The following is a 72,089-nucleotide window of genomic DNA, read 5'->3' as shown; positions in this document are numbered from 1 at the left end:
GACCTGCAAGGATGCATGGTCCAGGGGTTGGAGCAGAAGCTCTGGACTCAGGAGACCCTCCTCTACAACAGATATTTTATGCAACCTTGGGCAGATTACTTGGTCTTTCTATACCTCAGTTCCCCCTGTGTAAAATGGGGGGAGCACCCTGCTTCACAGAGGTGTGGGGAGGGTAATGGTGGCCACACCAGTACCTAAGATATATGGAAAATAGAGTGCCTGCTAGCTGAGCACAACCAGAGTACAAGTGCACGCCTCCTCTCCTTCCTGCCCCAGACACACACCTCCCTCATCCCCGTGCCCACAGGGGAATTCTCCACCCAGGAATGGCACAAAGAGGTTGGGGTAGGCCAGAGAACCTGCCTCACAATGTAATGAAGGTGCTGCTGGTTCATGAGTAGGCAGCCAATCCCTAGACTGAGCTGAAGGGGAAGGCTAAGCCATAGGTGATTCTGGGAAGAAGAGAGGTAGGGAGCCTGTTTTGCCTTCGGCTAACAGAGGGTTCCCTGGTGCTTAGAGAATTGGTAAAGAGAGTGCTGTGCTGGGGGAGAAGGGATCAGGCTGAGCTCTGTATGTGAGGCAGAGAGGCAGCCTGAAGCTGGCTACGGCGGGAAGGCCAGGTAACAGGCTGCCTGAGAGCTGGGCCAGCACAGTTGAGAGCCCAGCAGCAGTGCAGGGAGAGGTGTGAAAGGAGAGAAGCAGCTGCAAGTGGATGGAGCCTGGGAGTGGGGGCCACTCAGCAAACCTGAGAGTATGAGGTCAGCTGTACATTTAATGCTATTTTACACATTAACATACAGCAGCAGCATTTGAAACATAGACTGCTTGAACTGGGACCGCTGCATTGCGCACTCACCCCTCTGGTGAGGTTTGCCTCAGAGCTTAATTTGTAATGTAAGAGGTGCCAGTGCTCAATTTTTTTACTTTTATAACTGACACGGCAAGCCCTGAGGTGACACAGCAGCCTTTGCAAGCCCTGGCACAAATTAAGCACTGGCTTACCCACTCCCTGAATGCATAGCTGCATCTCAGTTAATGCTGCACCCAGAGACATTAAATCTCCCACTTTCCCTGGGATGCTCTTGCTTTTGGGATGAAACTCCTGCCCCCCACCTCCATCCCCCACCTGCTCCTAGCCTTTATGGGCCCAGCTCAGGTTCTCCTCACAGAGTTTGAGTCCTTTAATTCCTCTGCCTGCAGCATCCATTTGCTGCCTCATTGTATCTTCCCACCGGAGGAAGTGATACCAATTGAAGTATTAACACCTGAGGGAATACACTGTAATTTACTGCTCAGGAAAACACCTGCTTTTCAGCAAGGAAACTGTGAAACAGAGATTTACAGTCCCACTCTTCAAGTGTTGTTGGAGACGCTGGGTTTTCAGTAGGCCACATAGCACCCTTTGTACTAATACGTTATGCGAGCCTGCCATCTGCTGGTGAATACCAGGGAAAAAGCTACTCTGTTAAGTTCATCAAAATGGACAAGTTTAGCCTTTTTGTACATTCTAGTTTGAATATATCAGCGGTAATGGGGCAGATCCTCAGTCTCTCTTAGGCTGCCTTAAAGCAGTCTTAAGCCAATTTGGCTGACAAGGTACGAGTTCCCCCTTTCTGACTAGGATACTAAAGAAGAGAGTTTAATGGATGTGAGAGGGGTCAGACTGAAAATATTCGTTTCAGGTACAGCCAAACCATGGGAAAGGTAGAGCACAGGCTGCGGCTATGCAAACCTTTCCCATCAGTGTACCTCAGGTCTGACCCAGAGGGTCCAGCTCTCAGAGGGGAGAGTATTGTTCACTCTCCATGAACTATTCAGTCCTTGACCTCCCAACAACCTGGTTAGTTCCAGTTAGTTGGCAGTTTCTGGGATATGAACATTTGTCCATGTCAAGGATTTTTTCTCCCAGTTTGAACTTTAGAGTACAAATGTGGGGGACCTGCATGGACCCTTCTAAGCTTAATTACTAGCTTAGATCTGATAACGCTGCCACCAGCCAGAAATTCCAGTGTCTGGCACACTCCCTGTCCCCCCCAAAACCTTTCCTGGGGAACACAAATCCAACCCCCTTGGATCTTATAACAAGGAGAAATTAACTATCCCCCCTACTTTCCTCCCAGACCTTCCCCTCCCTGGGTTGCCTTGAGAGGCTTCACACAGATCCAAACTCCTTGGATCTTAAAACAAAGAGGGATTAACCTTCCCCCTCCATTTCCCCCCACCAATCCCTGGTGAGTTCAGACCCAATCCCCTTGGGTCTTAAAACAAGGAAAAAATCAATCAGGTTCTTAAAAAGAAAGCTTTTAATTAAAGAAAGAAAAAGTAAACATTATCTCTGTAAAATCAGGATGGAAAATGCTTTACAGGGTATTCAGATTCATATAGATTAGAGGGACTTCCCAGCCCAGCCTTAGATTCAAAGTTACAGCAAACAGAGGTAAAAATCCTTCCAGCAAAAGGAAAAGCATTCACAAGTTGAAAGAAAACAAACATAAGACTAATCTGCCTTGCCTGGCTATATTTACAATTTTGAAACATGAAAGACTGATTCAGAAAGATTTGGAGAGCCTGGTTGTAGTCTGGTCCCTCTTTGTCCCAAGAGCGAACAACGAACAAAACAAACAACACAAACAAAGACTTCCCTCCACCAAGATTTGAAAGTATCTTGTCTCCCCATTGGTCCTCTGGTCAGGTGTCAGCCAGCTTCACTGAGCTTCTTAACCCTTTACAGGTAAAAGAGACATTAACCCTTAACTATCTGTTTATGACAGTCCATTAAGAACTGGAGTGATTTCACAAAATGCCACCGCATTTTTAGACCTCCATAGCCGAGGTTAGTTTTTTTTGTTAATCAGTAAAAAAATACAACCAAAAGCAAACCAACTGCGCCCCCGCAAACATGACCTATTTTAAATACAACATTGTTTATTACATAAAACTACACACTTACTTATTTGAACGGAATTACACAAATAAGTGTCATATACAACAAATGACTTTTGAATGGAATCATACTAACATTCATATGACATATAATTGTAGTCTTTTACACTGAACTATATTTAAAAATTAGAGCCAGTTGGGGACTTTGTTACCTATTAAAAATTTCAATGAAAATGACTATATTTTTGTATTAAAAAAAAAAGGCTAGGGTGTCATCAGAAAAAAAAAACCCACAAAAATCCCCAAAACATTTTGGCAAGCAAAACCTGGGAGAACAAATATTGTTTAGCCAAAAAACCTGAAATGCTTCAATTACATTAGAAGTATTCCCATGAACATTTCCATTTTGTCAAAAAGGCATTTTTCCTCAAACATTTTGATGGAAATTTTTCAGCCAACTCTAGTAAAATGTGTCGTTATCTGGATGTTATTTTGAATTAAATTATACTAGCTTTTTACTTTGTCTGTCCTAAGAATATTTTCTGCTACATTAGTTCTTGCTTCACTGGCATGGGTCAAATAAATAATAATTGCACAATCACTGAGATTTCCAAAGCTGCTTAGGACACTTAGATACTTATCTTCCATCTAATTTAAATGAAAGATGCATATAAAAGGGGTTTTGGAAGAAGACTGAACAGGGGAGGGACTGGGAAGAAGTTTCTAGATTGAAAGCTAAGGAAACCCCAGAAGGGGGAAGTTTATGTAGACTAAGCCCTGAGACAGACAGGGCTTGGGCTGGCACCTGGAGGGTTTCTTCGAGTATCCTGAAGAGAGGAAGAGCATGAGAAATGGGCCTGCGAGGATGGAGAAGTGGGAGGAGGATATTTTGCTGGCAGAGCAAAGGACTGCTTCAGCGGTCTGAGACACCAGGGCCGGAGCTCACAGAAGAGGGATAGCATGATCTCGTCTAGTTTAGTGGGTATTGCTGTACCCCACAGAAGGCAGAAGATCCTCAAGGGAGGACTGAACTGGAAAAGCCTGTGTGAAGGTTTATGGACTTCCATTTTTTTTGGACATTTGTTAGCCTAGAAAGATTGGAACTTTTAGTTTGGTTGGAGGGTTCTTTTCCACTCCATCACTGTGATACATTCTTGCTTCAGTTTCCCTCCTTAGTGGGTTCTTTAGCCCTGTGGAATCCATTAACAATTTTCAACTGGAATGTCCACTCCACACACGTGAGCCTGCGTGTACACGTACACACACACACACACACACACACACACCAAGGCAGGGCTGTAGCCACTAACCCAGGGTAGCTCTTATTCCAAAAGGATGGGGCAAAAAGGTCTGACTGCTCCACAGTAGCAAAAAGACAGCGTTGCCAGCACTCACTGTTAAAATGTTCATTTTTCTTTCTGTGTCAGTTGCCCAGTAAGAAGGATTCAAGTTCCTTCTTCCCACGTGACTCTGACCCTTTTAGATCAGAGGAAAAATCTGACCATATAAAAGTCTTAGTACAAAAATGGACTTTATACAAAATAGACATTTGAGGAGCCTCTGAACACAAAGCCTTTAATAAGCTGGTTGAACCAGGAGAACACTATAATGTCTATTCTGGAACTGTCCTAGGAAACTTAACAGGTGAAACTAAGCTCTGTGAAATTACTCTAAAGGTCTATGGAGCTTAAGAAATTATATCTTTTCTATAGCTATTTGAACCCTCTATGGAGCTCTGCAGCAGCGATAAAATTCTCTATTACATTCTATAGGATGGTGCCAAACCTGTGGAAAACTTACCATTTTGTATTAAATTTGATAGGACAGTTCCATAAGAGTATCTGTACAGTGCATAAGGGCGAAAAGGTCACTGCTTCCTTCCTTCTTGGACCCCAATAAAAATAAATGTGGTCCTCAGAGTCCAATGTCCCTCATCTGTATTCATCGAGAGCTGTCCAATTATTTTCAGTTGTCAGTTTAAGTGCGACCTTTGTAATTTGCACTGAGTCAGAGCTGTATTGAAAGAGACTTTTTGCAAATACGCAAGTGAACAAGCAAAACAAAGGCAGTGAGGATAATATATCCCCAAATGTGCTTTGATTCACCTTGATAATTTTAAGAGATAATATGGTGGTATGTTTTCTGTAGGTATATTTTAAAACAGTAATGAAGCCTCGGTGATATAAGACTTTACTGTGGCACTGTGCTGTTGCAATGCTGCTGGAAAATGGGCAGACTGCTACTTGTATGTGCAAATCATGTGAAGTGTGGATTGAGACTATACTGTATTTATAGTTAGTTCTGGGTTTTTATTAGATTTGTTTTATCCATAGGTCTGAGTAAGTATAACAGTTATCACCCGTATTGCCTATATGTTCCACCTGTTTGTTAATCAGAAGGCAGTTTCAAACTTGATAAAAACTGAATTTGTGAACAAGGTCGCCTCAGTTAAAGTGATATGTCTGCATTCTCCATTCTGTTACTTTAGCCTATAATCACTAGATGGCAGTAACAAAATAATTCAACTAGTAATAACCATGTCATGGGATTAAATTACTGCAAGTTTCTCACTTTCCACCTAGAATTAATTTCTGCTAGCAAAATCTGTTGATTATAGCTATCATTCTCCACTGCCCAAAGCAATCATGATTGCCTCTAGTGCTATAGCAACTTGTGATTCCGCCACCCCCAACCCTCAAATGCAGTTCTCATCAATTCCCATGCCCCTGCTCCATTAGGCAGCAAAATCTGATGGGCATAAACACAACAGGTTCTAGGCCTCACACCTTTTGAAATGTTCTTCCTTTGCCATTGTAGCAAAATATGACACCGAGAAATTCACAGGACAGCTGTCCCTCCTTTGGATGTAGGAACCCTTCAGTCTTGATCAGCCAGTCTGGCTTCTTTGTTTTGGTTAAATTGAGATCACTTGTCTTGTCAGTTCTCTGATTACTTTAACTTTGTGTTCTCAGCCATCTGGGAGTTTTGCCACATTAGTAGACATACACACATTGCAGCAAGCATGCTAAGGTACCATAGGATTTTTCTATATCATAGAAGTTTGTCTTCAAACATCACTAGATCTGAGAGAAATGGAGTTGGTAGGGCCACATTTATCTTCCCCATGTCTGAAAAGCACTGTACAGCGCATCCTGCATTGCCACACTGACGTTTATCATATGAACATAACCTTTGCTTTTTTAAAGGAGAAAGAACTTACAGTGTGTGAGGTATAATCATCCTTTTAATGGGAAATCCTTTCAGTACACTACAGTATGTTTTTAGCCCCACCATCAGCTCCATCTAAAGATTGCTTAAAGCCATTTTTCCTTCAACTGCTTTGGGTGAGTCAAGTACCTCTTAGATACACCACACTACTTAAATATAACATCTAACCCAATATCTTACATTGATAAATATAACAGAGATAAACTTTATGCAAGATGGCTCGTGTGAGATATCATTGGAAAGGCTGTGATTTACTGAATGCGATTATCTAATTTGCATGTCTGTATCATTTCTGTATCTGAAGTCTGGAATATTGACTACGTGGCTGTATTTCAACTATGCTGCTCTGGGTGATGCCAGACAGGGCTGATGGCCCATCAGCGAGGACAATAGACTGTGAAAAGGCTTGGCCTTCCTGCAGACGCTCAACACTGCCACTGACTCATGGATACTGTGATCCTACAATCAGGTGGTCTTGTCTCCTGTTACTAAACATTACCTGGGACTTCTTTAACTTTCTACTGTAAGGGAAAAGGGGGAGAGGGGTCACATTTGGGAAAAAAAGGATTCCTGCCTTATGTAAATCCTATTTAAGGGTGGAGAGGAAGGCAAACAGGACTCCTCCTCTCCATGGCCTGTCTGCGCAAGAAGAAAGACTAGAAAAGGGAAGGCAAGCGGGGAGTCCAGTCTGAGACAGGAGTCCAGTCTGAAAAGGAACATAACTGGAACTCTGAACCACAGAAACTTTGCAAACTGCCTGCAACAATATCTAGGGGGAGAAATACCATTTTTAACCAATTTCTTTAGTGCAACTAGCTTAGTTTACGTGTTTGTTTTCATTTGCTTGGTAATCTGCTTTGTTCTGTTTGTTACCTCTTTTACCACTTAAAATCTGCCCTTTATAGTTAATAAAATTTGTTTTACTATTAAATCCAGTTTCTGTCATTTCTAATTGGGGCGGGGTGGGGGGTGCGTAAGAAGTGTGCACACATCTCTCCACTTTGAGGGAGGGGGTGAACTTCATAATATATCTTTGGGTCTGCACTCCAAGGGAGGTGGACATCTGAGTGCTGGAGCAAGTCCCTTAGGCTGAGTCTTTGCACAGCTGATCTGCAGCTGGGTGTGGCCCTGCCTGTGTGTGTCTGTTAGAGGAGGTTTTAAGAGCCTGGCTCAGCAAGACAGGTTAAAGGGGGCCCATGCTGGCAGAACAGGCAGACTCTGTATATCTCAGCACATCAGGTGGCTCCCCAAGGGGTCTCACTCATCACAGTTCACTCCTGCCTTTTAATCCCACAGAAACCAGTTCACACTGCACTGACTGTGTATCCACTGTGCCATTTATTGGAGTTCCCTCCACAGTCCTGTGCAACAGTACTATTTACAATACCCCCTATGCGTTCAGCCCTCTTCTCAGGACCTGAGAGAGAAGCAGAGGTCTCACCTCACTGAGGCCTCAGCTAGCCATGTTCCTCTCCCTTTGGCACTTCGTTCCTGTGCCTCTTTATCAGTCTTGAGTTGATGGGCTAATTAGCTCATTAACTCACGCAGCTACTGGTCCCTTTAGATACTTACCTTTAAATAACTCCAGTCAGCTTTCTCGGGGAAACTAATGGGTGTCAGCGTGCAGGCCCACCTGCTAACTCCCTGCACTCTATCACAGCACAGAATCACAGGACTGGAAGGGACCTTGAGAGGTCATCTAGTCCAGTCCCATGCACTCAAGGCAGGACTAAGTATTATCTAGAGAAGACCATCCCTGACAGTGTTCATCTAACCTGCTCTTAAAAATCTCCAATGATGGAGAGTCCACAACCTCCCTGGGCAGGGACGGTGAGTTATATGGGCCTGTGGTGACCGGGCTCCAGAAAATTCAGGGCCTGGCTCCACCAATGTTCAGGGCCGGGTCTCTCCTGCCTGCCACCCCCAGGCATCCCCTCCCGCAAGCGTCCCTGCCTGCCCTGGGCAGTGGACTGCCTCTCCCTGCAGCTCTGTGCTGTGCTCCCTTACCAGCCGCTGCCGCATCCGGCTACAAGAGAGCAGTGCTGGGGGCAGGCTGAGGCGGCTGCTGCGCCTGCAGAGGGAGAGAGGAGAAAGCGCATGGCACCCTTACCCCAAGAGGGAAATCCGAGTCGACTCCAAGGGTGGGGACGGCTTTTCCTAGGTGGACCTCCTGAGCAGCAGCCTCATGGAGCTCGGGTGAGTGTCATGCTGGATGGGCCGGAGAGGGTCCCCCACCCCCCGGAGCTCACTGCTGCCTGCAGGGAGAGGGCTAGGGGGAGTCCTCCTCTCTGACCACCAGCCCTGGGGCAGCCTGTCTGTTGCACCCCAAACACCTCATCCCCATGCCCTGCATCCCCCTCCTGCAACCTAACCCCTCGGTCCCAGCCCAGAGCTCACACTCAGCACCCAAACCCCCTCCCAGAGCCCACACCCAGCACCCCAAACCCATCCTGCACCCCCTCCTACACCTCAACCCCCTGTCCCAGCCCAGAGCCCACACACCTCCGACACCTAAACTTCCTCCCAGAGCCTGCACCCCAACCCCCCCTCACTCCAACTCCCTCTCAGAGCCTTAGGCGGGGGGACGGGGCGGGACTTAGACCCATTGTGGGCATCACCAAAAATTATACAAACCTGCCGCTCCTGTCCCTGAGCAATTTATTCCAGTGCTTAATCACCCTGACAGAAAGTTTTCTCTAATGTCCAACCTAAACCTGCCTTGCTGCAATTTAAGCCCATTGCTTCTTGTCCTATCCACAGAAGTTAAGGAGAACAATTTTTCTCTCTCCTCCTTGTAACAACCTTTTATGTACTTGAAAACTGTTATGTCCCCCTTCTCAGTCTTCTCCTCTCCAGACTAAACAAACCAATTTTTTTCAGCCTTCCCTCATAGGCCATGTTTTTTAGACCTTTACTCATTTTGTTGCTCTTCTCTGGACTTTCTCCAATTTGTCAACGTCCTTACAAGAGGCATCTATTTACATGTGCCTTTAAAGATGGAGATTGATAAGGCTGATGTTTGCAGCAGTGGGGAGTTTTGTTGGCTGAATTTTCTTGTTATGGGTTGGCTGCTGGTTTTATTTTGATTATATTTGTAATTTGTGGCAAAGGTGCCCAGAGCAAAGGATAAGGACCTTTTCTCTAGACAGTAGAAATTTAGGAAATAAAAAACGTGGGTCAGATTTTTATAATGCAGCTGCACCAGTTTACACTGGCTGAGGAGATTCTGGCCATGTCTGAGGAGAATCTGGCGTGCGCGCTCTCTATATATTATATATACAAATCAGTGCTTTTTATTATTGTATCATTGTTAATAGATCATGGGACAAGAAACTAACATGTACCAAACTTTTACAAGTAGTTCTTGTTACAATAGGAAATGTACCTTTTTAGATCCCAACACAACTTTTCATGAGCTTTGAGGTAACAGCATTTCACTTAGCAGCATGTTGCACTGCTGCTCCGATACCTTTCTTGTCAGATCAGAGGCAGAGTACAGCAAGCCCCAGTCCAAAGAAGTGACTCAGTGCTCTCTGGGGAAGCTCTAATCATTTCAGTGACAGATTTATTTTTAAAGTCTCTGCATTTAGTTGAGTGCAGCGCTGCTTCCAGGGGCTTGTTCAACTTTCCCTCTAGTAGAATGGAGATTGTGGCCACTTTACCCCATCAGAACGTCTCTGTTCCCAGTGGACTATTTCTTTGGCCTTCTTCTGAGGTCTCTGTCCACAGAAGTTTGAAGGCCCAGCAGTGAATTTGTCCCCCCATACTTGAGGGATGTGTCTGCAGTTGCTGTGGGGAATACAATTATGAGACTCTTGGTGCATGGGAAATCTCAGCCACAACTGAAACTACTAATGCAAGATTTAAGTTTAATTCATGAAGCCAGGCTGAGAAATGATTTAAAAATGTGGTACTGTCCTACAGAGAAAAGGGCATTAGAGAATATGGGAATAAGGGAAAATGTGAATAAGGGAGGAAGGGCAGAGGTATAAAGGGCCTTGAAGCAATGGGAAGCATCAGCTCTGACACCCCACCTCCACTCACTCCAGCCCCCCTCATCAGTTGCTCGCTCTCCTCCACCCTCACTCACTTTCACTGGGCTGGGGCAGTGGAGTTGGAGTGCAGGTAGGGTGACCAGATGTCCCAATTTTAGAGGGACAGTCTCGGTATTTGGGGCTTTGTCATATATTGGTGCCTATTACTCCCCCACCCCCGTCCCGATTTTTCACACCATACGCCTGGCAAACCTAAGAAGGGGTGGTGAATAGTTGCACCACACTTACAAGAGACCCTTAGGGTCACACTTCCCCCTCTATCGCCTCCCTTGCTCCAGGGTTGTGTCACACAGTTATTTTCAACAGCCCCTTAACGGGGAATGGATCAGCATTCACGTCACAATTCCCATCAGTGCCCGGCCCAGGCCGGGCAAGCTAATGATCCAACCAGCTAATCATCCAACTTGTAGGATCATGGCCTAATCTTGCTCCCATGGACAGATAACACAAGACACAATATGGTAGCAGAGGGAATGGGAAGGAGAAGGATGACAAAACAGTTGATTCAACACTGAAATGTTAATATGTAGGTATGTAAAATAAAGTTTCCACAAAAGGGAAGCTGCTTGTGGGTTTTAGCAAGTAGGTCAGGCCAGCTGGTTGGTTCAACTATTAAACTGTCAATAGAAAAATGGTTCCTTTAAGAAACTTACCATTACTTATGTAGTTTTGATGTCAGGGTGGGTCCCAGTTCTACATAGGGAGCATTTCTGTACCTGCATGGTACTCTCCTGTTGAATGCTTGTAAGTCTGAACTGCAGATCTTCACAGGTAAAGGCATTCCCTGTTCATTTGGAATGGAAAGCAAGTTTATCTTTGCATCCTTTCTTAAATCTGGTTCTAAGAAGGATGTTTTTGTATTTAATATTATTATTAGTCACCTATACCATATACAAACATGGATTGCTTGGCAGACAAAGAGAAAATCAAGCCTGTGAAATTATTCCATGCATGGGTTTGACCCAGTGTTCATGGACCAAAGATCTTACAGTCCAAGTTATCTGACAAACATTAGGTGACAACTGTTAGATAAGCTCAGTTCAGTCCATGACATACTTTAACACAGATGATTCCTTTGGAACCATTTTGTAATTCGATTAGACTGGTTCTTTAATCATTTTATTTTTCTAATGTGGATTTTGGAGCACTTTGGTAATGAGTTATAAAATTTGTATATTAAAATTTAAGTATAAGCATATGTGTTGGATACACTTTTGACACAACAAAATGAGGAATTTAGAGCTGCATAACTTTAATATGAGTCATGCTGTTTTAATAGTTAAAGTACCCTACAGAATATATTTAAGCAGCACTGTATACATTGTATCTTAAAGGTCATTGCTTCTACTTTTTAGTACGTTGCCTTGGCTTAATTTTGAGATTTGCTGCTTTTTTAGAACATGTGTTGTGATCCTCCAAGTTTGGTATGTCAGATTATGCTGAATCATGGACTTTACTCCAACCAGTGATGTATGTGATATATGGGGAATATAACATGAACCTGTAATAAGAGGGTTTTATACATGAAAATTTAGATACCACTGCTCTTTACTGCTTGCTACAATGTAATAAGTAATTTTTACTGTTCAAAGCATACCATGGGCCTGATTTAGAATTGCTCTGGAGGGTGAGGGGGGGGCGGGAGGGGAGTAACACTATTGCAGCCAGCGAAATTTCACCAAAGTAACAACAAGGAGTCTGGTGGAAAGACTAACAGATTTATTTGGGCATAAGCTTTCGTGGGTAAAAAACCCACTTCAGATGTGGGCACTTTACACTGCCCAATGAAGTAAAAATTACAGCTACAGGCATAAATATACTGGCACGTGAAGAGAAGGGAGTTACCTTACAAGTGGAGAACCAGTGTTGACAAGGCCAATTCAGTCAGGGTGGATGTGGTCCACTCCCAATAACTGATGAGGAGGTGTCAATACCAAGAGAGGGAAAATTGCTTTTGTAGTGAGCCAGCCACCCCCAGTTCCTATTCCTTATGCCCAAATAAATCTGTTAGTGTTTAAGGTGTCACTGGAATCCTCATTGTTTTTGTGGATACAGATTAATGCAGCTACCCCTCTGATACTTACACCAAAGTCAGAGCAGAATCAGGCAATATGCCTCTCAGACACCCTCATTTTGTACTAGAATGACATCGGTGGAATTACTCCTGATTTACACCAGTATAACTGAAAAAAGAATCAGGCCCCTTAACTTTAGGGTGCTTAATTTCTCACAGAGAACACAACCCCCAGAAAGGTTTTACATTCAATATATTGTGTCTTTTCTAAAGGGGGAGGAAAGATAAATTCAGCACGACATGCCTCCCTTCCTATGCTGCAGAGACAATTTACTTCTGTAACTCTTTTATATTGTCCTAGCACTATTGAACTGCTGTAAATGCCTGCTAACTCTTCGGGGTGCTGGAGCAGCCTCAACGTTGAGGTGTGGGCAGAGGTAGCTTTATACCACCTTTCCAGCTCCCCTGGTCCTCAGATCAGCCACTGGGTTAATTTAGAACAGCATCAGAGCTGATTTAAATAACATTGGCCTGTGAAAGCTTTCTACACGTCATTATGCCACCTGGGGATTGCTGGAGCACAGCCCTCTCTGGTCATACTATTTCTCCATGCCCTCAACCTCTCCACCTTAGCTAGTGCTTTAGCTCAAATGCTCTTCCCTGTAACTCTTACTGTTGTAGCATGATTTTCCCTTTCGAATAAGAGTGCAGTATAAGGAAAGGTGTGCTCTGCTGATGTATCTGTTAAAGTACTGTGCAACCACTCAGGTTACAGCAGCTCCTTTTCTCTACAGGGGTGAGGCAGAATGGTTATGAACCCAGTCTTGGATACTGAAGAAGCACTTGGAGGGCTTCCCTAGACTCAGTGACCTTGAGCTGAAGGAAGTAGTGCTGCCAAAGATAAAGGAGGGAATGGAGGCCAAATTCTTCCCATCCTGACAATCCACTCCCATAAGCAGGATGTTCTACAGATGTCTGGAGCGCACAGGAACAATGTAACTTAGCTGGCATGCCGCCCGTGCTTTTAAAGAAATCTACTTTGGCAGATCTGGCTGTAGGTGCCAGATGTGGCATGAGGGATAATTTTGTGTCTTGGTGCATTAAGCTAGTTAGTCCCAATTGACCAAATTCATCCCTGATGTAACTCCCTTCACTTCAATGGCATTACCTCAGGGATGAATCTGGTCCAATGTATCCATTTAAATCCGTACTTTGCCCTAATGTGTCTTTTCTCCTCTGTATCCTGTATGCCTCATTCTGGCTTCGAACACTGAATGGGTTTTCTAGTGACCCAAAGTGGCACTGGAATTCTCTGAGAAAGCTGCATCTGGCATTTCACTGAAACCCAAGACTCCCAGCTTCCTTGAGGATGCTACATTCATTCCTATGGCAGACAAATACCATTTGTTCGTCTACAATTTCTTTTCCTATCAGGTCTAGCACCCCAGAGGAGACCTGAACAATAACTTTGATGGCAGAAGCAATGGCTCAGAGGCAGATTGTGAAGGAGGAAGGGAGGACTTGAACTTGAAATGCAAATACTTGCTGTGGATGGTTATTAAGTTTGGGTTAGAGATGCAAAGGTACAGCCTATGCTTAAGGGGTATTTGCATTTACGGGATGATTCAAATTCTGGTGAAATCAGTGGAAGGATTCCAACTAATTTCAATGAGAACTGGATCAGGCCCTTACCCCTGTCAGTAGGAAACTGTGATTTGATAACTCATCTCTTAAGAGGGTTTTTTTTTTATCTCCCATCAGATCACAATGGTACTGTCCTATAATCCAGCCTTTACACTGCCCAATGATGTCTCTCTCTCTTCAGTGATTATTGACCCCAGTATAATCATTAATGCTCTCCTTTGCGGATATGCTTTGTCAGTGGTCAGCCTTACTTGAGCTGTTTCTTTTCTCCTTCTACCAAATATCCAACTCTTGTGTCCAAAAAGTTAAATATTGTTTATTCAAGTTTCGTTTACACTTTCAAGTGGCTAACTGGCCCTAAAAGCCCTTTTTAGGTCACTGACCTGTTCAGACTGTAAGCTCTTTGAGACAGGGACATTGGAGGAGGTTTTCAAAGCCACAGATGGGAGTCTATTGACAACGAGGGTCAGTCACCTAACTCCCATTTGTGCCTTTAAGATCTCCCCCTGCTTCTAGCTATGTGTTTGCAGTGCCTAGCACACTGGCACTGCAGTTCCCATGGAGACCCCCTGGCTCTACTGCAGTACTTATTAAAAAACATTACTGGGAGTAATCCTGTCCTGGCAGAGAGATGCACTGCTTTACCTAACAGGTCATTTCCATCTCTATGATTCCCTCACCACACTGCTTCTATTCACTAGTGAAGAAGAGGGCAAGGACACTTTAGACACACAAGTAACTGCACCCTTTCCCATCAGTACACAAGCACTCCACTGCAAGTGGCTAAACCACAGTTCACTTTAAAAAAAAAAAAGACTTTCCTGGTGTCTGAGCAGGTTCTGGGGACTATACATTACTTTTAATGAGGGTTAATGGAGCCCATTTTTTTTTAACTTTCAGATTTATTTCCACTCTAAATCAGCTGCCTCCAACCATCTGTGGTTTTAGTTACACTTAGTAACGCTACACAGACACGTGAGTTCTTTTCAAACTTTAGCTATATATTAATGCTTGCCCTATTAGGAGTTTTTCACATTGGTTCATGTCACTGTATTCTCATTCATAAAATCATTCAGAAGACTGAAAATGAACCTACTGTATCAGCACTTGATAATGAAACCCCTGGTAGTTTGCTAATATTTCAGGTTTGAATTTGAGCACAAATCCTAATGATTTAGGGCCAGATTCTCAGCTGGTGTAAAAAGGGTGGAGTTCCATAGAAGTCAATAGAACAATGCTGGTTCACACCATCTGAGATCAGGGGTCTTTATCAGAAGAAAAGAAACAAACTTGTTTATTGCCAAGGAACAAACTGACCTGCCTACTGTGAAGGGTCACACCTCTGCCTTTCAAATATGCAGACATGTTCACATGAAGGAGGGGGATGCAATGGTGGGGAGCCAAGATGAAAGACAGTCCCACGCCTCAGTCTGGCCTTTTTGCAATGTACATTGCACATGCTGTGTTGCCAGCTGGCAGATGTGCGAAGTGAAGGATTCCTCTGACATCGAGGCATGCCTGGGTGACACCGAGCAGGTGTAAATCAGCTTATATGCCACTCTTCCACTCCACAGCCTTGTGCTATTTGGGGTGCTGGCAGTGTGCTGGGGAAGGGCAAAACCTAAATCCCAGAGGCAGGTTCAGATGTAGGCATTTGAATAAGAGCCCACCCCAGTATAGCACATTATGCTGATCCGCGGCTGGTGCACCCACCCCATGAAGCCGAGCACAGCAGCGAGGCTCCCTGATCCTAGTGCTTACTGGGGATTCACCTGAGTAGAGTCAGAAACCTTTCAGCCTAATCTAGCTAGAGAAGGGGTTCTCAAACAGGGGTTGTAACCCCTCAGGGGGTCACAAGGTTATTACATGGGGGAATGCGAGCTGGCAGCCTCCACCCCAAACTCCGCTTTGCCTCCAGCATTTATAATAGTGTTAAATACAAAAAAGTGTTTTTAATTTATAAGGGGGGGGTCACACTCATAGGTTGGCTATGTGAAAGGAGTCACCAGTACAAAAGTTTGAGAAACACTGAATTAGACATTTCACTCCACCATTGCCATAACATTGGCGCAGACTGCCTGACACGTAGTCTGAACATGGGCTCTCTGTCATGAAACCAACGTTTGACCTTCTGTAAGATATTTATTAACAAGTACCACATGCTGGGCCAGGTTCATCCCTGATGTAATTTCAAACAACTGCCCACACACACACACACACACACACACACACCCCATTTTTCAAGCCAGGCAGCTTTCTCAGAATGGAATCATCACCTAGTATAAAAGTGACAAGGGGATGTGTTACATTTTGTCTTACAGGATTGTGGAAAGTCAGAATCCCATCTTCTCAGTAGGTGGCTTTGTTGTGTCTCATGCAGGCTGGAAAACTTACTCCATCTCTGATGGGAAAGGTCAGCCACTGCTAGCTGACTGACCAGAATGGTTCCCAGAGTCCCTAGCTCCGGGAATGATTGGCGTGCCAGGGTGGGTTATGGGGACTCGAATATGTACATTGGAACAGGAGGTTCCCTTTCATCTCAGGCTGCTCTGTGTCTGAGACTAACTAGGGCATGTTTCAAATCACTTTCTCTTTGATGCAGCACTTATGAAAGCGCTATTTGTTATAATGCTATTATAAGACAGGTTCTTATGGCCTCATGGAACCTCCTTGAAATGAATGAAGCTCTTGACAGGTGCAGACCCCCATCCATACAGAGCAGCTTGCAGGTACAGAGCCTTCATTTTACATGCAATGAAGGGAGGGAGTTGGAACCATCTGGTGTAAATAAGTGTAGCTCCATTGACTTGAATGGAGCTATGTCTGTTTACATTAGCTGACGATCTGGACTCTTGTCTGTTCCTGATTGTAATACACCACTGAAACCTATAGAACTATTCTGCATAAATAGCAGATAAGGAGGATGTCTACAATGTTCCCATATCTCTTTTCTCTATAATATGTCTATTTTAGCTATTCCTCTAGCATTCATCATTGGTATATCTACAGTGGTCATTTAGATTTGCACAGTGATGTCCACAGAGAGCTCAATAAAAGATTCCACTCTTTATCTATCACAGGGTCCTGGATGCTCAACTTTTTAATTGTTTTTCTTCTCCTTCAGTGTTACTATAATTATAGCCACATCTACACCTCATATAAATTGGTGTATTTCCATTGACTTCACAGGAGCTATGCTGATTTACTTCAGTAGAGGATGTGGCTGATTTGTTTATTCTTTGGTTTTGTTAACAGCTATTTAACTGCAGTGCCTAATAGACCCTTGGGTGAAAGAATATGTTTGTTTTTTAAGCTTCAACCATCCCATCCCTTCAATTACCTTGTAAGTTCACAATGCACATCTCTGAGACCACCTCAAAAGGCCTCCAGTAAAACCTGGAAAGATCAGACTGGACATGCCTGACATTTCTAATGTAAAAGACAAGCAGAAGGAAACAATGCCTTTCCTCTCATCATAAAGAAACAAAAATAGGTACCCGCTCAAAAGGGCCTGATTCTCCACTCCCTTTCGCAGATTGGAGGCCTGTGTGACTTCACTGACTCCAATGCATTTGTTGACTTTAATAAAACTGATAAAACTAATGGGAGAATGAGGCCAATGATTTTAAAAAATCCTTTGCAGGTCACCTTTAAGAGAATTAACCAACAAAAGCAATTGCAAAATTCACTTAAAGGTTTCTGAAAACTTTCGGCTTCATTCTACAGTTTCTCTGTTTTCTCTTACACGGGAGTTCTGCACAAGTTGTTGCAGAATCAAATCCTTAATGATTTGGCCTGGGGAAGTCAAAGAAACCTAACGGAATTAGATGCTCAGCTTTCATTGAATTGCCAGTGCTATTTGGATGCCTAATTCCCTTAGGCTCCTTTGAAAATCCCAGTCTTATGATGTGCCAAATTGCCACTGAATCCAAGCACTATATGGACCAACCATGCAAGGCTCGGAGGGTGGCCATGGAGGTGCTGAGTGCCCTTAGCCTGCAGTCAAATCCTTCTGAAGATAAGGTTTGAGAGAAATCTAGCATTGTGGCCTCACAGGGAAAGGCTATATAATATCCAGTTGAAAGCATGCAAGCATGCAGTGATCTATAATGACTGTGCCCCATGCCAAATCACCCATATCATTTGCCTACTCCAAGACCACTCAAAAGCATTTAGAGCAGGAGTTTTCAAACTTCACTGCCTTGTGACTCCATCTGATAACAAAAATTTCTACACAATCCCAGAAATGGGGACCAAAGCCTGAGCCCACCCAAGCCTGGGCCAAAGCCAAAGCCCAAGGGCTTCAGCCCTGGACAGGGGCCCTGTAACTTGAGCCCCGGGCAGTGGGACTCAGGTTTCGGCTTCAGCCCCAGACCCCAGCAAGTCTAACGCTAGCCCTGGCAACCCTATTAAAATGGGATCGTGACCTAAGTTCCCTGTAAGCTGCACGGCCATGCAGCAGCCTATTTAGCACCATGCAGGCATCCCTCAGTCCCCACCTAGCCCAGCTCCCAACCTGCTGTTTGAGGGGTGCCCATCCCCTGGCCTCAACTCAGTCAACCTGTGGCCCAGACCTGCTGCAGCCGGGGTGCTGTGCAGGGCTGGTGCAAGGATGTTTCACGCCCTAGGCGAAACTTCCACTTTGCACCTTTCCCAAGCCCCCACCCAGAGGCGCCCCCCCGGTGACAACCCCCCTTCCCTGAGGCACCCCCCCTGCGGCAGCTCCTCACCCCCCACCCTGGGTAGGCAGGAGAAGTGAAGCAGCCATGCGTGCTCAGGGAGGAGGTGGGGCAGGGGTGAGCTGGGATGGTGAGTTCCCCTGCGTGCTGCCCCCAGCCCTTACTTGCTGCAAGCGGCCCTCCCTGTGCTCCCCTGCCCCAGTTCCCTCTGCCTAAATGCCGGCGGCAACCAGGGTGGCGGAAGATCCAGCCGCCGCGGTCGCTGCAGAAGAAAATGGTGCCCCCCAAATCCTAGCGCCCTAGGTAACTACCTAGGTCACCTAAATGGTTGCACCGGCCCTGGTGCCATGGCCTGACTCCAGAGCGGCCCAGACCAAGCCGAGGCTGGGACAGCGCAGCCCGGCCCGGACCGAGCCGCAGCCGGAGTGGCCTGGACAGCCCTCTCCTGGTCTGGACCTGCTGGGGTATTTTCTTTCTTTTTGTTTTTAATAAAATTTACCTTTTTAAATAACTGGATTGGGTTTTTGTGTCCTAAGAGGTTTGTGAACATGTTTTTTAATTAGCTGGTGACAACAGCTGATTTCCTTTGTTTTTGTTTCTCAGCTCTTCCCCAGAGGGGTAGGGGTGTGTGTGTGTGTGTGTGTGTGTGTGTGTGTGTGTGTGTGTGTGTGTGTGTGTGTGTGTGTGTGTGTGAGAAAGGGCTTGAGGGTACCCCACAGGAAGGAATTCCCAAGTGCGCCTTCCTGGATTCTCAGAGGGGCTTTGCACTTTGATGGTGGCAGCATCTACCCAGCCAAGGTCAGAGAAAAGCTGTAACCTTGGGAGTTTAATACAAGTCTGGAGTAGCCAGTATTAATTTTTAGAATCTTTGTGGGCCTCCACCTTCTGCACTCAAAGTGCCAGAGTGGGGAATCAGCCTTGACACACACTATATGATTTTCCTACAATTTACCAAAACAAATGATCTGCCTTAGTTATGAGATACTGGTTAGATATATTTCATATATAGACTCTGTGAATGGGTTGGCATTTCCAGAGCCCAGTGTGACTCTCCTGTTCATGTTTCATCATTTAGGTAATTATTACTAGTACAAAAAGATGCTGAAGGAATGTTAATTATTTAACATTGAGTCTTTTCAGAGATCTAGGTTCCAATTTTTAATTCAAATGATTGTTGATTTTTCTACTGGGAATTATTCATATGCTATACAATTCCAGAAACAGCCACTGAATCAATGATTAGCTGTTACACATTTGATCCTAGATGCTACTCTTAAATCAGGGATTTGGATAAACAGGTGGATTTAAAATCAACACTGGATTATTACTAGAATGTACCACAATCTCTGTAGATTTTCAGGAGCCTCACTCTGCTCCCTTTGAAGTCAAAGGTAAAGCGCTCATTGGCCTCAATAGGAGCTGAAAGTCCTCCGCAGCGCAGCTTAGTACGGGCCCTCAGTGAGTATTTACCAACCTTTCTGCCTCAGTCTTGCCGCACCAACACCATGGTGCAAACACAACTTAAATTAGATTAGTAAGCACAATGCCCCTTTCCCCTTTTAATGTCACCCCACGCCTTCTGCCTCACAGTCTTGCTGTTTGCTATCCTCCCACAGAGCCCTAGTGTTAGGCTGTCAGTATTCTCAGTTAGATTAGCTTAACGGTTACCATCATTCCAACGACCAACATCTAAAGATCTCCAAAATGACAAAAATCACAGCTATTTCCTGTTAAACCATGAAAATCCTGGAATTAATTCCCTCCATGTCAGCGAGGAATTTCAATGTGTGTTCCTTACAGAAGAAGTTTCTTCTTAAGGACATTCCTTCTCCCTACTCAGCATCTCACACTATAAATTAATATTCAGGGTTTGATTGTTTGTTTTTTTTCTAATTTTTTTAGTGAGTTAAATACTGAGTCAAAGGAATGGATAGACCATCCTGGAGACTAAAGTCCTCTACTGTAGCATCAGGACCAACTTCCACACGATGCCTCACTAATATGAGAAATCAGCTGTAACAGTGAGAGAGTAGTTCAATATCCTTGGCAAATTCAGTACATGGCTAAGACTGTCTACGAGGATGCCGGATAGTACCAGCTGTGGTCACAGTTTTGTGATGTAGGTGAGGGAATAGATTTAGGTCACACATTTATTTTATGTTTTGACCTGATTCCCTGGGCAGCCAGCTGAGGTCACTCAATTAGGGTGAACTTCAAAGAATGGGGCAGACAAATCCCCAAAGCTGGTGGATATTCCAGTACTTAGGGCTTGGCTACACTTGCAAGTTAGAGCGCATTAAAGCAGCGCTGGGCACCCTAACTCCCAACCCATCCACACTGGCAAGGCACGTAGCACCCCTGGACTTTGCAGCTGGAGCACTCCTGGTAATCCACCTCCATGAGAAGCATAAAGCTTGCTGCGCCTAGGCTGAAACGCCTGGGCATCATTTTGAACAAAGTGTTGCATTGCTCCTCTGTGACTGGCCTCTGGAAATGTCCCATAATCCCTTGTAGTCAAATGGCCACTCTGGTCATTGTTTTGAACTCAGCTGCATGCATGCAGATATCCCCTTTCAAAGCTCCATTTCTGACAACCGGGATGCTTATCTGCTCTGGGACAAAGCAACCATTAGTGTGGAATGCTGCTGTTGCGAGTGTGTAGAGGGCATGGGGGGAGACGAGTTTGCTGCTGTCTGAACTTACAAGACAGCATGCTGACACACTCTCAGCACCCCAAAACACACTGTCTCTCCCCCCCAAAATACAAACACACTCCCTGTCACACCCCACCCCACTCCATTTGAAAAGCGTGCTGCAGTCACTTGCACACTGAGATAGCTACCACAATGCACTGCTCTTTGTAGCATTGCAAGGGCTGCTAATGCGGCCACACCACTGCGCTTGCAGCTAACTGTGTAAACACATGGCAGCATTTTCCTCACTGTGGTCTCCAAAGGCTGGTTTAACTCCCAGCACTCTACATCCGCAAGTGTAGCCATGTCCTTAGATTTACCAAGCCAGCACAAAACAGCTTCTTTATTATCCCACTGGTTACAATACAGTTCCCTTAAAGTAACCCAGCCTCAGGCCTCCACCCAGACACCTAAGTCAGTATGATGAAGGTTACTGAAAATCATATTCACCATATAAAAAAGTTCTACCAATCCCAAAGGATTGGACACATTACCTCCCAGGTTAATAAATATTCCAGATCTTACCTAAATACACACTTACAGCCAATTCTTATTAGCTAAACTAAAATTTATTTAAAAAGAAAAGAGAGAGAGAGAGTATGGTTAAAAGATCAATATACACATAGACATGAGTTCAATTCTTGAGGATCAGATTCATAGCAGAGATAGTGAGATTTGTAGCTGCAAAGAGTTTTTAGAATTTAGTCCATAGGTTATAGTCCAATGTCCAATATCATTTCAGAGTGTTCCAGTTTAGGACTAGAATCTCAGGCCTTATGGCTTAAGCTTCCCCTGCATGAAGCCTCAAGCAGATCTGAGATGACAGAATCAGGACCCCAAAATGTTTTATACAATTTCAGGCCTTCTCTGACAGGCCTGAGTCCCTCAGCTTGTAATGGGCAATCAGGGTGACTTTGAAGTAAGTCCATCACCAGTAATTAGTTATACAAATTAACATAAGGCAATTGCCTGTTTTTTCCATGATTCGCAGGTGATTGGATACACATTTCAAAGAGAGATGAATACAGAGATATCCTGTGTTTACAGTTCATTTAAATGCTAGGATGTTCTTTTGATCTCTGAATTAACGGAATACAGCATAGATGGGGATTGTTAATTACATTGTTCACCACCACTCATATATATGTAAATACACAAAACCACAAACATTATTTCCCCACGTCTTAAGGATTGAATTTGAGTCATTCATCCTGCAGGACGCTTTACTCTTTCTGGTCATGCGTCACATATGTACAGGAGCAAAGAGCTGTCAGACTGAAATAGCCTCCAGCTGCCACCACCTAGGACTGAATTTGATCTACCAAACTGGAGGTGAAGAGGAAGAATAGTCTTGTGGTTAAGACACTAAGGGGGTAGTTTGGAAGATCCAGGCTCCATTTGTGACTCTGTCACAGGCACCCTGTGGGATCTTATTCTCCTACCCTTTAGTTTGTCTTGTATATTTAGACTGTAAGCTTTCCAGGGCTGGGACTCTCTTACCATATATTGTACAGTGTCTAGCACAATGAGGCACTAATCTGAGTTATGACTAGCTCTGCCACTGGATTTATGGGTGACCTTGGGCAATTTGTTTCACCTCTCTGTGTCTCAGTTCTCCATCTGTAAAATGGGGATAATTATACTTACCTTCTTTATGAAGCACTTTGAGATCAATGGCCAAAAAAAGTGTTGGATCAAAGCTAGATATTATTGTTATTGTTGTTGTTAATTGTTGGTGTGTCATACCAATGCAGGTGCAAGTCTAAATCATTCTAAAGTCTATAACTACACATTATATTTATGTACCTGATATCCTGGGTGCCAGTATTGTATATTTACCTTCTTTGCTTTGTTTTGCCTAGTTCAGGTTTTCCATGATCTTAAATTTCCTTAATTATCTCTTCACAAGCCCTTATTTTGAGCTGTCATGTTGGCTTACTGCCTGTCAGCTTTATTCCTTTGTGTAAAACATGTACTGTTTGCAAGCCTGATTAAGTACTCAGTTCCTTCTGCTACAGTTGAGTTAAACTGTCGTCAAACATTAATCAACTAAAATCAAGATTTCAGATCTCTTGGAACAACTGGGAGCCTTTGTGGGTTTGTTTTATTTTCTAATTCTAAAGCTATGGTTGCTTCTTTCCTTTGAGCATCCCCAGGGCAACCCTCCACCCCCATACACACACATTTGAGAGAGAGAAATAAATAAGCTGCAAGTTCAAAGCCCAAATCCACACAAGCACCTAGGCGTTTCAGATTTTGGATGGAGTATCCCAATGCCTAACCTTTAGGCACCCAGCCAAATCCACAAAACCTGAGTTAGGTGCCCAGACTACCTATACAATGCATGGAGAGAGATAAGGGCCGAAGAATGGGATCCACTAAAGCCACATGCTGGGTGGCGAGCTGTCTACGCCTAGACAAAAGCAGAGGTTGAGGAGAAGGGTGTCCACTAGGTCTTGCCCCTCTCAGGGAGTTACGCACCTGAGTCCAGGTGGGAGGGAAGCACCTATCTCTGGTTGGGATCCACAGCTGGGAAAGCTCTCCTGGAGGCAGACTGTTTCTTGCATGAATGATGGCAGCTCACACCTAACTCAGCAAAAAATAAATAAGAGGGTGCGGGGGTGAGGTAGTGAAAATGCCTCCTTCTCCCTTATAACTTTTGCCTAGTGGTTAGGTCACTCACCAGTGATGTGGGAAACGCCAGTTCATTTCCCTCCTCTACCTAAAGAGAACGGATTTCAGCATGAGTTTTCCACCTCTCAGCTGAGTGCCCAAACCACTCTGCTCTGGGATAGTCTGATATAGGCCTCTTGCAGTCTCATGTGTTGAAGCTGTTCCACTGTCTATAAATACTGAAATAATATGGAGTGGGGCAGAGAGAGTGAGCATGTCTTTGTAGTCCAGTGGTCAGGCACTCACCTGAGAGATGGAAAACCCATATTCAGATTCCTTCTCCCCATAAGGAAGAGGGAGGAATTCTCAGGGTTTCCCACATTCAAGGTGAGTGCGCTAATGGTCGGGCTAAAGGTTATATGGGAGGGGAGCTGCCGCTGCTGCTTTGTGTGGAGTTAGGCATGTTTTGAGAATGCTGGCCAGTCAGGCCCTGCAGGTGAGATAGACGAGGGAGCGCGTTCCTCAATCAGGTGAAGATAGTCACTGGGGCTTAGGACTGAGACAGATGCCTTGACTGAGGTGTTACGTGCATGCCCAGCAATGGAAATACAGACACTGAGGGGACCTTCATGGCAAAATTTAGGTGCCTCCAGAGTGAGATGGCAACTGAACAGGTGTTTGGATGATCTCAGTAGCACCTAAATTTTGGACTTAAAACTGAGGATTAAAGTCATCCTGTGGATCTGGGCCCAACAGTGCATTCATGAGCATGGCTGCGATCACCCAGTGCTCTTGGTACCTAATCCTGTGAGATGTTCAGCACCTCCTGCAGGCTGAGGTGAGAAAGCCTGGCTGGGAGGCAGCCTGGGCTCAACTGCTGGAGGGAGGGAGCAGGGCTCCAGCTCACTCTGACCCTGGTCCTGCAGCAGGACCCAGATGGGGGGTGGCTCGCTGCCGCCCCAGTTGTCAGGGACAGGGGTGAGCGAGCCAGAGTTCCCACCCTCCAGCATGTTTCTGGCTCGCTCGGCCTCTGTCCCTGGCAGCTGAGGTGGCAGCAGGCTGCCTCTGCCCGGGCCCTGCTTCCTACAGCCAAGCCCAGGCAGCGAGAGGGCCGCCACTGCCTCCCAGCCAGGCTCCCTCAGGCAGATGTGGCTTTGTCCTGCTCCCTGCCTGGCTGCCAGGGAAAGCAGCCAATTTAGCCAAAGGTGTGAGGGGAAGACACAGGGATAGAAGGTAGAGCCCCTCTCTCTCCCTGCCCCAGGCAGGCCAATCTGGGGGGGAGGCACTTGACCCCCCCATGTCCCTCCCCCAAGATCAAGACCAAATTTATCCACTTAATATGCAATTTACCCCAATCTATTAAGTCTTTAAAATATGTATCTGCCAAGAAACATGTAAGAAATCTAATCACATTTGTGAATCTAGCTGTCACTATTATTTGTGTTTCAATTGCGTCTAGAGGTTCCAGCCAAGAATACCATTTTGCCAGGCATTGCCCATAGTGAGAGAAGGTCCTTGACCAGAGCAATCTGCAATCTAAATCGACAGGACAGATAAAGCGTGGGAGGGGAAATAGAGGCACAGAGAGTTGGATTGACTTGCACAAGGCCAGTGGCTCAGCCAGGAATAGTGTTCCAGGGCACACATTTCAAAACCCCTAAACACAGCCTTGCTGAATCTACAGCAGCCCAGCTGATGCTGGCACGTATCACTTGCCTGAAGCTGAAGTTCTAATCATTCCATTTGCGATGGCATTTGAAGCAGCAGGAAGCTCAATCTATACCCAAGTAAAACTGTACTTTTCTGTGTGCTGTTGTTCTGGCGTAAAGCCACTAGGCGGGAGTAACAGAACAAGTCAAACACTATTAATTACCCTTTCTTCTATATGTGCCTTCAACACTGAAAGACGCACACTAAATGTTGGTATCTGTAGAATTATAAATATTCCAAAATTTGAATCTACCAGTATATTCCAACTAAATCCTCTAAGATAAATCTTCTAAGGAAGCACAATAGGTACGTTAAAATACATCACAAACTTCCTTCAGCAATATTTATAAACCTTGTTATTTTTTTCTGCAAACATTTATATGCATGTTGCTTTGTTCAAGAATATTGAGTCTCATGAATACTGATGTGAATGTGCCCATGCAAAGATTTACATGGGACTTACTCAAACATCGATCTTGAAATCTCTTTAATTACCTTCTGTTTGATTCTAAAAGTTAGCCATCCAATTAGGAAACTGAAGCAGTGCCAAGTGACCTAAGTGACCAGCTGCGCACCGCAAATAATGACTAGTTAATACCCAAAGACACAGCAAGCAGTTTGCAAACAACCCATAGACATAAATATGTCAGCATAGAAGTCAGCTGGTGTGAATCAGTGTAATTCCATTGAAGTCACTATCCGTTTCTTTTTCATTGAATCATTCAGAGGCCCTTTAAAGGGACCAGTCTGAATGACAACAGTACAGTATTGTAGTGACTGGTGTCACTAAATGAAGTCAATGGTTCTCTGCTGATTCACACCAGTAGAGGAGCTGGCTCTGCTAATGATAATCAAACAGCTTTGAGTGACAAATGACAAGTTAAGTTAATAAAAATCAGTCTCTTTACAGATAATTTACAACCAGAATAAGGAGCAAAACACATAGGATAAACAATCCTACTGTATACGAGTCTCTCTATTTTTTTAAAGATAAATAGCACTATGTGTGAAGCATGTTGTTGAGATTTCTCTCAAGGCCCTTTTCCCTTTTCACCGTCGAGTATGAATTTGAATTCTGAGATTGCCCACACAAACTTTCTCTTAAGAATTTCCAACCCTGAGGTGACCAAATTTCATTTTGAGCTATTGGGCTTGCAGTCAGAATTTAAAGTGAAACACAGAGTGAAACTGAGTGCGGCAGAAGTGAGCTTTAATATAGCCCTAGGCCCACCAAATCAATAGATAGCATACTGCGTGTGCAGAAGCAGTGTGTTAGCAATCAAACACACGTTATTGGGCTGAATGCAGGGGTAACTGGGTGGAATTCTATGACTGGGGTTATGCAGGACGTCAGACTAGATCAGATTGGTCCCTTCTGTGCTTAGAATCCATTTTACCCCAGACCCAGCCTGTATTTTTCTGCAACTGTCTTACCTGCCTTCCAGGGAAATTTCCTAACAGGGAACAGAGAAGACCTGAGGGTCAGAAGCAACACAGGCAAGAGGCTAAAGTCCTCACACTCCTGTTCCTTCCCAGTGCTGAGGAGAGGAAAAACCCTTCCCTCAGGGCCTGGGCATTTGGAGGGGAGCTGCTCTGTGGCTGAGATTACAATCTGCTGCCTCCTCCCAGGTGCTTTGCTAGGAATAGGGGGGAGATTCCCACTGCACAAAGGGATGGGGAAAGGAGGCAAGACAAATAACTGCAGCAGCTAGAGCACTGATAAACCCCTGGCTGGCTGGAAACCTGTAGGGAGGGAAGAACCCAGCTGAGCTGCAACAGCAGCAGCCCTGAAGCTAACTGGGCTTGATGCCTATTTGGGACCATGGGAGCTGCCAAAACACCTGCCCCTGGGCTCCGAAGCCTCCTCAGTTTACTGGTAGGTAAACTGCATAGATCCTGCTCCTATATGGTGCATAGTCAAGAAATTAATATTTTATTGTAGTGGTTGCTGTTAATACTTCCTAATCATGGATTGTTCCTAATATATTCTATTTCACTAATATAGATAGAAACAATTGGTTCTTCTCTCATCCACTCCTATGCAGAAGACTAATGGCAGAATCTATTAGAAGAAAATATTCTATTCTTCTAATATATAGGAAAATATTTAGGAGAATATGTTGCATCCTATTCTACTAAATGTATGGAACAATAATTAGAGAATACATCTGAAGACTATATTCTATTCTATTTACTGTTTTACTAATATGCAGAATATATGAGAAGAATATATCATATTGTATTTTATTCTATTCTTCCAATATATAGACTAGCAGAATACATTAGAAGAACATGGTCTATCATATTCTTTTACTAATACCAAGAAAAACAGCAGACTATATTACTCTATTCTATTCTAGTATATAAAGTGAAATATAACTCATAATACATCCTGCTGTTTTTCTGCTATATACTTTGAGTCCCATCAGTTGATGAATATATTCTACTTTTATTAATAGAACATAGTTGCATTAATAAAATACTATTAAGAAAAAATAGATTCTAAAAAAAAGTCAGTATAACTCTTATGTTATAAAACATGTTTATCTTTATTGTATTGAGGGTATTTTATATAAAAATTATTTAAAATTAAAAATAAAAGGAAGAGAAGATTTGGCTGGAACGTGATATTTAAAGAGCACACACGCTGAGCTCTGTTTAAACCTAAATTACAACTGGATTAGCTGAGTTTCTCTTATTGTTTTAGAAATAATTTTGGGGGGTGGAGGAGAGCGTGTGGTAATATAATGAACTTGTAATCTAGATTCTGAGCATTTAGGTTATTCCTGGCTGTGATCTTTGTTCCAGAAAGTTGGAGAGACTTCTTATATTAAGAGAACAGACTTTGTAGACACAAATTCCTCTGTTTTACTGGATTATTTGGTATGTTTTTTCCATGGCAGGTGATATTAGTGGACGGGTGGCATGACCTGGATAACAGTGACTATGATTGCTGGCCTCTGGAAAAACCAGATGAGTATAACATGCTGGACTGTGGAGGTGAGTGGGTCCCACAGTTGCTCAGGGAAGATCATCTCTGCCTGCTAGGAAAATGGATAAGAACATGAACATTTAAATAATCAGAATAATTCCTAATACTTCTCAGGTCTCAAACCTAGTGGAAAATATTTCAGTCAGCAGCAACGTCTCTTTCCAGATGAATTAAGTCAAGGAAAGTGGCCAGCACACATACACTTCAGAATAAATATTTGTCTGGAGCATATCTGTTCCAAAGGGAACATAATTAAGATGATTAAAAAAGAATGAAATCATTGTCTTCAAGCAAGGAATTTTGTTTGACATTAGAAAAAACTAATACAGCCTAAACAAAACAAAACAAAGCAAACAGCTCTGCATTGCAGCCAGATTGTATTTAGTACTTGGTTCAATTATACTGTGCCAGCTCCAGATTGGATGGGATTCATTTAAACACTAAGCTAAAAAGTGGAGCCTCTCCATATGTATTTTCATGCTTTGATTTCCCCGGCCCCAACTTCTATTCAATAGAAACAAATAACTAATCTCAGATCCTTATACACCTACGTATAATACTTTGAAAGATGAGTTTCTAGTGCAAAAGAATCAGAAATGTAAAGGCTACTTGTTTAAAACTTTGAAACTCAAAGTGTTTTTTTTAAAGTTTAGGAGTAATCAGAAATAAGTAGGTAAATAATTAATGCAAATAAACAGTTATATAAATGCTGGAAAAAGTTAGGATGAAATGTAACTTTTGACGTACTGCTGCAAAGAGAAATAACAGGACCCAATCCTGCAAGCTAAAAAAACTGGTAAAACTCCCATTGAAGTCTGTGTACAGACAGTAGGCTCAGGCTCAGAATGTAACATAATAGTGTTAACATTGCCTCAAAGTTCAGATTAAATGGTGAAGTTCAGAGAATAATGACTATAAACTGGACGTTCTCTACCCTGGCGTATTTAGCATCTCTGTTATCCACTATTAAAATAGCTGTTTGTTTCAAGAAAGTCAATTGCATTAGCAAAGTTACCAGTGAACCAAAGTGCAAAATGAATGTAATAGGAAACAAAGAGAAGGAAGGGGAGGAGAGCTAGAGTTTTGTTTTCCCCAACCCTGATGAATAACTAATATGAACCTTTTGTAACCAATTTTAGAATGATCTTCAAACTTTGTACAGTTTCTGTAAAATACCTTTACCTGCTCCTAGAACAGGGGTTCTCAAACTGGGGGTCGGGACCTCTCAGGGGGTCACAAGGTTATTACATGGTGGGGGTTGCAAGCTGTCAGCCTCCACCCCAAACCCTGCTTTGCATCCAGCATTTATAATGGTATTTTATATATATATAAAGGGCCTGGGGGGGGGGGGGGCTCGCACTCAGAGCCTTGTTGTGTTAAAGGGGTTACCAGGACAAAAGTTTGAGAACCAATGTCCTAGATGCAGATGAAAACTGAGTTAGAGACACATATTATGGCTCTTATTGCTATAAATTAGAAACAAACACTAGTTCTTTGGTGTGCATGTGTATCTATGTGTGAATAGAATTAAATAAAGGGATTTCCTGCTGTTGTGAATCTTTTTCAAGGAAATAAAACCTTTTACTCTAAGAAATTTATTTGACCTCTCAGCTAGCTGCCATGAAATACTCTCAACCTAAACAATTATTTTACCTTTTAATAATTTGTGAAAATCTGGCTAGAATAATATATAAAGTGAGCTTTCTTTTGTCTCTTCCATTATATTCATTATTAATGATTTGTTATGATTGTTCCTCTAATGCCGTTGACCCAAAAGGATTGTTTTTTTTATAATTAACCCTTTTATATCTGAAAAGGGAACTACATGCAGAAACAAATTGTTTAGATCACCAAGCGGTATGCAAGGGAAGAATATTGTGATAAAGGAAAACTCCAGTGTAATAGGTTCTAAACACATCTAATTATAAGGAAAAGGAAATCACTACAGAATAGTAACCCTTACTCACATGAGTAGTCCTGTTTAAGAAGACTACTTGCTTAAATAAGGACTATTCATGTGAGAAAGGGTTTTCAGGAATTGGCTTTGTGTGTACTAATGATTCCTACTACTTTGTTCAGTAATATACCCTCTGAGAAAGAAGGGCTGTATTTCTGGTTTGAAATAGCCAAGAGATTAATAAGACTGGGATTTTTCAGCTTGGAAAAGGGACTAAGGGGAGACAGGATAGAGGTCAATAAAATCATGACTGATGTGGAGAAAGTAAATAAGGAAGTGTTATTTACTTCTTCTCATAACACAAGAACTAAGGTCACCAAATGAAACTAAAAGGCAGCAGGTTTAAAACAAACAAAAGAAAGTATTTTTTTCACACAATGCACAGTCGGCCTGTGGAATTCCTTGCCCGAGGATGTTGTGAAGGCCAAGACTATAACAGCATTCAAAAAAGAACTAAATATGTTAATGGAGGATAGGTCCATCAATGGCTATCAGCCAGGATGGGCAGGGATGGTTTCTCTAGCCTCTGTTTGCCAGAAGCTGGGAATGGATGACAGGGGATGGGTATCTGGCATTGGCCACTGTCGGAAGACAGGATACTGGGCTAGATGGTTCTTTGATCTGACCCAGCATGGCCGTTCTTATGTTCTTAACTGTTGCTAGCAGGAAAACAGTGTAAATCAGGAATAACTGCACTGAAGTCAGCTGAGTTACACTGGAGTGAAATTGATACAAGTCAGAAGAGGATCAGGCCCACCTAAGAAAAGTGAGTAGGGTTTGGTCCTAAGTTTCCACGTGCTCTGATTACTTAGCTTGCACACTGTAGGGGAAAAAAATCTAAAAACACTTCTTCTCCAATAGATCTTATTTTGGAACTACCTGTACACTATACATGGGGAACTCCTTTGGCCAGCAGTAATGACAGGAAGAATATTTATGAAAACATGTACATTTCAATTGGATTTCTGCTCCAGAACAATTTGTCCAGTTGCACATAGCTGTAGTAGGTTAAACCAAACATGTTGACCCACAACTGTGTGTTATTTCTAGGTCTTGAGATGGCCTGGGTCCAGAGACCTCCAGAAAAGGCTGTGAGTGGGGAGTTCTTCAATGTAACATACGCAGTCTTTGCTTCAGATCACTTTTACCACTATGCTGTGCAAAACGGACTCCTTTCTCACAGGTACCACCTTCAGGTGCAGGTTTGTGTGTAGACAAGGTGTCAATGTATTAAGCTCCTCGGACTGGGTAGGCCACTGGTGTGATGAGACCACTGCCGAACTTGTTGACCAATATTGTCTCTTATTGTTTACTTGTACTTTCCCTTTGTGCTCTCTGTGTCCATCTGTTGTTCCTTGTCTTGTATTTATATTGTAAGTTCTCTGGAGCAGGGGCCACCTCTTTGTTCTTTGTACAGTGCCTAGCACAGTGGGGCCTTGGTCCATGACTGGGGCTCAAACATACTATGGTAATACAAGCAATAATTTGTATTAATAATAATAATACTCACTGCTGCTGAATAGTTGGGTGGTGCACATGCTATTATATTTGTTATTCATCTTTCCCATCCTCATCCCATCCTGATTGTTTCATCCCACTGTTATGTCTTACCTTTTGCATTCTGAGATCACTGGGGTGGGGATATGTTTGTTCAGAGCCTAGCACACTGGGACCCAACTTGGTTGTGGCCTATAGATCTCAATATGAATAATAATACTACTAATAATTTTTAATGTCCAACACACACATTAACTACAGTATGGACCTAAGCCTGTGACTGCTGGAGTCAATGACAAATTTCTGACTTACTTCAATGGAGCCAGAATTTTCCTAATGTATCTATATCAACACACTTACAGAGACTTCTACAAATGTAACTGTGTATAATAAGGCAAAATCGAGAGATTAACATGATGCCATTGGAATGACAAGTGTAAAAGCTGAGCAGCTTGTGACATAGGATCACTGAGATGCATATTTAGGTCCCAGTCATGTACTATGATCCATGCAGAGCAATGTAGGATTGGGGCCTTAACCTCATTTCACCATTTTCTATGTTGTTTTTTGTATTTGGTGGGTTAAAAAAGATGGTAAATTAAAAAATTCAGATTACACAGAAAATGTTCCTGTGCCCTTCCATGTGTTCATTTTTACAAGGTTCGATTTGTGAGAGTAGTTCTTCAGAGAGAATTTTTTTACATGCTCTTTACAATTTAAAGCTGATATTCAAGATTGTTGCGGGGGGGGGGGGGATTTTGACAGTATAGGTGGCTTTAATCATAAAGTTGTATTTCATTCATTTAGGTACCGAGGGCTTTTGGATAAACTTTAGTAATGATCTGTAATAGTAATGGTAAAACTTTTTTTACATTTTCCCAAAAATATTTATAGCTATAATGTCATAGCAGTAAAGTATAGTATTGTGATGACATAGCCATAAAATAAACTTTCTCCAGTAGCTGGAAGTAGGATTATTGCTATAGTCTTTCCAATGGGACTTGTGCTCATAAGTGATTTAGGAATGCTTGAAAATCTCACTCTGAATGCATTAATAATACACACAGGTATCAAACACGCAAAGACAGGACCCTTAGGACCCAGTTCAACAAGATGCTTAAGTATGTGCCTCTCTTTAAACAGGGACGTAAGTCCCATTAGCATCAATGGGATGCTGCTTTGCTTTTACTACCTGATCCCAAGGCCATTGACGTGGACAGGAATCATTCTATCGACTTCCCAGGGCTTTGTATTGGGCCCAGAATGAGGCAAGTACTTAAGTGCTTCGCTGAATGGAGATCTTAGAGTTTAGGAGTAAAATGTTAAAAAGTGCCCAGGGACCAGATTTTCAAAGGTATTTAGGTGCCTGAAGATGCAGATAGGTGGTTAGTGGGATTTTCAAAAGTGCTGAGCAGGTCAGGTGCCTAACTCCAAGTTAGGAGCTAGGAGAAGTCAATGTGAGTTAGGTGTCTCTCCTGCTTCAGCACTTTTATGAATCCTACTAGCCACCTAACTGCATCTTTAGGTGCCTAAACCCCTTTGTAAGTCTGCCCTTAAAACACTCTTGAAAAATTTGCCCTAGGTGAACCTTTACTCTGTTCCCTTAAAATGTATCCTCCTTTTATAACACTACAAATTACTTGTCAGTTAATACAGTTTGCAATGGGATAAAAACTGTTGGTTTTTTCATAGAGCTTTGAATCCAGGAACAGTACATTATATAAAGTCTTTAGATTTTAAGTCTCAGTCATATCTACAAAGTAAGCCACACTTGAAAAATTCAGTTACATTGTTTTGAAGTAAAGAATGTTTACAATGGAATGTCCTGAAGTTCAGAGAGACAATCACTCATGTGAGATGGTGCAGAGACTGTAAGTAGAGATGGACATCATCAAAAGTGGCATGAGGATCTGAGCCAGGGGTTGTGTGGCCAAGATTCCCCATCTGGTGGTGGTGTCAGGGTGGAGGGCCAGGCTGAGGAGTCGGCAGCTGCTGGAGGATTAACAGCTGCCAGACCTTTTCTGCCTGGGACCAGATGGTGGCCCAGTTGACAGCAGAAATCCATCGCTGTGGGGCTATTTCCACACACAGCAAAACCATATAAAGAAATAGCAGTGTGTCTCCTGCTGTGTATATCTGTGCAGTGTAAAGATCAGGACTTCATTACATGCCCGTTAAAAATTTTTAGGAATGAGAAAGAATATAAAATCCTCTCTTTGTATTTAAAAAAAATGGTTAGCAATGCTGCGGCAGCCAAGAAGTTCTGTGAAGAACAAGAGTGCCCTTTCAACTGGAAAGATGCAAATGGAGAGAACTGCTGCATCCATCACGCCAACATCCACTCCTGCCCTTTGGCCTTCATGGTTAGTACGTTGGGTGGGTCTGTTCTGCATGCTAGATGCAATACTTTAATAGCCAGGTCAACATAATGAAAAATGAAGGCCTAAAATTAGGCCCCTCAATCCATATTAAGGCCAGATCTAAAGTTCATTAAAGCCAACAGAAGGACTGCCATTGATTTCAGCAGACTTTGGAGCAGGCCGCTAGAGACCGAAACATCCTGATTTTCAGAGGTTCTGAACATCCAGCAGTTTCCATTACGATCAGTGGGAGCTGCTCAGTGACTTGCAGGGTTGGGCCCTATATGAACTGATTTTATCATATTTGATCAAGGTAGAAAAAGCATTCAAAGGCCAGACAATAAGCTCCTGATGGCTGACTTTGCCCTGCAAGAAGAATCCATCCATTTCTTCTGGACTCTGTTAGGGTACTTGTACTCAAACAGACTGGGTGAAATCCTGGCTCACGGAAGTCAAGGCGAGTGTTTGTGCTAAATTGCAGAGGGAGAGAGTCTGTTCCTCTTCACTTTGCGTACTTACTATATTTAAAATGATGGCTCCAGTTTAGTCTATTTGTATTTACGGAGGGACAGAGGGACCCACAGGACCAGAAAGGAGAGGAAGTTCTGCGAGAGTCCACTCATTACGTTTTAAATGTATTCTTTCAGCAGGAGAGAAGGCAGATGTCTAGCCCATAAATCATGTTCATCTCACTCAGCTGCACCAAGGCCCCTGTGCCTCCACAGCAGCTGTAGCCCTGCTCCTTGTCAGCATAGCTCGATTGGAACCACTCTGTTAGGGATTCCCCAGCTGACTCCCCCTCCAATGAAGGGGGCTACAGAAATATCATCCAGCCTTTGGCTGTGTAATTTTTTGGCTGGAATCTCCATTGGCACTGCACAGCACAATATGCATCCTGTCAGCATGCCCAGTCCTCCCTCAGTCTGCCCACTGGCTGCCACCTCCCTCAGTATCACTCCCGTGTCCACACAGCACCCTCTGTGGGAAGAGTGAGGGTACACTGTTGTGGAGGTGTTCTACCCCCAAATCCTTGTGGGGACAGTGAGATCTGTGAGTGATTCTAGCACAAAGGCACCACTCAGCCTCTTGCTTTTAAAGTTTGAAATATTTTTGAGCTTTCCTGCTTAGACAAGGCAAGCATCTATAAAATAGCCCCCATAGAGCAAAACTGCTGTAGGAAAGTGGGCTTGTGCTAGTGAATGGATAGTTACAAATAAAGCTCTTTCCATTAAGCAGGGGCTTTCAATATGGTGTCATCTTTTTAGGCAGAACCATAGAATCATAGAATATCAGGGTTGGAAGGGACCTCAGGAGGTCATCTAGTCCAACCCCCTGCTCAAGGAGGACCAATCCCCAACTAAATCTTCACAGCCAGGGCTTTGTCAAGCCTGACCTTAAAAACCTCTAAGGAAGGAGATTCCACCACCTCCCTGGGTAACCCATTCCAGTGCTTCACCACCCTCCTAGTGAAAAATTTTCCGAATATCCAACCTAAACCTCTCCCACTGCAACTTGAGACCATTACTCCTGGTTTTACCTCAGCTAGCATGAGCAATCCATTTCTTTTTTGCGTACTTTATTTTAAAGTGCATGAACAGAAATGCCTGAATAGATATCTGAAATTTAGCAAGAAGGATTAAGCCATTTAAAAACCCATGATCCTCAGACAGCCATTATAATTCTCAATGGCTGCAGCTGCTGGGAAATTAAAGTTGATGCAATCTTAATGAGAAATGCTCTGGAAATAAGAACTTTCATGAAAGAAACACCATATCCCATAGTTGTCAAAAAAAAAAAAAAGAGGGAGAGAGCTACAGTGAATCTACCATGTAGAGAATAAAAAATTGTGGACAAAATTCTACTTTTGGTTATAGTGAAGTCAATACAGAATAACTCCGTTAACTTCAATAAAGTTACTCCAGTTTTAGATGAGGACAGAATGTGGCTCATGGACTTTAAGTGAGTGAGAATTTTGTGGAATTTTAAACTGGATTATCAATCCATGTGCTCCTTTCCATTTGTTTGTGTTTTATTTTAGCTCACAATGGTGTCATTTATGATTGAGCATTTCATAATGAATAATACATTGCTAGTTATTGGAATAAAGCACAAGGCCTCCAAAGAGCACTAAATTTCAGAGTATTAAGGCTTGGAATTTTCCTTGTTTTATTATCTATTGATATAACTGCTCTGTTTGGTAAAGGGGAAAGGTGGAATATGTGGCCCGTGGATTCCAGATGATGGCCAGATATTTACTCACACCTTATCTACAGCTGGAAAAATGAGTCAGACAAACTGGACTGCCAAGGTATAGTACATTTACGGCATACTATGCTCTAGACCTTTTTTCTAGCAGGCCAGATCCCACAGTCCTTAGGTAGGAAATCCGCCCACTTATTTCATTTGGAGTTATGTGCATATAAAGTCTGCAAGATAAAGGCCTGATACTGCAAGGTAGTGAGTGCTTTCAGCTTCCAACTGACTTTACTGGTAACTGAGTGCACCTCGCATCTTATTTCCAGAGGACTGGATTTTACTTCTGCTTGTCTCACTTCTCTCACTTCATGGCAGCTCTGTGAGGTTCGCCAACATGTCTCAAAAACATTTATGGAAATAGCTGAGGCTATCTGCACCCCAAAAGTCTTGGAAGAACATAGACTTTGCCTCTCCCAGAGGCTGACCTAGTCAACAGAACTGCATGTGCAGCAGTAGGTTTGGGTGGAGTTACAGACTCCCTTGTGGAGAGACAGAGGTCTTGAGTAGCCATATAGCATCCATTCTGGTAACAATATCCAATGAGGTTTGGAGCAATTGATCATGTTGCGACATAGGCTGATGGGAAGATTATGAGACCTCCATTGCCTGCAAATAGGAAGAAGGTGAAATAATAAATATAGGGGAAAGGAGATTAGATTATTGGTGTTAAAAAAGTCCAATGTATGAAATTTTAAGAAATGGCTGTTTGTTTGGCAGGTCGTTTTGGTTCATGTGGGGGTGACCTCTCTCATCGCACACATCAGGGTTGGGAAAATGCAAGTTGCTCTGGAAGCCAAAACCACTGTTCTACCTGCAGTCGGTACAGTATGAAATAAAGACTTCTCATATTTTAAACAGGAATTACTCAGCCCTCCAGTTGTACTGGTAGGTTAGAAGAACAAAAGCCCTCATAGCCCCTTTACAGGTGAATGTATCCCATCAAATAGTTCCACAATTCTTTTTCAAACCACTTGAAATCTCTAAAGTTTTTCCAGCTTCTCATTGCCTGTGTAGGACATGAGAACCCTGTAAAAGGCTGCACTTGGTCAAACAGCTGAAATCAAATACCAGAACCAGCAGCTTCAGGCACTACAAGGCTTGTTGGGATGTCATAGGGATGCAAAACTGTTCTACCACATGGTCTTTTTCCAGTATATGGACACTCATCATCAGTTAGGAAGTATATGGCCACTCATCATCAGACAGGAAGCAGCCTAGACTGAGGCATGACAGCTAACGTGCAAACACAAGTGATCCTTGAGCCTGGTGCTACTGTTCATATAAACCTCAAAAACACTGCCCAATGCAGTGCTCTTATGTTCATTTTAATATACTTGTTAGACATTCGGGCCTCTGTGATGGGCATAGTACTGGAACACAGATTACAATGGAATAGAACTGAAGCAGGCAGAATTATTACCAATTGTTTTCCAAGACATTTCGGTAGTTAGGAGATCTGTGCTTTTGCTTATTTCAGTGGCACTAAGTCTCCTCTTGCTTGAGAATCTGAGGTACAGCTTTCTAGTAGTGAAGATCCGTGGGTGAAATACAGACCCCACTGAAATTAATGGGAGTTTTGCCATTGACTTTCACTCTAAAGTATCTAAAGAAATTCCCACTGGGATTATGTTTTAGTAAATGAAATGAGAAAACAGTGATTATTTAATGAAGTTATCATTTGCCATTGGATCTGTTGCCTACAAAACAAAACAGACAGCTCCTTGAACATCTCATCTGTAAAGATCATGTCTTTTGAGGATACTTTTCAATTTTGTGATCATTTGCTGATGTTGGGCTTCTCAAACACAGCAACTTCCATTTAAATTACATTACATCTGACATTGGTTCTAATTTTCATGAGCTTTCATTTGAAACACCTCCAAGTATGGGTTGGTTTGTTCATTTTGCCTGAAGTTATTCATACTACTGAATACCAGCCCTGCTGATTGAAAGGAAAGGGGGCAAAGATGGCTTTCTGTTCTCCTGACCCCTGGGTCTCCCAAGGGCTGGGCTGAGTATACACAGTAAGGGACAGGCCTTGTCTTCAAGAACATACAGTCTAAACAGGCAAGACAGATGACAAGAAATAAACAGACAAAAGGCAACAACCAGTGGTTTGAGCATTGGCCTGCTAAACCCTGGGTTGTGAGTTCAATCCTCAAGGGGGCCATTTGGGGATTGGTCCTGCTTTGAGCAAGGGGTTGGACTAGATGATCTCTTGAGGTCTCTTCCAACCCTGATAATCTATGATTCTATGTGCAACAACATGTCAAAAGCTCTGATGTCCACAGTTAGTCTAAGGTCAGTGTATTTTAAGGGTCCCTAGATTACATTTAAAATCCACAGCTTTCAACTGCAGGGCAAAAATACCTAGAATCCCTCAAAACCTGTTCTTTCAGATATTCTGTGGCCATTCCGGGATCCCCAGCTCAGGAGCCCTATGTATTTGTTACTGAATTCAGTCCTAAGAGTGGATAGAGCTATTTTCAAGTATTTTGCTCTCTACATCCCTTTTTGCCCAGTCTGCGGAGATGGTGTTTGTGAAGAAGATGAAAGCTGTTCCACATGTCCAGCTGACTGTGGGGAATGCCCACTCACAGCTGATGCCAAGATAGCAATTGCTTTACCAATATGTTTAGTCTGTGCTGGCTTCATTCTGACAATAATGGTAAGTGTCAAATGAAATCTTCTTTCTCTTTTATTTCCATCATGGTGTCTCCATTATTTTATTGTTTATAACACAGCTCTTTACAAGCATCAGAACAGGTTCTCTGCTACACACAGAATCCCCCAGGTAGCTCCAAAGGGGAAGAAGAGAAATGGGAGGAAAAGTTGCTGCTTGAGTCTGGGGCCCTTTCTACACCAGCCCAGATATAATTTAGAGCAGCCCCGCGTTGCTGGAGAATGGCTCACAAGGGGCTGACAGCTAGGATTACACCTTCTCTGTAATGATCCTGGCGTGCCTGACTGTGCATCCTAACACCAGCTGGAGCCTCTCCTCAACTTAGGAGATTCAGTCCATTTCCAGTCCTTGGGTTTTAGTTATTAATTGTTATAACAGACTCACTGGGGGAATACAGAAAGGTGTGTGTGTGTGCATAAAAGGACAGATCAATATAAGGAAAATGCTTGGTGATCGTTTGGGATGAAAAGTGCTGGATAAATGTAAGATGTATTATTTTTACTTATTCTTTTACTATATTTCTGCAGAATAGGCCCTTCTATTGTTTGCATTCCTATAGATTCCTCTGTATCTGAAGGTACATACATTAATTTCTGAATGTTATAGAAAGCTGTTGCCAGGGAAATATTTGCAGATGTATAGTCATGGTATTGATTGTGTACATTATGGATAACTTGCTTGGTTTTAACCTATAAACCTATAAGTGCATTGGCTCTTTGTTATGCCAGGGATCACTTCTCTCCTCATGCCACACTGCTGTGGTTGAGACATCTGGAATGCTCAGTCTAACACTTCCTGGTTAATTGCAAGGGAATGAAGTCAGGATGCTCTGGCTCAGGGGAAGAAAGATGATCATAAGGTTAAGGCACTGAGTTGGGATTGAGTTCCTCATTCTATCATATACTTCCTATGTGAACTTGGGCAAGTCACCAGTTCCCTACTTGTAAAATAGGGATAATAAGTGCCTACTTCACAGAGCTCTTGTGAGAATAAATCTAAAGTCACAGTCCTGGGAGACACTTAGATACTACCATGCTGAAGGCCATATAATTAGATAAAACTGTGGAACTAGCTTCCTGCTTCAGATTGCCACAACCCAGATCTGTTACCTTTCAGGTTACAATGCAAGACTCCTTTGTTCTTGCCAGCTTTTTCTAGTGGCAAGACAGACATTGCTGGGAAGAGTGTTGAGAGACTCCGGATGGGAACTGGAAAGTTGTGACTACTTTTCTGAAAGGCATTTTCATGGAAGGAAATTGTTCCGTGTAAATGTGTCCAGAGTCTCTGGTGGGGCACCGGAATATTTTACTTTCTAAGAGAAAACAGGCCAATGTAATGAATTAATTAAATCATAGAAAGGTATCAGTTATACAGCTGTTAAGCCTCTTTACATGTTTCAGTATCAAATGTATTGACATAAAGTAGACTTGATCCTGCATGCCTTCCTTGGACAAAACTCTTATCACAGTGAGAGGGTCAGTATTGGAGTACAGTGGAGTACAGCATTGGCCCCTTAAGCTATTGCAATTGGATGAGTATCTTGAGGTTTCCTAAGCCCATTACCATGGGCCAGTTCTCATGGTGGTGCAAAGAGGCACTGCTCAGGTCCAGCAGAAGGTTCTAACCCCATATGTTGATTCACTGTTGGTTTGTTACTCAAACATTTTTACTGAGGATCTTCCAATATAATACACCGCAGACCACTTCGCCCTCCATTTCCCACTTCTTTGCAAGACAGGCTGGAGTTCAATCAAGCTCCTACAACCAGATTTCAGTGGATAACTTTAAAGTCATCATAAGAGTTAGGGAAACAGCTAGCCCCCTTCTCACGTATGCATGTTTTAGCTGTGAGTCCTCCAGAATAAATCTAATTTACCTATTGTCTCAGATATTCTTTGTTTTGCAGGGACTCTTTTATTTTTCCTCTTATGCTGGAGTGCATGCTAAGTATCATCTACCTAGCTTCTGCAGGTGGCTGCTATTTAGCGTTCTCTGCTGCTTGTTGCTTAGTCAATGTATAAACTTGTTTTTATAAACAGAGCTGAAAAGGTCACTTGTATCCAGGTTTCAGTATACAGCAAAAGCACAATGCTCCAGTGATCCTCTCTCTCATATGGTCTGATCCAGCCCCCATTAAAATCAATGAAAGGATCCCATTTAGTTCAGTGGGTACTGAATCAGTCCTATCATCTTTGTTTGATTATGGTCCTTGCACACTAAAATACATCTTTTCCTGAAAGCATAGGCCAATTGAAATCAGTGGAAAGACTCCCATTGATTTTCTGGGCTCAGAATCAGGCCCAGAGCTCTCCCAAAATTCTGCCACCACTTCCCAAGATGTCACAAGAACTCTTGTGTAGATTGGGTTTTTGTTACTTGTCATCCATCCAATGTATGCTGTTGAAGGTAATATGAGATGGATGGCAAAATGCTGACCATCTAATATTTGTGTTTAAATTGTCTTCTGTTATTTTATCATAGCTAACCTGCAACTTTGATCTACAGACAAATATGTGCTTGTATAAAACGGGTTTATTGTACTTGACAACTTTTTGGTACATCAGTTATTAGACATACATCTTATTTACAAAATAGTGACAGTGTCCCATCTAATGTTATACAAGCGACAGTACTTTGTGTAATAATGTGCCATCTAATTTGCTATTCTGGAGCCTGATTTTGATTGTCATATCGTGTATGACCAGTAACTGCTGCTTATCTGGGAGGAAATGAAATTTGTTTAAACACTGGATATTTCCAAGATGTTTAATGATGTTCACCACATCACTGGGGTAAGAGCTGGGTTCTAAGTGCAGTGCACAAAAATGCAAACATGGACCGAAACTATCAGCCTGTCCACTACAAAATGTCACGTTCTTTAGTCTTCAGAATTACTGATGTTTGTATTTTGATGTTAGATCCAGATCTGTTACTTCTAAGTAAGTCAATAAGATGTTGAGAGAGGATGGAGGCTAAAATGGTGATTCTTGTTCAGACACTTGTAGGATTTTATATTTGAAAATATCCGTACAACTAATCATTTATTGGCTACACTCATCCCTAGTGCAACTCCACTGAAGCCAATAGAGTTGCCCCAGGAATGAATTTGGCCTGTTGTGCTTTCTGCAGTGGTTTCAATATCAGAAGCAAAAGATGTTTTGGGATGAAAGCTGGATTATAGACTTCTCCCGCATCAAACAAGGTTTGTAAAGACCGTCATTTTGATGCTGTTATCATCAATGCACATCCTGTTGTGTAAATGAAGCACAACACGGACATATACCCATATTCCATAAGGGTCTGACCTAAAGGAGGAGGATCTATCTTTGATAGGTGCTGGTCACCACAGCATCTGTGAGCTGATCACTGGAGTTTTCCTTTGAGGATGTTATTTTAATGTGAACCCTTTGGCTATGGCTACACTAGAGAGCTTACAGCAGTGCAGCTGCACTAACTCTTACAGCGCTTCTAGCGTAGCTGCTCTAAGCGAACAGGAGACAGCACCCTCCTGCTGACACAGTGCTGTCCACATCATGCTTAGGTCTGTGTAACTTATGTCACTGGGGTGTGTGTGCATATGGCTTATTCACACCCCTAAGTGACTTAAGTTATACCAACATAAGTAGTAGTGTAGACATAGCGTAAAGGTCAGTGTTTTTTTCCCACATGTGTTTTGAGGGCTTTTTTCCTGTAATTTATGGTGATTTACAAATAAAAGACAAAGGAATAGATCAAAAATACATAAATCCCCTCTGGAAATATGTGAAAATGGGCACAACAGATGGCGGTGGCCCTAGTTGCTTTATGATCTGACATATTCTTTTTAAGTGACTTCAGTGGAGCGATGTTGGATTTGCACAGATGTAACCAAGTGCTTAATTTGTCCCACTGTGTGTTATCCGTAGCTGAAGTAATTCATCATCACTTGAGTTTTCTTCAATTTAGCTAATGTGTAAAACCATAATTATATTTGTTTTCCACTTGGACATTTTTTAACATGGGAGCATTATTGTAGTTTGTCATACAGCCTGTACGTTCGTTGTACAGCATGTAACTCACCATGTCATTTATTGCTATCATATGCTGGAGAAATATATGGGCCAGATCATCGGCTGGTATAGACCAACGTAGCTCTACTGAAGTCATTGGAACGTCATTGGTTTGCGCTAGCTGAGGATCTGACTCTATAATTGTAGTCCTGCCTCCACAAGGTATTGCTGAAAAGGTCCCCTCTGCTTTAATATATAATATCTTGTTCAGTACAAGTGAATAGGATAAGACTTTATTGCATTAATTTAGTATGGATAGTTGGAGCTGTGTGTTCATGTCTAAGTAGTGTAATGAGATCCCTTAATGGGCTTAAGGAACAGATATCAGATTAATAAGGAGTCTAATTTACTAAAAGCAGCCAAGATTGTGTGTGTAACAAAATGCCGGTGGAGTGCTGAGTTGATATGTCCCTGTTCCATGGCATTATGCCTCTGCCTCTCTCTAGCTCTGAGGTGACCTCAACTGGGATAGTGAGTTCATTTCTGCATAACCCTTGACCATAACAATTAGCACTAGACAGAGTTCAAGGAAGATAAACAAAAGCAACTAGGTGGCAGGATAGACTCACGTTTTTTGGAAATTTGAAGAGTTGGAGATATATGACGTCTAAGTGAGGTTGGCCATATGTCTAACAGACATACTTGGAGTGCAAACATCACGTCAAGAAAATATTAGTCTATTACAGTAACGGAATGAAGTCAAGGAAGGGAATATACATCACTCGGGCACATTTAAAATGAAACTTGACAGAATGCTAGTAAAGAAACACTAGAGAATGTTCCTGCATTGGCATGCAAATTAACTGGAAACCTAACAGGTCTCTTCATTTCTAGTTCAGGTATTGTAGGGCAGAATTCATATGTACTTATAATCCCTCTCTTTAACTATCTCTACAGCTCTCCTCAACATAGGATCCAATCTCTGCACATTTTTTCATGAGTCAGTCTAATCTGCTCCCCATGTAGTTCTGTTACTTTTTGTCCAGCTCAAAGCATCACCTCCCCCCCCACAAAAAAAGACATGAAAAATGTTGATAGTCTAGTTTTTTCAACCAGTTGGATTGTTGCTTTGCTTTGAATTCCCTTTAATGTCAGAATCACTTCCCATGATAATAACTTTAAATTCTTCAAAGAGTCCTAAATAGATTTGTAACATCAGAGGTTTTGGAGTTTGGGGTTTTTTGTACTCTTTCCTCCTTTATTGGCTTTGTCCCTTGCATAAAATGACACTCACCGTGTTTTAAATTGTTCCATTGAGGGCTGATAGTTTTGAAGGCAGAGGAACTGCCTTCAGCTACTGATGTTAGTGGGAGAGGCCACTGGCTATGGCTGTCAGCCACAGTCACCCTGTTACATGTTAACAGTCGAATCCTAAATTAAAGCATCCCTACTGCAAGCATAAATGAGCCTGCTCTCTGGTGCCAGGGGCAGCAGAGTTTCCTGTGTTTATATGTTTCAGGAGTCTTCTGCAGATGCACCTGCATATAATGTGCATTTCAATGGCTTTTTTTATCTAGATCGCATGCTACGGACGGCAATGGGCAGCATCATTAGTGCAGCCCATGCACCCAGCAACTCCAACGCCAGCTGTATCACTGCCCTGAGTTCTTGCACAGCAGCTGTCAACACATCCAGGAAACAGCACTTCACCCACACAGGGATATAGTAGGCTTATATGTCAGTCAGTCTTTGTGATATGTTGTGTATTGTAGTTACACCCATGCAAGAAGGAGACTTTCAGTTCTTGCTGTATTATCACCTGGAAATAATGTGAGGGTTAGTTTTCCTCTGCTTGGGCCAGGGCCAGGAACGTTAGGGGACTAACTTGGCCTTCCTAACACACTCAAGCTGAAGGATATTCTCAGATGCACATTGATGTTTTCTATTTTTGGATGCCCCTTTTCCTTCTCTTGCTGAGATTTCAATGCTTGTGGGACTGAGCTGCAAACTTGACTCTGCTTCTGAACATCCACAGCATTCAAGTTCAGTTGGAGCTAAGGTTTTGAGTCAGGTCCATCTCTAATAGTTAAGTAAAATACAAGTAAGGAATTTGGCACAGAAAATCATGTACTGTACAACAGCCCATTATAATCTATGGCCTTAAACCAGCTCGCAAAACTGGGAATGGCACATTTCCTCTCTAGCTCACTGGTTTGGAATACAACCCTACCTGGTAGTGACCTACCTGTACACAGAGACGGTAGATGTATCCCTGGCTCCTAAACGTCTTTTGTAGGAGCACCAGCTTCCAAGAGATTGGTGGACACTGCAATCACCACAAAGTCCCCTCATGTCCCAGGAAGGTTGCTGCCATCTCTCCTTTGTCCAGCAGAGTTTCTCTGTCTCCTTTCTTGCCCCACCCATTCTTCTTTTGTTCTCTCTCCTTATTTCCTTTTACTTTCCTTCTTGTTTTGTGCTCCTCCTACCTAGGTGGGTCATCCCCTTCCTCAGTACTCTCACTCCCTGGAAGGCTCTGCTCTGGCTGGCTTTGTGTGGCTACACTGTTATGCTTACGCAACTTAGCTGAGTGCCACATGGAAGCACAGAGGAGACCTTGGACTGGCAGGCTGCTGCCTTAAAACTGCAACCCTGTAAACATGAGCTACTCCCCAGCTGACTGCATTCAAAGTTGCTACAGGTGGAGGGAGGGTTTCAAGGAATCACCTGCTACTTTGTCCTGCCCTTTTATTGGGGGTTTGCAGCTTTCTCTGCATCCACTGGTTCTTTCCCCTGTCCACACCACTCCCATCTACTCCATACTAGTCTGGTGCTCCCCTGCAGAAAACAGAAGACTTCACTTCTTTGATAGGGGAAGTATCAGAGGGGTAGCCGTGTTAGTCTGGATCTGTAAAAGGTGACAAAGAGTCCTGTGGCACCTTATAGACTAACAGATGTATTGGCGCATAAGCTTTAGTGGGTGAATACCCACTTCGTCAGACGCATATGACTTGGGGAACATTCTAATACACACAGAGATAAATTGACCTGAACTGCAAAATTTGTAGGGATCTTTGGGTTTTTATTCCCTACATGCCCACAGTTCCTGGCTGCTTTAACACAGAGTTCTAGCCCAGCCTATAACAGAAAGAGGCCCTCATCATGAAATTCAGACCCAGGTTCCCATCCAGATTTTGACGAAATCCACATCCGTGTACCTTCCCCCGAGACCCAAAGCTCCTATACAGAGAATACTGCATACTCACCATGTGGGATTCCAGCACTTAGAAAAGTCTTTTTCTTATTGCAGTGATGGCAGAACAGTCGCCATCAAGAAAATAAGGAAGAAGACATTCACTTTGTCCAAATCCATACGCAAGGAAGTAAAGCAAGTGAGGTAAACAATGAAACCTGTGCATTGGGTGCCAGTCCACATTTACACCAGTGTAATGGAGATCATAACCTGCTCCATCGTTACTTGTTTTCGTGTTTTTTCTCTCCCAAATAGTGTTGAAAACATTTCTTTGAACCTGGTTGAACATATTTCTATGCATATTTGAAAAAGCCCTAAGGTTCCAGTTCCAAAGGGTGTAGAGGGGAGGTTTAGAAAGGGTGTGATGCCTGTTTATTTTCACAGAGAACTTGATCATCCCAACCTCTGCAAATTCATCGGCGGTTGTACAGAGGTGCCAAATGTTGCCATTGTGACAGAATACTGTCCAAAAGGTAGCCTGAGTGATGTGCTGCTCAATGAAGACATTCCTCTCAACTGGGGCTTCAGGTAAAAAATAAAAAAAAAAACCACCACAACTTGTGAAATAAGATACACGTAGCATCACCAGGTGACACTTGAAGAGGGACGTTAATTATAGATAATACCATTGGTAGACGCGACAGTGCTGTGATGTATATCAGAGGATACCATGCTTCTGAGATGCAAGGAGAAAGAGAGAGACCTATTGATTAAGAGATAATCCAAGTTTCTGATTTGACCTGTCCCATGGACATCCTGACACCCCTGAACTTAGCACTACCCATGTCATGCCCAAACCTTTTCATCTCATCTCTAGTATGCTGCAACACCATTTTAAACCTTGGTTCCCATATAGCCTTCTCTTTTTCCCCACAGCTGCCATCTGTACTTAGTATACTTTGATGCTCTGGTTTAAGATGAGTAAAAGAGCAGCACAGTCACATTCATGATAGCCCAACCATGAACAGATTAGTAAAATAAAAGTGCAACATTAGTATTACCCATAAAAACAGATGTACACAAAACTGGCTCAGGATTTCAAAGAAACTCCCATCTGAACTACTTCATCATGTATAATTGCAAATTGTCCCTTATCCCTTCTATCTCTGCTTTATGTTTGCCTTGCTTCTATACAACAGCAAAGAAAAAAAATGGTCTGAATCAACACTCCATACAAACTAAAAGTTGAGTACTTTGCTCAAATGGTTCAATCTCGCAAACTGCTGAGAATGTCCACAAGAAGCTGTGCATTCCTACAAGAGACCCAGAAACCTCCACTCCCTTTCAACTGCATGGGAACTGAGGGCATTCAGCAACTCATGGGAGTCCTCAGCACTTTGCAGGGTTGAGTCCTTGGGGGCTGATCCAAAGGCCATTTAAGTCAGTGGGAGTCTTTCCATTCATTTCAATAGTCATTGGATTAATCCGTTCCTGAGTGTCTGGATCAGTGGAATACTAGCCTGCTAATAATTATTTTGTGCCTTTCAGGTTTTCCTTTGCTGGAGACATTGCCCAAGGAATGGCTTATCTTCACCAGCATAAAATCTATCATGGATGCTTGAAGTCTAATAACTGTGTGATAGATGACCGTTGGGTCTGTAAAATTTCAGGTAATGAAGAGAGATGAAAATTTGAAACATGGCCAACTAACCTACTAATGCAGGTTGATTTCACAGCCTTCATTGCTCCAGCAGGACTGTGAACCAACGTTTCAGGTGGAAATGCTAGCTGCAGCAGCCTTCATTAAAAGTAAACTATGCCAGAGCAAACATCCCATTACATTATCCTGTGTAGCCTACAATTTAACATGTCACCATTGCACCAGTGACCACACAAATGATGGAGTCAGTCATCAGACCTAGCAGTATCCATGGCATTCTCTATGAATTCTTTGCCTGATGCCATTCTTTGACATAAGGCAAATATTCCTTTCAGACAGTAAACACAGTGCCCTTTCACAGCTAGGTGAAAAGCTGGGCTTCCAGTCTAAAGAATGGGACCCTTGGAGTGTCCCAATTAGATGCTGGTCTGTACCTAAACCACGAACCTGAACTCCTGCCTCCACATAGCAAATTTCAGTGCTGTCTGGATCTAGGAAATAGAAGTCAGAATTTTTATCATTCTGGTCTTTGAACACAGCTCAGCACCCAGACCCTGGGTCAGATCCTGGGGTCCAGACGAGCTTCATATGAAGCAGGTTGGAAGATGGGGTACAAAGCTGGTGGAAATTTCCCTTTTACAGTCTCCTAATGTTGTGGCCTCTGTGTAGGCCCCAGCATACATTGGAAGAGTCTGAGAGCTGCTCTGACTTACCCTAGCATCTATGTAGCCCAAGACACTGGAACCACAGCTGGAGATCATCACAGCTGAGGGATGTCCCAACCACATTCCCTTTTCTTTGGGCACACCCCTACACTGGCAGCAGGGAGGTGCAGAAAAGAAGCAGGAATGCTGGCTCTGTCTTGCACTGCAATGATCCTACTATGGCTGGATACGCTAGGCCAGAAACACCACCGCAGGGGTAGCAAGAAGTAGTCATACCTCATCAGACAATCTCTCCCAATAGTCAAGCTGCCGTTCCAGTATTCACAACTATATTTGGGTACAAATCAGAGCAACATAGTGCTGTTTTTTAAACCAAGGCTCATCTCTGCCTACAGAGCAAACTCCCTTAAACCACTAATATTGCTACTTCATAATGGAAGAGTTTCAGGAGTGAACATAACCCTTACTGAGTACCCGTTTCCTTCTTTCTTCCATGAAAGATTATGGATTACCATCCTACAGAAAAGAGGATCATTGTGAGGGTGCTAGTACATATCAGCAGCGTTTGAGGCAGATTTACTTGGCTCCCGAGGCCCATTCATCGTCAGACTTTGTCCTCACGTCCATGGCAGATGTGTACAGGTGATAAACTTTCCTGTCTCTTTCTCTCTGTGAACAAATAGTCTTTCGTAATAATTTAGCTAAATTCCGAAGCTATACCAGGGTGAATTTGGAGGATTGTGATTAAAAATTGATTCTTATTTAGAGAATGACTTAGATGCCAGGATCTACCCTTCCAAGATAGGAAGCCAAAATCTCAGCTCAGTAATACTTGTGTAAATCAAGAGTAACTCCATTTGTTTTTACGGAGCTATTCTGGATTTGAATCCGAGTAAATGGATATATAAAAAAAACTAGCCCTAGGTCTATGTTGTTGTTTTTTTAAATCACTTCCTCCCTTGTGTTTTCCCTGTCGAAAAAAAAATATTACTTAGCTAATGGCAATATACTAAGAGTTAAAATAGGAACAGTTTTCCAATGTGTCAGCAAAACTCATCCATAGTATATTTCCATATGCAATGAAAACACAGTGTTTTTGCTGAATACACTGGATGGCTATATTTTGTATAGAGAGGAAAAAACAGTTACACAGAGGGAAAGAATGCACTCGAGTGACTCTGTGTCTTTCTTTCTGAGAGAACCCAGAGGGCAATACTTCACAATTGCTCATATGCCCAGGGGATTCTGTCATGCCACATTCTAGTCAGCCCCTCCTCCTATTCAAACATGAACAGGGGTTTACTAGGATGGTTGCAAGAAGAATGGTCCTGGGGTTAAAAGACGCTGGATTAGGGATCTGGAAACCTAGGTTTACTCCTTGTTCTATCACAGAATTCCTGTGTAGCCTTGAGCAAGTCATGTATCCCGTTGTGGGACAATAATATTTAGTCTTTTTAGACAGTGAGAGCTCTGTGGCAGAGATTGTCTCTTACTAATCTTTGTAGTGTGATTAACACAATGGGGCCCTGCTCTTGGTTGGACCTTCTACAGGCTACCGGAATACAAATAATGAATAATTAGGGGTAGTGAAGGAATAAAGGTTGAGGTGTCTTCAGTGCTCGGAGATCTGCTTTTGTATGTCCATCTCTTCTGACCCAGCCAGAGCATTTGAATAACAAGGAATTTATAAAAGACTAAACAGCCAAATGCACTCCCCCTGTGGAAGAAACCTACTCACACTATTGAGCAATTAAACACATTAACCGCGCTGTTAAACAATAGAATACCATTTATTTCAATATTTTTGGATGTTTTCTACATTTTCAAATATATTGCTATCAATTACAACACAGAATGCGACATGTACAGTGGTCACTTTATATTTATTTTTTATTACAAGTATTTGCACTGTAAAAATTAGTATTTTTTCAATTCAGCACATACAGGTACCGTAGTGCAATCGCTTTATCATGAAAAGGCAATTTACAAATGTAGATTTTTTTTTTGTTACGTAACTGCACTCAAAAACAAAATAATGTAAAATTTTGGAATCTACAAGTCCCCTCAGTCCTACTTCTTGTTCAGCCAATCACTCAGACAAACAAGTTTGTTTACATTTGCAGGAGATGCTGCTGCCTGTTTCTTGTTTGCAATATCACCTGAAAGTGAGAACAGGTGTTCGCATGGCACTGTTGTGGCCAGCATCATAAGATATTTGAGTGCCAGATGCACTAAAGATTCTAATGTTCCTTCATGCTTCAACCACTATTCCTGGGGACATGCATCCACGCTGATGACAGGTTCTGCTCGCTAACAATCCAAAGCAACGTGGACCGATGCACGTTCATTTTTATCGTCTGAGTCAGATCCCACCAGCAGAAGGTTGATTTCCTTCTTTGGTGTTTCGAGTTCTGTAATTTCCACATTGGAGTGTTGCTCTTTTAAGACTTCTGAAAGCATGCTCCACACCTCATCCCTCTCAGATTTTGGAAGGCACTTCAGATTCTTAAACCTTGAGTAGAGTGCTGTAGCTATCTTTAGAAATCTCACTCTTTGTGTTTTGTGAAATCTGCAGTGAAAGTGTTCTTAAAATGAAGAACATTTTCTGGGTCATCATCCGAGACTGCTATAACATGAAACACATGGCAGAATGTGGGTAAAATGGAGGAGAATTGTATATCTCTAAGGAGTTCAGTCACAAATTTAAGTAACACATTATTTTTTAACAAGCATCATAAGCATGAAAGCATGTCCTCTGGGATGGTGGCCGAAGCATGAAGGGCCACACAAATGTTTAGCCTATTTGGGAAGTAAATACCTTGTGACACCTTCTGATGGCTGTTTGGGGAAATTTTTATGAATTCATTGCTAACTGTGACAGGGTTGCTCTACTCACCGCTGGATGACGCTGCCTCTTGGCAGTTTTGAGGATTAGCTCGGTCAGGCCAACTCCACTTCCAGCAATTACAACCAGTCGGTTTCTCCTCTGCAGCCCCTCTCTCGCTACAGGAACTATAGCATCCTTTTCTTGATTCAGCCCTCTAGCCAGGTCACTATTGTGTTTCCCATTCCATGGTGTTGGGGGTGGGGGAGGGAGTGCATCAAGATTCTTGCTCTCCAGACCAGTCTTCTGCTTCACTGCATCACAGTGCCACTCCCACAGCAGCTAGCAGGAGAACCTAGGCCTCCACTTCAGGTTCCAACTCAGGCACCCTCTACACAGCAGCCAAGGTCTGTTCCCTGCACCTTGCTGCCTTTCCCTAAGCTGCTTCCACACCTGCTAGTCTTCCCCACTCTTCTGGGTTTGCAAGTCTCTTCACTCCCTCCTCCCAGGGAATAATTGTAGATAACTTGCCCCTACAGCCCCCAACTCTTTCTCCCAGGCAGTAACTATAGATTTCTCCCTGCTATCTCCTCTGCTTCCAATTTCGTGTCTTTTGTAGATGCTCCACCTGTCCCTCACAGGTGAGCTTCTCTCTAATTAGCTGCCTACATCTCAAGCTCCCCTGTTTGTAGCCTAATTAGCTGATTGGGCTCACCTGGCCTAACTCAGCTCTTGCAGGGCCAGTGTGGGGAAGCACACTAACATAGAATGATTTCAATTAATTCTTCCCTGTTACCACTAAACACCCACCAAAAAGGAAATATTCTGCAGAGAAGCTTGTTAGTTTATATCTTGGATTCATGTGTATTACTGTCTTATGCAGAATCAGACATGTGTTATCCTGAGACCTGCCAGGACTCTGCTAATGACCATTAGCCATTTCAAGCCAGATTTTTAACTTCAGTGGGAGTTAGGTGCTTTTGAAAATCCCACTAACTGCCTCTCTTCATTTTTAAGTGCCTAAATACCTTTACAAATCTGGCTCAAAATGGCTTCGCCTTCTAATGACTGAACCCAGCTATGCTGTTCTATTTCTGTGCTAGGCCTGACTACAGAGTGCTTGAGTGCTTGAGCTTCAGTGCTCCTTGAAAACAACAAGGAGTCTGGTGGCACCTTAAAGACTAACAGATTTATTTGGGCATAAGCTTTCATGTGTAAAAAAGTCACTTCTTCAGATGTGAAGATTTGTGCATCTGAAGAAGTGAGGTTTTTTACCCACGAAAGCTTATGCCCAAATAAATCTGTTAGTCTTTAAGGTGCCACCGGACTCCTTGTTGGTTTTGTGGATATAGACTAACACGGCTACTCAGTGCTCCTGGAGTTATGCTGCTCCATGCAAGCAGATGTTTTGCAGGAATGTCTCATGCATTTTGTTTTGTCACTGCTTCACATCCAAAAAGCATCATGTTTTCCAGTAATGCCAACATAGTTTTACATGCTTTCAGATTGCTGCCTGCTGCAAGGGCAAAGTGCGCAGTTTTAGGCTACTAAGCTGTAAATTTGTGGCTGAGCTTGCCTCTTGGAGTCACATCTTGCCAAGACCTTTCCTTAAAACAGAGTGTCAATAGGTACATTGTTTATGTCTTAGGCAACTGAACACTCCAGTGAACTTAAAAAGATTACTGAGATACCTGTTACAGTACAACCTGTCAACCCCAAGTGCCTACAAAGTCTGTCTTTGCCTAACATGGCAGATAATCCTAACTTGGCAAATAAATGGCAACAGGTGAAATCAGATAGAGGCACGTAGCACCAGAGTTCCCAAGCAATTCAGCAGGAGAGTTCCTGTAAAAAGATGGCACAAGTAGTAGTACAAGGGCTGTCCAGCTGACCCAGGTTCATTAGTGCTTGGCATCTTGGTGTTTGACACTATAAGCAGGTGCTAAGCCCTCCCAGCATGTGAGCATGTGTATTGCTGGTCAAAGCACCATGGGCCCAATCCTGTAGTCCATAGGCATCCAAAAGGTCCATTGATTTTCAAGAGAATTTGACCTAAGTAGGGATAGATTAGTGACTGGGGGAAAAAAAAGAAAAAGCAGGAAGTGAGAGAGAAAATGTGCCAAAATGACATCCTGTTCTTCAAATGGCTCTGTCTGCGATATATTCACTACAATTATTTGTCTGTAATATTGCAGTTATTCCATCATTTTATTAGAGATCGCAACAAGAAGTGACCCTGTGCAGGTAAGAGTTGAAGAGCTGTTTGTGAAAGTTCTCATCATTTTGATCCTTCTGCCATTGAAATTATTCTCAAAACTCCAGTTGACTTCAGTGGGAGCAGGATTTGGCTCATAGTACCATGTTCACAAAGGTATATATTCCCGTCATGGATCAAAATCTTCAGCACTTACTCAGGGCTGGATCTTTATTTTGGTTACGTGGGTTTAAATCCAGTTCCAGTGGAGCCATGCTACCAGTGTAAGATTCCTCCTGGCCCCACCAGCTCCTGGGATCCTCAAGAATAATGCAGTGGAAAAGAGAAGACAGCTTCTGTTCTGTTCTTTTTTTCTGGGTATGCTCTGAGGGACTGGAGTGGGGATGAGGTATGTCACTCCTAGCCTTACCCTTGATCTGCCCATCCCTCCTTTGGCCTGCTCAGTTTCCAGTCCTCCCACAATACAGCCCCACACCCACAAAGTACCTTGTCAGGATCCAAAGTTGTGAGAACAGTGCTGAGGTAGCTGCTGAACCCCTATCCATGGGGAAGGTGTTGTCTGTACATGAATTCAGGGTAAATGATCTATGCCAAATTGTTTGAATAAAGGATGTGCATCAAAATCAACGTAAGGTACCCTGAAAAAACCTGCATAACAACTCCAGCTCCATAAAACAATTTTGCTTAAAAATAACTCTAGTGACCTGCACTTATGATTATGGTTCTCCTACTGTTAACTGTTCATGCCAGTGACCCAATGTGGTCCTTCCAGCTTCATAAGGGGCTGTGGATCTCGCTGTGTCTGATGTTTTCAATCATTTCAAGAGCTGGTCCCCTTCGATATAGGCTGAGCTCAGATCTTGTCAGCTGAGTGAGAGTTTGGAGACAGCCATCTGTGGCAGAGTGAGAGATGTAGGCCAGTTCTGTACTCAGACATGAAAGCCCTGATCTGGAACATTTCCAACGTAGAGAAAAAAGAAAGGCTTCTGTACAGGAAGTGATAGGCAAGAATATGTCCCCAACATATGTCAATAGGGGTGTATTTTCAACATGGTGGGTGAGAAACATACCAGCTATTCTCTCTTTCCTTGATTAGTATATTCAGTGCTTTACATCATTATTCTTTATTTCTTTTCATTGCTGTCCCCATTCCTGTTCTCTTCTTCCAACATTGTTTTCTCAAGGATGATTCTCATTCAGCGGAATATTCCTCATGCCTACCTCTGACAGAATTAATTTCAGGAAAGTCTGAGAATTCCTGCCCATGCCCTACAGACTATGTGGAGGTAAATAAGGTTATATAGTCTCTCACACAAAAATTTTTGTTGAGGTGAACTTCAGATTGCAAGCACATGACAATGGTTTCAGTGCAATATTCCTCTGAGGAATGCAAACATTATTTTTAAGTTAGAAACCCAGGAAATGCAGAGTTAAGATTGTACTTTTTAAGGAAGGCACCATAAAATGCTCTTTAGCTTTAATATCCACTACAGGTATGTCTACACTTACAATGCTATCATGGCGCAGCTGCAGTGCTTCAATGTACACACTCACGCCAGTAACAGGAAAGGTTCTCCATCACTGTAGTTAATCCATCTCTCTGATAGGTGGTAGCTAGCACAATGGAATAATTCTTTCATCAACCTAGCACTGTCTCCACCAGGTGTTAGGGCGGTGTAGTTACATCTCTCAAAGGTGTGTATTTTCACATCCCTGAGAAATGTAGCTATGCTGATGTAAGCTTTCAGTGTGACCAGCCCCAATGAAGGAACCATTATTCTGCCAAATGGAAAATTTCAGTTTGTCCCACAAGTTTCAGTGCAGCAATATTTTCAATATTCAGTCATTGGAATTTTATGGCTTTTAATTTTGTTGTCAAGTGTCAAGTCCAGCTACATATTTAATATCAGTGAAGCTTTATTGTTAGCATTTGAAATCAGTTGTTAGTCAATTATAGCATAGTATGTGTCCGGAGATTAAAGGTCTGATTCTCAGTGACACCAAGTGCTGGTCTGCACACACAATTGCACTGGTTTACTAAAAAGTGTGTCTTTAAACCAATTTAGTTAAACTGGTGCAAGTTTGTGTGCAGGCACTGTTAGGCCTGGTCTACACTGGGGGCTGGGAATCGATCTAAGTTACTCAACTTCAGCTGTGTGACTAACGTAGCTGAAGTCAACATACTTAGATTGACTTACTGTGGTGTCTTCACGGCAGTGAGTCGACTGCTGCCACTCCCCCACTCGGGGATCGATTTAGCGCGTCTAGATTAGACATAATAAATCGACCCCCACTGGATTGATTGCTGCCCACCGATCTGGTGGGTAGTGTAGACATACCCTTAGTTCACTTTAAGAGTATCATAGCTTAGCTTGTCAACTTAAATGAAACCAAGTTAGCCTTAAACTGAAATAAGAGTGTCTACACTGGGTTTTACATTGATTTAACAAAATCAGTTTTTAAACTGAGTTAAGTTAAACCAGTAGAATTTCTGTGAATAGATAAGCCTTAAAGCCACTTTCCACCACTCTGGCAGTGTAAAGTGGTCTTAGTGTAAATAAGAATCAGGAATAAGGAAACCAAGCATGGCTTTGAACATTCCAGTGTTTCTCCCAGTAGCACATTCATTTATTAATGCTATTGAATTACATGGGCCAGATTATCAGTCAGTGTATATCAGTGTAGCTCCAGAGACTTCAATGTAGCTATGCCATTTTACGCCAGTTGACGATCTGAACCCAAGTTCAAAAATGGTCCAAACTATAGTGCTCAAAGGAAAATCTATCTGTGCCTTGAACTATTAAGGGCCATCTCCCTTTCCCTGTTTCAGCTAATCAGGAGGTGCAGGAAAACCAACCCAACCCAAAGGCCTACATTTGAGCAAGTCAAGAAGTTATTGTACAAGATGAATCCTAACAAAGTTAGTCCAGTCGACATGATGATGACTCTGGTAAGCTTAATAGATTCTTAACCAAACCAGAGAACAACCCAGGCAGGAGTTAACATACCCACCTGAAACTGCTGCCAGCTCTCCCTTCTGATCACTTGGAATGGTCTTCTCCTTTGATAAAAGCAGCAAAGAGTCCTGTGGCACCTTATAGACTAACAGAAGTTTTGGAGCATGAGCTTTCGTGGGTGAATACCCACTTCGTCAGATGCATCTGACGAAGTGGGTATTCACCCACGAAAGCTCATGCTCCAAAACGCTTGTTATTGTATAAGGTGCCAGAGGACTCAGGACTCTTTGCTGCTTTTACAGATCCAGACTAATATGGCTACCCCCTGATACTTCTCCTTTGATGTCTCACCCGTTGTTGGCGAAGAAGGACAACAATCACCCATTGACCTCTAGTAGAATTAGCTGTAGCTTGAGCTATTGTGGAAGCTACGGTTAACTCTGAGTCCCAGTTTCCATTCTAGCCCCTTTCCTTCAGTTCAGTTCTCAATTTTGTTTGGGGCTGAATTTAAAAAAAATAAATAATGTGACAACATTGTTTCTTAAAAATGCAGCAGTTGAAGCCCAGTTTACTATATATCAAGAGCACAGCTGTCCAGAAGCATCTTGAGTGCTATTGCGCAAGGCTTTGGTGGTGGGAATGGGGCTAGTGGCTCCACCATCTATTGCCACTCAGAGTAGGGGTGCATAAGCCACAGCAGGGCCTAACGCAGCTCTGTGATCAGTTGGTGGGGGCTTGAGACTTAGGTCCTTATGTGGTCCCTGCAGAGGGTCTCAATGCGCATCTCTGCCACTGGTACTGTGCACTGATATCCAAGACGTGGCTCCCAATAATTATGTAGAATTTGAAAGCAATGGGGCAGATTCTGCCTTCAGAAGAATGTGATCTTACTGATTTCCTGTGGGAACCATGAATGTACCTAAGGACAGAATTTGGTCTAGAAAAAAATAATCTAGACCAACTTTTGACCTGTGCCCATCTAAATGTTACCAAACCAGGACCAGCCAAATGCTGAACTGCCTGCTGTTTATAGACAAGAACACCTTAGTGAATGGATTATATTATGGAATCTGTTTGTCCTGTTTAGATGGAGAAATACAGCAAACACTTGGAAGTAGTAGTTGCAGAACGAACCCAGGACTTAATGCATGAAAAGCAGAAGACTGATCATTTATTATATAGTAAGTCAATCATATTACAGAAAAACATAGGGTATTCTGAGCAGTAATAATTGAAATTTAGCTTTCCTAGTGGCAAGCAATGGGAGAAACTACCCTTTAAAAGAGTTCCTCCATGCAAGAGTCAATAGATATGTATCATTTCTTCATAATACCCCCCCACCCAAAGAAATACTTTTACATTGATTAGTTAGTATTCCAGCTTCCTCAACATTCTGAGACCCTCTTCTGCTGCTGAGAATTTCAGCTTGTGCAGTTCCAGGCATGCTAGAGGATCCTGGGGAGTTCATAGAGGGGTTGGGTTCTTTCGTAGATTGTGCACTATAGAATTCACAAGAGTGTGGGAATGAGAGGACAAAGAGAGACAACAAGGGAGAGAAATCAGGAAGGAGAGAAGGGGAAAAGGAGAGAGAAATGAGGGAGAGAGAAAAGACCAGAGATGAAATACACAGGAGAAGAGGAAACAGAAGGCAGGAAAGAAAAGACAGAGGAAAACAAAAGAGACGCAAAGAAAGATAGAATCAGCGATGGGCCTGGTTACATCTAGATTTCCCCTGACTTTGGAATGTTTAGCTCCCAAGCTTTCTTCTAGCCAACTAGACTAGGATTCAGAAAGGATGTTTGATTCCAATTCAAGCCTATCTCTAATAGTAACACTAGTTGTAATAATAATTATATAATAAATATAATATGCTGCTCATAACAAGCAGCACATATGGGTAAGTTCTGACATCAGTTACACTGGTGTCAAACTGCTGTAACTTCATTGATTTCCACTGAGTTACTCTGGATTTAGCAGGCTGTAAGTGAGGGCAGATTTTATCCCTACGTTTTTTCCAATGTCAAAGTATTTTACATTCATAAACATTTCTTTTGCTTTCTATATCTGAGTGGGGAAATATCAGATGAAGCTAATTTTATCTTTTTCATGTATTTCTCACCCTACAATAATAGTTGACAATCTTGCTTTATGCTCTAAAATAGGTATGTTACCCAAGCAAGTAGCAGATGATCTGAGGCAAGGAAAACCTTCACAAGCCCAAAGTTACGTAATTGCCACTATCTTTTTCAGGTAAGTGGGAATGGGTGGATTTAGGACTATAATTTACTTGCACAAAACAATTGTGGTCAAGTCACTTTTAGAGAGGAGGCAAATAATGTCCATGAAACACAAACATTAAACTTTTGATTTGAGTGAGACCATAATGGAGGTTTGCACATTTTCACCTGTGGAAAGGAGTGCTGTTAAAAGGCAATGGATGAAACCTTCGTTCCAGGCACATAATTTCTATCAAAGCCGTGATCATTGGTGGGAAAATGGCAACATTTTCCTCAGGGCAAATTTGTGAATTTCTGTAAAAGGTCACAAAATTGCCATTTTTTTATGTTAAAATGAATGAAGTGGAAAGTGAGGCTAACACGTGGCTCCAAGCTGCAAGTCTAGCACTCGGTAATACATCACCTCTAGCAGTTAAAAGAAATATTTATTGCTCAAGTTTGGACTAAGTAAAGACATCATGATCGATCCCTATGGGGGAAAAACAATACATACCTCAAACATGTTTTCACAGACTTTATTTGGCTTTCGGCATTGAACAGCATGGTAAAAGGTACAGTGGTGAGTCTCTGTCCAACCATTTAAAGAGCCAATGGCTCAGTCCATGACAGAGGTGGGAGATTACGTCCCCTTTTTATTGTGTGCATAGTCTAAAACCAAGGACCTTTTATCCATAAAACCTGGTGGAAAATTGTCTACTCCCTTGGAAAGTGGAGTGGACTTACTTCTGTCCGGTCTTTGGTACTGTTGGGATCTCTTCTCAGCCTAAGCAAATGTTTTAAAGAGGAATATCCCCAGCCTGAAAGAGAGACTTAAAAACAAACAGAATGAAAACACAAATTCAGGGCCGGATGTTGGGGAGTGGAGGGGTCAATACCTTCAGCTGAGAATATAGTACTGCATGGGAAGATGTGCCATTGTGCTCATATTTAGCCAGAACACCTGACTGGACGGTGTGTAGCCAAACACCTCACTGGACAGTGTATGTTCTCTTGTTGTGCCTTACCAGTGACATTGTTGGCTTCACTCAACTATCCAGCACCAGCACACCTTACCAAGTGGTGGATTTCTTAAACAAACTCTACACTACCTTTGATGAAATCATAGACAACTATGATGTCTACAAGGTGGAGACGATAGGAGATGCCTGTAAGTTCCCTGTGCTGTGGGCAAGTGGGGATTTCATAAGAGGCTTAAGAGAAGAAGGGCTCAAAGCATAAGAATAACCGGTCCAGGGGATCTGAATAGCTCATTACCGCATTAAGGACCAGGATAATTACATTTTGAGAGGGAAAAGTTCTAACACCACCCTAACGAAGAAGGTTCATTTCCCCCTACATATCCATAGTATTCCCTTAAATCTGATGAAAGGAGAGAAGTGGGTGGCGATGAATAAATCCTTCTGTGTTTGATTTCTGTGACCTGCAGGGTCCAGTCTTAGATGCTGATAACAGATCAGTCGCAGCTGGCTCATTTGATGGCTTGTGCTTTACAGAAATGTGTGACTCTCATATGAACCAATGCCAACAACCCATCCCCACCCCACACTTTTTGCCCAAGACTCCCTCTCCCAAATGTTTTCACTGCTGCCTTCTCAAGCAGGGTGTGGTAGCCTTATCCTCCTTCCCACTCTGTATGGGACTGAAGGCTCACTCTCTGGGTTCTTTGGAAAAGACACCACTCCTTCTTTCCCCCATATTGTAGGCTTGCAAGGGGTGGCTGCCACTTAAAGATTACTCTTGCACCAAATCTTCCAGGATCTTGGAGGCAATGGACTCTGAACCCTTAAATGTTAATGGCAGTGCTGAAACACCTCTGCTGCAGCAGCTGTTGCTAGCTAAGATGCTCGGGATCTCTAATGTGTGCATTTGGTTTCTACAATACTCAAATGGATTCCTTAGCCACAGAACTAGCCCTTGCTGCTCAGTGTAGGAGCCAGTTTCATAAGGAATGGGAGAGGACTCCTGAGGGACTTGGGGTTCCTTGCCATTTCCTGGTGACCCCCACCAAAAGCTAGAAGAGCTGATACCCTCCATGAGGCCCTGTGCCCCTTCTCCAGAGTCCTTGAATGTGGGGAGGAGTAGGAGAGAAGTCCAAAGTTTTGCACAGCTCTAGAAATTAACCACTCAAAATATTATACTATGTTTTCTGTCCTGGATTTGTTTCTGGAGATTTTTGCCCTAAACTTAGAGCTAACCTAGTGTGTGAAAGGGAAATGGGATTTTTTAGCTAAGGCCAGCATCCTTCTAGCAAATGTCTGTTTAAAATGACTCGTGTTGAAGGCTGATGGGGCTGTATTTTTGTTCTGAGACATGGTAGTGTCGGGCGTGCCCAAAGAGAATGGTATTCATCATGCCAGTGAAATAGCAAGTATGGCTCTCGACCTGGTGGCTGTGTGCAAGACATTTAGGATTCCACACAAACCCAACACCCAGCTAAAGATACGAGCAGGAATCCACTCAGGTACGTGGCTATGCTGCCATCTGGCAAATGTTTGTAATAGCATCTTGTTTATGTAAAGAGTGAGCTGAATTTTCAGCCACAGGCTGAGCATCCAATTTAACGTTCATAGCCCCAGGTAGATGCACTATCACCTTATCCTTAGAATCCAAGATCCTGTGACAAGGCAGTTCCTGCTGAATGGCAACTGTTGAGTTTCAAATGGCCCTCACCATCCCTCTGACATGGATGCTTTTGAAAAGAGCGCCCCACCAGCCAGACTGGGAGGAGCAGAGCCCACTTGTGTCTCACAGAAGGAGAGAGAAAGCTGATGCTAATACAGGCCAGGAGTGGTAATTTTGTTGCCAATGCTAGTCCCAGTTACTTTGTTCATGATCCCAAAAGAGTCTTTTCTCACTTCCTTGACTCAGCCCCCACACTTATGCTTTATCTGCTTCCTGATCAGGGTCACCATCTGATTTTCCCACTCATCTGCATGCCTGGCTGGCAATATGGAGTCTGGATTAGACCAGCACACATGGTGCAATGCTCAGCACTGTGGAATGCGGCCTCAACAAGACTATTAGCCCTTGTTATCGCAACAACAGAGCAAACCCTTCTCAATTTAAAGCAGAATGGGCTGACACCACAGAACCAAAGCTAAGATTCAGTAGAGATACCTCGGAATAGAAAGCTCCTCTCCTATTGTCAGCAATATATGAGCTGGGTTCCTGCTCTTGCTTTTACAGGTGCTTAGTGTGTGCAGGGCCAGCTTAAGGTATTTTTTGTGGGGCCTAGTGTGAACAGCTCCTGTGAAGACCCTGTCATGGGTCCACTTACCACAGTGGTGACTCTTTACAGGGATTAGCTCTGCCAGCCAGTATGCCCTCTCCTGATGGTGTCTCTCTCGTTGTTGTCTCAGCCTGCAGATCCACCTCAATCCAAGTACCACAGTGTTCTCTTCATGACTCGGCCCTCTGGCTATGTCACCATCCATGCTTCCCCTTTCCAGGGGGGAAGTATCTCTGTCAGTAGTCCAGCCACTTCCCCATTGGCAAGTGGGGGGGTCCCAGGACCACCCACTACTCCAGGTCCCAGCCCAGGGACCCTGTCAATGGCAAACATGTGCCACATCTCCTCAACCCCCCTTATGACTGCTATGCTTTCCTAAACCTCTTCCCAGGACCCCAGCACCTGCTCTGCCCTCACCTCAGAGACCTTCAGGTACTGCTCTGTCCAAGGTACTAGCACTCCTTCCTCTAGCTAGGAACACACTTTTTCCTCCTTGAGCTCCAGACAGTTACTCACTCTGCTCTGCTCTGTGACCCTTCTTATATAGGCCTGCTGGGCCTGGATTGGCTGCTTCTCAAAGCCTCTCTTCTATTGGCCACTTCCTCACACAGCCTCCTTAGGTCTATTTTAACCCTTTACATGCCAGTTTTGGGCAGACACCCTATCACAGACTCATCTAGCTCTCTGCTCATCTATGACCAGGCCCTCCTCCCCAGGCCTTTCTGTGTACCCGTAGCAATTCCTGCCTGCCTGTGATCCCTCCATCCCAGCCTTCCCTGGCTTATAAGATGGAGGTGAAGCACAGCTTGTCAAATTCAAGGGATGATTAGGACAGTATCAGCATTTATACCTTGTCATGGTGCAATGCAACCAGACTGCACCACAAATGGGGAACTGGGGACACTGGACCAGAGCTGTGTGTGACACTGGGCCCTGTGCAACCACTGAGGTTACATAAGCCTAAGGTCCATTCGGAATGTGAGTTAAAAACATCTCCCAGAATACTTGGCTTTCTTTCCTTCAATAGGGCCAGTTGTAGCTGGAGTTGTTGGAACCAAAATGCCCCGGTACTGCTTGTTTGGAGACACTGTCAACACGGCTTCCAGGATGGAGTCCACCAGTGAGGGTAAAGAAAAGCCAAATGCTGGGGCAACACTTAGCACATTTTAATGAGTTGTGGAGAAACAAAGGGCTGAGTTCTGAGTTCAGCCCTGGCTTAAGAGGGTGCAACCCCCAGCCTCTGGAGGCTTTTGACTTGAAGGCTCAACTGTACAGCCAAGAGCCACACACAGAGGGGAACCTACATGCATGGCTTTCCCCTCTTGTAAAAAAGGGGACTCCACTGCCTTGTGGCAGCCTCCCCTCTTCCTCCAGGCCCAAGAGAGGGGTCTCAAAGGGTCCAGAGCTCCTTGCAGGAGATGAGGCAGGCTGCAATCTGGCCCTGGAGAGGCATAGGATTAGCAGGGGAATGTTCATTCTTCCTCCTCCTTCCCTGCATTCAGTGGAGCTCATCGCAGAATGATAATATATTCTATGGCCCACCCTCCTCAGTGTAACTTCCCTTTAAATGGGAAGTCTAAGAGACTGCTAGTGACTGCAGACAGTTTGACAACCTGGCTCCATTGGAGCTGCACCCTCAGCCAGTGGAGGTGAGGGAAGTCTGTTGCATGGGGAAGCAAACCCTATCATCCAGCAGAATGATTAGGGATAAATCTTCATGAGAAAATCTTCAGATAGAGTTCTTCTTTTTCAGCTGCTCCCGGGGACTGACAGAGTCCCGAGTTTGGTTAGCAAGCTTTATCTTTAGCTGAGCTGAGAATTAAAGGCTTAGGAGCTGAAATCTGATTTGATCCGAGCTCCAGGGGCCAGAAACAGCTGAATGAGCCAAAACTGGGATGGGGGTTAGACTTATATTTGTTCTCTAATCTGCGAGAGAAAGAAGGTTACATAATTTTGTTGAATGAGGTTACAATGCTTTTCAAATGTATTAAAACAGGGCAATTTTTCAATAGATTTTAAAGGGCTGTTCTGCTCTGAAAAGTAACTCTCAAAATTGTCATGATGGGGTTTAATATGTCCATTGTGCCTTACTGAGTCCACATCAGATTTGCCCAGTTTACAATTTGAAAGTGTGTTTCCTCCCCAATCCTAACTGCTAGCCTTACAAACTCAACCCATGGATCTGAAAGTCAAGCTGGGTTCTTTCCTTTTCACTCATCATCACTAGTATGAAGACTCTGCAGAACAAATTGTGCCCTCAGTGACATCTGTTCACCCCCATTGTCTTCAACTCATGCTTTCAGTTATGTGTGCAACCTCATTAGCCTTCTGTCGATCTCTCAGTCTGCTCCCTTCCTCTTCTCCCTTTGCAGTCTCCTGGAGTGAAATCATTTGATACCATAGGCTCAGCTACCACTTTCATGCTGATGACTCCCAAATCTTTTCCTCTATTTCTCACATTTCATCTTCTCTTCAGTCATGTATCTCTGCCTATCTCTCACCTCTCCTTCTGTATGTTTTATCAGCATCTCTAACACTGTGTGCTAAGAAAAAACTTATCTTATAACCTTAATCTTCTCCTCTTTTCATGCTTCTTTCAGAATAGTCATCTGAGGATTTCAAATAGCTTTACACACTGTAGGTAACTAACCCGGAGGACCTCATAGTGATAGAAGTATTAACTTCCGTGAAATCCAGAATTTCCATCCTGTGTAAACATAACATTTGTTTCTGTCCCAAATCGGGATGAAATGTCAAAATATCAAAACTTTTTGTGGGGCAAATAGTTCAGAAAAGTTTTCATTTGGAAATTATGGAAACATTTGATTTCAGCATTTTTCACTCTAAATGAAATGTTCTGAGATTTCTGAATCAGAATGCTGTGGAAAATTTTGATTTTAAGGAAACTGTTTTTCTGTCAAAAAATCATTTCAGTGGAAAAATCCCCCCACCCCCAGCTCACGAATCATCCTCATTTTTACAAATAGGTAAATTAATTGTCTTGTCCCATGTCACACAGAGAATTAGTAGCAGAAGTGGGAATAGAACCCATGAGTCCTGACTCCCAGTCTCCTGCAATGGATGAGACAATAAGCATTTTGCATGAGTATAAATCCTTCCTTGGTTAAAGAAAAGATCATGTTGCCAGAATAATTCAGTAGAAATATTTATACAGTTACAGGAAATGGCACCTCCCTGCTCTTTCTATTTATTTATAGGCTTGGAGGCCGTGGGTGGGTGGAAATTTCTCTTAGCTTTAGTCTTTGTTCAAAAGTGAGCACACCGAGAAGGCAGTGGCTGTTCAGTGGCCACTGGCTAAAACTTCATATGGATTTCTTCCCTGTGAGATGAAAGGGTCACTTGTCAAGCAACTCCAGCCAGGCAGCTATAAAGAGCTGAAAAATAATATCGGATACAGGATGTGATGTGAAGTGTTTGTTGACAGTCACATATGTGTCCTGAGATGACTTACAAAGAGACCAAGGACCTTTCAGTTCATCTGTGAGCATTTCAAATAACACGGTAGCGACAGCCAAGAAATGAAAAGAGCTAGGTGTCATTCAATAATAATGACACAGCCTGGCGGGGCGGGCAGATGGAAGTTTAGTTGCTATTCGTTGCTGGCTATGTCTTCAGTGGATAAATGGTTACAATAATATGGCAATTCTCCCCCCCTCTTCCAGCCCTTAAAATACAATGCAGTTCAAATACGTACCAGCTGTTGGAGCAGATTGGAGAGTACATATTAGTGTGTCGTGGGAATTTGCAAGTCAAGGTAAATATACGGCATTTGTGCTCAGCTTTTCAGAGGGGGAATGTGTGAACCCCCTTCTGGAATGCTGTTGTTTTAACCCTTCATACCTTCCTCGCTCAGAGAAGGGCTTTACTGAATCTGAGCGGTGCCTCCCGCTGAAGAGGCCTGGATGGAGTTCAATGGAAGGATCACTCGGCGGAGTTTGCTCCAGGGTGACATAAATTGCTCCCAGGACAAGCCAGCTCTGGGAGCGAGGGCCCAAACATGGGATCCACACTCAGATTCATGGCTTGGCGAGCCGCCGTGCCTGCTTGCTTCAAATCAAACACAAGACTTGAAAATAGCAATAAACAATAAATGAACACAAACTTTGTGTTTGGAATCTGTCAATCCTAACGGCCCCCATTTGGGGAAGTAATTTCATTCTCGATAGGATTTTCTCTTTGTGGTGAAAATAGACCTTGCATAATCACAACATTTGGGAGGAATCTCAAGCCAGATCCAAAAATGAACGTTGCAGGCAGCTTCTCTCGCTCTGGAAGGGGCTGATAGAAAATGCTTGGCCCTGGACTTTGAAGGGTGTGAAATCTAGAACCCATTTTTTTCATTTTGGGTCCATATCTGTCTGGCTAATTATCCTGTCATGTGAAGCATGCAGGTAAATGTCAAAGTGTACCACAGTTTTGCTTTGCAAAAACAATTCATTTCCATGTCCTCGCTCTGAAACAGTCCCATGCTTATCTGCACCACATGGACAATTGAATCCTGGGACCAAGTTACCACACAATTTCCCACTGACTCAATGACAACATAATTACAGTTTGTACTGCAGGAAGGACCTAACCATGTTGTAACCATGTCTCACAACCAGACTAAAGGTCTGGCCTGGCCTCAGGACTTTAGCTAAGGCTTTGAGCTCAGTAATGAGATATGGTAAAAACAAAATTAGATCCAGCCCACACTACAGATTGTCATTGTCTTGTAAGTGGATGAGAAGAAAAGACTGTGATAATAGCGTCCCCTGATTCATTTGTATTTGTAGTGTTGACAGACCCATAATTAAAATTAGTGAAACTTTCTCAGAGATTAAGTGTTTTTTCCATCATTAATAGACACAGTAGTAATGGCTAGAGCACTGGACTGGGACTCAGGTGATCTGAGTTCTATTTCTAGCTCTGCCACAGGCCCACTGGGGGATCTTGGCAAATCATTTTTGTCTCTCCAGGCCTCAGTTTCCCTTTATGTAAAATGGGGTAATGATACTGACCTCCTTTATAAAGCACGTTGAGATCTACTAATGAAAAGCACTATATAAGAGCTAGGTGATATTATTATTACACATTGACTTATTTTCCTCCATAGGGGAAAGGAGACATGGTGACATACTGGCTGGAAGGAAAGCAGAATATTGCCATCCAGAAGACAGCACCCATCACTACCACAACCTCTCAAGACCCTGATGGAACTACTTTTAGTTTGATTCCAGGAGTCTTGCCCAACGATCCTCTCTCCAGCCCAGCTTAAAGGGCATGGGTAGATGTTTAGTTGTTCCAGTTTCTCCTTGTTTTCAGTCTTTTAGATCTACCTGGCAAACTTCTCATGTGATCCAGGAGGGCCTGGGATATTTGAAAGCTTCCATTGCCATGCCACACCTAGAGGCAAAGCAGGAAAATAGATGCTGCTCCCCCACAGCCTTTCCGGATGTACAGACAGTCATTAATCAAAGCTTTCTCCCTTAGTCTGACGGGAACAAAAATAAAGAGGTAAAACAAATCACTGGCGGCGACAAATGTGTGGATAATTAAGGAATTAAATGGATTCTTCTGAGCCACCAGCTATCCAGAGACAGGGATCAGACCTATACAGCTGTCGCTTGGTTTTGGAGGGGAAAGCCCTGCAAACAGCCCCCATTATCAGACTTGGCACAAGCAGCAGGCTGGAGATGCCAGCATGTTAACTCATCTCGTGGTGAGAAGGAGAACAGGGAGGCCGTGCTATTTAGTGCCAGGGTGGTGATAAGCCTCATGGGATTAATTTGTTTGATGTTTTGAAAGGAGGAATTGAAATGTGGACTTTGCTAGAACTGAAGGCCAGGTAGAGTAGGAGAGAACAATCTGGCCTAGTGGATAAAGCATTGGACTAAAAGAACTAAGGGTGTCTGGCTTCTGTCGATAGCCATTGTTGTGATTTTGTGTAAGTCAGTTCACCTGTCTGTGCCTCGGTTTCCCCATCTGTAAAGCATGGATGATACTAACCACCTTTGTGAAGTGCTTTGAGATCTAGGGATAAAAAGAGCTGCGGATTATTAAATAGGAGAAAGAATGTGTAAACAGTTCATGGCTGAGGCTGCTTCAGGAGCTCTCTGGAATGCTGGTCTGACACTCCTGGATCAAAATTCACACGAGCAACATAGTTATACCAACCTAACCCCCGGTGTAGACTGTGCTATGTTGACAGGAGGGCATCTCCCATCAGACACAGATACCACCTCTTGGGGAGGTGGAGTACATAAGCCGATGGGAGAAGCTTTCCCGTTGTCGTAGGTTGTGTCTTCACTAAGCCCTACAGAGGCACAGCTGCGTCGCTGCAGAGCTGTAAGTGTAGCAAGCCCTCTCTCTAAATCTCCATGTTTGCTGATGCAGATGGGTTTACACAAGTGGCTTCTCATACCAACTCTGTCAGAGGTTATTTTCTCTGAATACAAAGTAAGCTGTACAATGTGTGCTGTATGCTGTATGGGACTCTGCCGTTTTTCTTTTTTCCAGACTACAGATTTATTTTAAATGGCAGCAGATTTTGTCTCGGTCAGGGCTACTCTATCTTAGAAAGGTTTCACTGGCTTAACTAAATTTATTCCAAATCAGTCTGGATACACCAGTGCAAAACCCTAAAGTAAGTGTACTTAAACCAGTATAAATCAATTTAAATTAACTGGGTAATTTACTGGCTCATACCCCATGTAATTAGCATATTTTTATATTAAATATATACTGTGTGATCACTGAGATTAAAATTTAAAGGTATTGTTGATACTGAAATTTCTTATTTAATTGGAAAGCACACACAATAGTAATAGCAACTGACTTTATTGAGTGAGATTACAATATATAGTCTGACAATTCTTTTTTTAAAGTATATTTTTCCATTTATCTAAACTTGAAATGTTAAATTTGCATACGTTCCAAAATTTATAATATAACCACCAATAAGCTCAAACTCCAACTCAACCACAGCATTGTAACATGCTTTAACACATTGAGTCCCACTGCTGTTCAGCCAAAACCCCATTGATCTGAATACCATTTATGTTCCTGAAACACTTCGATCTACACCATTGCATCATGCATTATATATTTGGCATTACACTTTCACCGAATTAACATGTTAAAAATTGATATTAGAAATTATAGAAAGGAACAGATCACAGGCCGTTTTGGAAATGTGAATTTGTTACCGTTCACTCTATCTAGTGCATATTTATTTGTAGAAAAGTTGCAGTTGTTACTCATCTATGTTATACTAATGTAGACTGCTAGGATTAAAGGACATTATCATGAACATTTTCTGAGGCCAGGTTATTCTAAATAGAAGTCAGTTGTATGATCATTTGAGTTTGTACAGTGTTTGTGTGACAGTGCTTAGGAAAATTGTTGGACTGACAGCTGTGGCTATTGAGGACATATCTTTGGGTTTGGTCCAAAGCCTAATGAAGTTAATGGGAAGACGCCTGGTGACTTCAGGGGGCTTTGGATTGGGCCGTTTACTTGCAGAAGAAGATGATCATGGACAACACCACTGTAAGCATCCCTCTGTTGCTTTGTCAATAGCTCTCACCCCTATCTTGGACTGACCACCTCTGCAGTGATAGTTTTCCATAGCTCATTGAACGTCTGGTCAGACTTCTAGAAAGGCTTTGATTAGTGTCAGTTGTGCTGATGGCATCTTGATTAGTGTCATTTATGCAAATGGTTCTTGTGATGTGGGTATTTGTCTACTGGGAAATGGATGTACTGTGCCATGTGAAATACAAGTTGCAGTGTTCTCAGATGATTTGGCAGGTACTCGGGATTTACAGACATACCTAGATAACAATGTTTAATGCATTTGGCCAAAACTGCATCGCCACCTATCTCCCCTCACCTCCAAAAGGGTCTGTTTTATTATCATGACTGATCGGTCTCAAACCCACATTCACAGAGTTCATGGAAACAACCACACTCCAACCCTCCCCGAAAGCCTGCTAACAATGACTTACCTGGGACCCATGAAGTCTCACCCCAATGTAAGGCTCTGCCCCGAGGCCCAGTTGGTGGCATCCCAGGACAGTTGATTGGCTCTACTTAAACCAGCAGCTGTCTGAACAACTGGGCTCACCTAACCCCACACTTCCTGCTCTTTCTGCTTGATTTCCTGGCATCCAGACCTGGCTTGACTTGTGGTTCCTGACCTCCAGTTCGTCGCCCGTCTCTGACCCCCTGATAGCCTGAGCTGCCCTGTCTCCGGTTCCTGACGCATCGTTCTGATCTCCAGTTTCTCTCTTGCTTTTGATCTTCCGATATCCTGACTCTTGACTCCTGTCTCATGACTGCGGACTCTGCCTCCGACTACTAGGTCTGGCTGCCCATGACTCTGCAGTGACATTCAATGTTATATGAGCCCCACATTTGTATTGGAAGTTACAAAAGTCCTACAGGGTGCTGAGCAATTAATGGAGCTGCTGAGCCCTCAAGCCAATTAAAAATGAATTAGGTGGCAGCATGATGCCTTATGGGATCTATCATGCTTTGGGATGATCTGGTTGAAAATGTTACATTCAGCATTTTACAAAGTTGCTGAAAATCATACTGTGAACTCATAGGGCCCCAATCCTGCAAACGCTTATAAACTTGGATAGATTCACAAACACACAAAGTAGTTCTATTTAGGATTGGTTGTAGCAATGACAATTTTCCACACACAAACATTAAACAAAAAGAAAAGTTTTTGTATTGCTTAAAAAGTCACTTTTTCATTGCAAACCACACAAACCTAGCTCTATGTCCATTGAATTAAATGGGACTGTACAGATGTGTAGTTACTGCAAGAAAAACTCCAGGTAATTCTATTATATCTTTAACCAAACAGATAACCCAAATAACATCTTCTGTGGAAGATGATTCACACCACCAGGAAGTATAGCCATAGGGCTTGATCTGGCTCCCACTGAAGTCAATGGCTAATATCCCACTGACTGTAGTGGTGCAGCAGGGCTGATGAGAGGGGGACAAGGGGAGGACAATTGTACCAGGCCCCAAGTTCAGGGAGGTCCTCAAAACATCTGTAACTGAGGGGAAATGGGAGAGGTGGGGCCCTAGTGAACGTGATGTTCCAGGGCCCCAAATTTCTCTCGAAGGCCCTCGGTCCAGGGTGACCAATCAGAACTCAAATTACCAACCAAGTGCCCTGATATGAGACTCTGTAAATCTCTGAAGAGCTAAGTGCTCTCCTATGATACGGATCTGTGAACAAACAGCTTGTGCAGAAGTTTTTGTGTAAAAAGGGGACACAATAGATGTTACACTTATATAGGTCGGTGATATTTTCCTCCTCTCTTTAAAATGTCTATTCCATGTTTAAATTTGAAAGTAGATGGATACTGAGCATTTCCAGTGATAGGACCTGATCCTGAGAAGTGTGGAGTACCCCCTGCAAGGTGCTGAGCACCCTCAACACTCTCTCCCAAATGGGAGGTGAAGGTGCTCCATTGTTACTGGGGGCTCTCAGCCCATCACAGGATTGGGCCCTCAGTGTTTGCAGTCATAGGAAAACAGCACATGTGGACAACAAGAATACCACTCTGTTTTTATGAAGTGTTGATTTTATGTGTATATACATATATTCTGATTACTATTTATTACAATTTCATCTCAATACAGGCTATGTACAGGTAACGATGCACACAGGCATTGGAAATAAATAACATGATACAAAGGAGAAAAAGAATTACAAAATTATGTAATATTTAACTAAAGTGTCTGAATGCTGAAGAGTGGATGGAACAGTCAAATTATAAAATAATCACCAATGTTATAATTTTATTGGTAAGTCAATTTTCCAGGTTTAGAA

General features: G+C 43.0%; 1 protein-coding gene across 1 annotated transcript; it reads left to right on the top strand.

Moving 5' to 3' along the window:
- The first annotated feature begins 27,337 nt into the window (after positions 1–27,337).
- Positions 27,338–67,508, top strand: LOC127047337 (atrial natriuretic peptide receptor 2-like). Its single transcript, XM_050945457.1, has 23 exons — positions 27,338–27,395; positions 28,423–28,519; positions 31,519–31,651; positions 34,205–34,328; positions 36,529–36,633; positions 37,299–37,401; positions 39,104–39,249; positions 42,394–42,466; positions 44,831–44,978; positions 46,561–46,647; positions 46,888–47,031; positions 47,992–48,113; positions 49,269–49,410; positions 53,788–53,836; positions 54,992–55,093; positions 56,638–56,757; positions 57,852–57,945; positions 58,927–59,014; positions 60,009–60,148; positions 61,310–61,462; positions 63,258–63,356; positions 65,914–66,005; positions 67,347–67,508. Exons 1-23 carry the CDS (start codon positions 27,342–27,344, stop codon positions 67,506–67,508), a joined length of 2,577 nt encoding a protein of 858 aa, XP_050801414.1. The 5' UTR covers positions 27,338–27,341.
- The last annotated feature ends 4,581 nt before the right edge of the window (positions 67,509–72,089 follow it).

This window comes from Gopherus flavomarginatus, chromosome 3 (assembly GCF_025201925.1).
Source record: "Gopherus flavomarginatus isolate rGopFla2 chromosome 3, rGopFla2.mat.asm, whole genome shotgun sequence".
NCBI lineage: Eukaryota > Metazoa > Chordata > Testudines > Testudinidae > Gopherus > Gopherus flavomarginatus.
Note: the sequence above shows the minus strand (reverse complement) of the source record. Positions and strands in the feature narration are given on the sequence as shown.

Excerpts from the sequence above, each read along its gene's own strand:
- LOC127047337 (XM_050945457.1), top strand. The coding sequence starts at position 27,342 with ATGGGAGCTGCCAAAACACCTGCCCCTGGGCTCCGAAGCCTCCTCAGT. Across the intron at positions 27,396-28,422 it reads GAAGCCTCCTCAGTTTACTG|GTGATATTAGTGGACGGGTG; the intron begins GTAGGTAAACTG and ends TTTCCATGGCAG. Across the intron at positions 28,520-31,518 it reads TAACATGCTGGACTGTGGAG|GTCTTGAGATGGCCTGGGTC; the intron begins GTGAGTGGGTCC and ends TGTTATTTCTAG.